General features: G+C 33.1%; 1 protein-coding gene and 2 long non-coding RNA genes across 4 annotated transcripts in view; 2 read left to right on the top strand and 1 right to left on the bottom strand.

The window, feature by feature from the left end:
• Nucleotides 1–2606, top strand: part of LOC143249242 (uncharacterized) — a 3115-nt gene extending 509 nt beyond the window's left edge. Inside the window, exon 1 of the mRNA XM_076498746.1 lies at nt 1–2606. This exon is cut by the window's left edge and continues 509 nt beyond it. Within this exon, the coding sequence (XP_076354861.1) occupies nt 1–1647 (1647 nt within the window). The 3' untranslated portion in view covers nt 1648–2606.
• An 11306-nt stretch (nt 2607–13912) lies between these two features.
• On the bottom strand, nt 13913–42546 carry LOC143249247 (uncharacterized). 2 transcript variants are annotated; one of them, XR_013027694.1, is made up of 6 exons: nt 42260–42546; nt 37081–37445; nt 33324–36389; nt 20111–20236; nt 15471–15538; nt 13913–14227 (listed from the first exon to the last, which is right to left on the bottom strand). It is a non-coding gene; the product is annotated as an uncharacterized LOC143249247 (long non-coding RNA). The 2 variants fall into 2 exon arrangements; XR_013027693.1 differs by having other exon boundaries at nt 37085–37445; nt 42260–42545.
• Nucleotides 42547–61124: 18578 nt separating this feature from the next.
• LOC143249251 (uncharacterized) overlaps nt 61125–72089 on the top strand; it is a 19964-nt gene continuing 8999 nt past the window's right edge. Inside the window, exon 1 of the long non-coding RNA XR_013027695.1 lies at nt 61125–64416. This is a non-coding gene — a long non-coding RNA (uncharacterized LOC143249251). The remainder of the gene's footprint in view (nt 64417–72089) is intronic.

Genomic DNA, 72089 nt, shown 5'->3' on the forward strand with positions numbered 1-72089 from the left:
AGATACCCGACTATGGCAGTGAGTTCTATGATGCATTCAAATAATGGAGTTGTGCCTAATTACACAAGCAGTGGCGTTGTTCCTAATTATACAAACAGTGGAGTTGTCCCTAATTACACGAACCAGCAACACATTTTGCCTGACCAGTATTCAGATTCAGTGATACGTCATTCAGGATACAAATCGCCCTACAATTCTTCCTTCTCACAACACCCATCGCTGTTCCCCCCCGCAAAAGAAATGGTCAAACCACCTTATTCTTACATCGCTCTCATTGCTATGGCAATACAAAATACTCCTGAAAAGAAAATAACGTTGAATGGTATTTACCAGTTTATAATGGAACGGTTTCCATTTTACCGTGAAAACAAACAAGGTTGGCAAAACAGCATTAGGCATAACTTAAGTTTAAACGAATGTTTTCTGAAAGTTCCTCGTGATGACAATAAGCCAGGGAAGGGGAGCTACTGGACATTAGATCCGGACAGTTCTAATATGTTTGACAATGGAAGTTATCTCCGTAGACGTCGTAGGTTTAAGAAGAAGGAATCGTTTCGAGGAAAACAAGGCGATGAAGATTCCAAGAAGACTCTAGAAGACCAACTTAAACCTGAGAAAGGTGGAACAAAGGAGGAAAATTCAGTGTTCAAAACCAGAGAACAAAAGAAAGAGTTAAAGAAATCTCAATCACACCAGACCGATCTTGCTTTCGAAAGAAATTGCCATATGAACTCTAGCAATAATAACTCGTCCAGTGAAGATAAGAATATAGTGGTCAAGGCGTCTCGTGCGGAAACTAATTCACCAGGGGACTCCGGCTCTCCAACCAGCGATAAAAAAATGTTTAAAAATATGTCAAAATCCGAGCCGCTGAAAGACTTCAGTTTTCCATCTTGTATGCAACATAAAGATTACAAGTTTAAGACAAAACTGAACAGTTTCGTAATTAGTTCGACGTCACTCGGAAACGTCCTGTCGGACGATACCTTGGATGCTATGTGCGCTCGCAACCATTCACTGAACACCTTCATGTCACACAGAGAGCAGTCCCCTCCCGTGCGCGCCTATTCCTCTGTGGACACATCTACTGATATAATGAACTCAGTAGCTCAAAATGGAGGCTTAATTAAGGCTTTCGGTCGCAAAACCATGTATTCTTGTGGTATGGTAAGCGATTTTTCTGCCTGTAACAGCCCACCACAGACAATGGGCTACAGTTGTACTGCATCACCGTGTATGTATCAATCGGACAATACTAGCTTGTGTTCAGTACTAGAAAACCTAAACAACACAGGTGGACTTTGCAATCTTACAGGATCAACTACGGGTCATTGTATCAGTACTAGCAACAGCTTATTTGCCCTATTGCCAGACCAGAATCCCTATCCGTCGACTAGTCAGTCTTTGTCGGTCTCCAACTCTTGGAACTCTTCATCAGATCCTATCGTCTCCGTCAGTCAAGCGTTACCCGTTGATGCCTTCTGTGCAGTTAACGGGATTCCCTCTATCCGAGAAGTGTTGGAACCACAACGACTGTTGACCACCGAATCCTCTAGTAACCCGAGCTGTCAAGTTGGATTCACTGGCGGTACAAATCATCAAGTTAGGATAGCAAACTCTGGTTATTACGACTGCAACAGGTTTTAACATACCATTTATCTATCTTCTAAACATATAACTTCCCTGTTTCTGAAACAACACTTAGGTACATAAAGCATAGACAAGTAGAAATAAAATACAGTGTGTTACTTTTAATATTAATATTACATTCTGATTTTTAAAATACAAACTGAGAAAATGTTACGTTTTTCGTGTTGTTTTTAGAAAATAATAAAATCTTCAACATTTTACTAAGACTCAATGATTTTCAAACTAGGAATGTATACGCCATACCTGGTTATTTTATGTATATATGCAATTATGTGAGAATAGACATATGCACCGATTATGTTCTGTATACAATTACACGAATATGTATTAAAATAAACTAATATTTCTCTTGAATATTCGTTTTAAAATTCTGAGATGTTTGTTCCATGTGATCAAACTGTGATTGTTTATTTCTAAACATTTTTAATTATCCTATTAACTACTGTAAATATTTTAAGTATGATTTGTCCTCCATGACTGCTTACTATAAATGTGAAATTTTTCATTTGACTACAGTTATGTTAAGCACTTTTACACGAAACGCGACCAAAACTAGCAGAATTGGTATGCTATATACGTATATATAACTTGATATAATTTTTCTTAAAGACGTACTGACAATTTTAAACAAATGATCTTCATTTTTTCAGCCATTTCTCACATTGTTCTGAGAAGTTATATTAACAGTTGCTATGTCAATGTATTTCATAATAAATAAAATTAGTTTTATATTATTATATTCTAGTATGAAAACATGACGAATAAAACAAAAGAGATAACTTTATCAAAAATCATGATTGTAACTGAAATATGGGAATGGTGTCATCAGTAAATCTTTCATTGAAGTTAGGCTTAAGTTTGATATCTGACAAAATAACTCGACGCCTGTAATATGTTGATGTTAAGTTGTAAAATACCTTATAAAAACAAAATAAAAACATGAATTCTTAAGAACTTGATATTTGTTGGAGCTTACTTCTGGAGCTTTAAACACAGTAAATCACTACGAAAGTTTTTCTTAAGTAAATTAATGATTTAATAAAAAAAAACACTATTTATACTTGAATGAATGCCTATTTATATAATGACTCAAAGTAAATGTTCTAATGTGAAGAATGCACTTAATATCTTGATCTAAATTATGTGTTTGTGCTTCCCCTTTACATCTAGAAAATGACTCGTTTGAAAATTAGTGACGTGTGTAAATTGGGTTTTAGAAATTCTATGATATGAACTGTAAATGAAGCGCATGTCTGCAACGTTTAGTCATGAAGATTCCGTGAGCAGCGACTGCATTATTTCCAACATTCAACAAAATTTTTCAAAAAACACACATTCATACGTACGAATAAGGTTGTTTCTTTATTTACATAGCATGTGAAATGTCAGGGATATAAATTTGAATTTGTTTTTAATGTTTCAGTAACCTAAGTTTTTTAATCTTACGTTATGTTGTGAGGTTGATTGTTTCACTACTAGATTTTCTCTTAAGCAAGTGTCAACGTTTAGAAGATAAACGAACTCTGTAACGGGAGCTACGTATAGCATAAAATCTGATAAATTTCTACGTGTTTCAGTTGTTCTTAATAGGTTTGAGATGCAAGTTTTTAGCTTATTAAAAGCCTATTGTTCTGTAAAAGTACATAAGATAAGATATAAAATAAGTTTTATGTTCCTCTATCGTTGTGGTTGAGAGGCAAGCTTAAGAGTTTAGCATTTGGGGTTGGATCCCTGGGATGAATACAATGTAAATAAAATATTTTGCAAGTTTTCGCTTAACAATATAACCAGCATTATATATGCTTTTACGGTAATAATATTTCTTAAATTAATTATTTGTTCTAATTAAGATTTACTTTATTTCAGAGATTGATTGATTGATTTGTTAAATTTTCGCATAAAGCTTCTTGTGACATTTCTATGATATGTTTAATTTTGAAGTGATAGACTAGTGTGAAAGCAGCTAGTTAATCTTTCATCAACTGTAGGACTATTCTTTACCAATAAGAAGTAAGCATTGAGCGTAGCACTGCAACGCTCCAATGGCTGAAATAGTGAGCATATTCAACGATGTCTTCTGATCCTATGGCCCGGCATGGCCAAGCGTGTTAAGGCGTGCGACTCGTAATGTGAGGGTCGCGGGTTCGCATCCCGGTCGCGCCAAACATGCTCGCCCTTTCAGCCGTGGGGACGTTATAATGTGACGGTCAATCCCACTATTCGTTGGTAAAAAAAGTAGCCCAAGAGTTGGCGGTGGGTGGTGATGACTAGCTGCCTTCCCTCTAGTCTTACACTGCTAAATTAGGGACGGCTAGCACAGATAGCCCTCGAGTAGCTTTGTGCGAAATTCCAAGACAAACAAACAAACAAACAAACAAGTCTTCTGATCCATCGACCTTCAGTTTTGGAGTCGAGCGCCCTACAACCATTACGCTATTCCAGAACACATATATCAGAAATACCCTGCGCGATGTTTAAATTAAGTTTTAAATGCAACCAGTTACTAGAAAATTTGTAAAGGAGATTTGAGAGTCTGTAACATAGCATAATATTAGTGTGAAAATCTGTGCGGCTGTTCTTTTAACCGTATACTCAACCATAGTTTGAAGTTTCGTTTCAAAAACGCATATAAATTGCAATGATTGCCAAGTTACGTACACCTACACGAGAGATATATCTTTAGTACAGCTGTTATCATTACATCTATTCTTACACCAAAGTGACAAAGTCTACAGAAGTTAAAGCACGTTCGTTGGTAAACTATATCTTCAACTGTCATTCATATGTAGTACTTTACAGACACGTACATAGTTTGTACGCACAAACAGTTTTAAAGTAAAATATATCTCTAATGTTGTTACGATGTTAAGTAAAAATTTTGTGTCCTTGAAAAATTCTATGTAAACGATTATCTCTATAATCTATACAACGTTTATAAAACAAACTTATGTTAATTAATGTGTTGTTATAGACACAACCTACTGTGTATGTTGGTAAAAAGGGGAAGTTTCCGAACTGCAACATTTTCAAAATACACTTTTAAAACTAAGATATTATCTAAAACAATTTATGTTTCTGGTTTGTTAAAGGTTGTTTGTAAGTTAGCGTAAAGGTTGTAGTTTTAATTTGATCAAATGTGGTTATAACATAAAATATCATTGTCTTTCTTCCTTAATGAAAATCTTTATGCTTTTATTTCTTCCTTTGTGTAAAAGTTGCTTGCTAGTAATTCTTCCTTAACACAAATGATGTACGTTAGTAGTTCTTCCTTAACACAAATGATGTACGTTAGTAATTCTTCCTTAACACAAATGATGTACGTTAGTAGTTCTTCCTTAACACAAATGATGTACGTTAGTAATTCTTCCTTAACACAAATGATGTACGTTAGTAGTTCTTCCTTAACACAAATGATGTACGTTAGTAATTCTTCCTTAACACAAATGATGTACGTTAGTAGTTCTTCCTTAACACAAATGATGTACGTTAGTAGTTCTTCCTTAACACAAATGATGTACGTTAGTAGTTCTTCCTTAACACAAATAATATACGTTAGTAGTTCTTCCTAAACGCAAAATCTGTTCTTTACATTATAATTCTTGGCCCGACATGGCGTGCGACTCCAAATCTGAGGGTCGCGGGTTCATATCCCCGTCGCGCCAAACATGCTCGCCCTTTCAGCCGTGGGGGCGTTATAATGTGACGGTCAATCCCACTATTCGTTGGTAAAAGAGTAGCCCAAGAGTTGGCTGTGGGCGGTGATGACTAGCTGTCTTACCTCTAATCTTACACTGCTAAATTAGGGACGGCTAGCGCAGATAGCTCTCGAGTAGCTTTGTGCGAAATTCAAAAACAAACAAACATTACAACTCTTAGGAAATGAAAATAATTAAGATTTTAACAAAAATACAAAAAATAAGTGACGAACTTGTAAAAAAATAACAAACTAGCTGTTTCAAAAATAAAATGTGTTTGCGAGAAGATAAGATTTTGAGGGACGATTTGATAAAACATAGAATATTATCCTTATATTAATAATATAGAATATTATTGTTACATTAGTAATTCTGGCTTTCTCATATAATAGCTGTTTATTATTTCTGTGTATAGCACGATTCATATAAAATAATATAGACTTGTTGGTTAATACAGTTTTAACAGACAATCTGTTTCCTAAAAGTCATATATATATAAATATTTTGTACAAGTCATTGTACCTGGTTTGTAATTTTTCTTGTAATTCGACACTCTTATTTTCTATTTTTTTTTTTTTGCCATTAGTGTATACAGTGACAAAATTATAATAATAAATACGTTCAATAGAGTTAATTCAATATGCTTTTGAATATAACATTTGGATTTGCTATAGCGTAGGCTGCTTACTTTTACCAACTTTTGACAAATTTATCATGGGTATTATATGTTAAAATTCTTTCAAAATCAGACTTACTTATTTTTTTGGAATTACAGCCTTTATACCTTTATGTACTACTGCAGTTATTTCACAATTCTGAAATACCTGATGAGCTTTAACCTTCATCAGTACATGTTAAAATATCCATCTTTCAGTACACCTGGGATCCCTACTGACCCTGCATATATTTAATGATCATAATGTTGAAGTTATGATTTAGATGTTGAAAAGTTAGCATACTGGCTTCTCAAATAATTGTGCAGATAAACTGTAAGAAAGACTTAGAACCATAAGTATATAATATGTTATTTATTATTACAAAATATGAAATTTACTTATATTATGTTATCATATTTAGATACAAAAATTGTTATCGTTGACGTATATTTCGATAATATAGAACCACTTCTTCTCTGGTTGACATCTCACAGTTAAAACTAATAAAATACTGAATGAAGAAACAGATTTCTCGAATATGTAACAAAAAACACCAAATTTTACGAAAATGTGCTTTTGATCCAAACGGACCCAAGGGGGTCAAACTATATCAAAATTTGTTTCGGAGCTAAACTAATGCCAAATGTTGGACAACATGTAAGCGAAACTTATTCTGAGTGGACATAAAGTGTTTCTCATATCTTTTACCAGTCATCTTACAAATACTCATCCCACCTTACACTGGGTGTGGAGTGATCAGTGATCAGTATATTACTTGGGGTCCACCAAGAACTCGTGCAACTTTTATTCAAAAAAATTATTCGACTGCAAAAAATCTAATGTTTTATTATTTTTGTGTCAGAGGATGACAATGTAACAATTATATAAAAATAAATAAAAATATAACTGGTCAAATAAAAAATATTAACAAATATTTATCATTGGGGTCCATATGAACCCCAGGTGTACTGATGAAGTTAACTTGTTTATTTGTTGTTCAAACGGAAAACTACGCAATGGGCTGTCTGCAATGTACCTACGGGAGGGTCGAACCCCATTTCTAGTATTTTAAGTCCTAAAGTTTACTGCTTAGTCATTTTGTTGTTGTTTGAATTAAGCACAAAGCTACACAATGGGCTATCTGTGCTCTGCCCACCACGGGTATCGAAACCCGGTTTTTAGCGTTGTAAGTCTGCAGACATACCGCTGAACCACTGGGTGGCTTATTCATGGAAGATAGGCTTCAGTTGCACTGTTTACCGTATAAACACTACTGCTGTACGTGGTGTGAATGTCCAAAGCTGCGTGTTTAAAATGATAAGTTGAAAAGTTATAGTGTGAAGATACTATATAAACTACATATAATATCATAAATTGCATTTTTATGAATCATATATTCCAGTTAATTATATATGCTTAACAAATAAATACCTAATAATTATGAACAAATTAAATATATAAAATGCAGGCTACTTACATGTATATGTGATTCAAGGGTTGAAAATGTATTGGTATTTATGTGACAAAATATTTGACTCGACAACAATTCTTGGACTTCGTAATATCTACAAACCATGTCTTCACAATGACTATTGTACTAGTTTAATTACGTAACCTTTGAATCAAACATATGAATATGTTAAGTATGTAATTCAGGTATGTAACTACAAGATTAAGGATGTGAACTTGTAAAATGTGTGTTCATTTGTGAGATTTCTTGCAGAGCTAAATGACAGATACCCAGTCAGCTGTTCCTACTTTTAAAGTAACAGACAAGCGGGAAGACAGCTATTCGACACCACCAGATTTTGAGCTATTCTTGTTAAACTAAGTGGTCAGATTTGACCACTACACTTATAACGCATCCAAAACTCCAAATTCGGAGTGAAATTTTGAATTTAAGCCAAGCTTTTACAATCTTTAACTCCCATATTCGCCACAGGAACAGAACATATTACATCTCGTCGACGGAAAATATACGCTAAATAGAAAATATATTCCTAACAGTTTTACCCGTCACATCTTTAGACTTATTTCTCACGTTTTATTTATACTTATTTAATCAGTACAATGCTCCCCAGTGGCACAGTGGTATGTCTGCGGACTTACACACTAAAAACCGGGTTTCGATACCCGTGGTGGGCAGACCACAGATAGCCAATTGTGTTGCTTTGTGCTTTATTCCAATCAGTACAAAAGTCAATGTGTGTCATGTCGCGCTTAATATTCTTGATATTTCAAAATAAACGGATTCATAAAAGTCAAAATACATTTATCTAGATGGAACAGCTGGTCACTACGATACAACTGATGGAAGTGCAAGGGGCTGTGAAGGGTAGTGAGTGTTGGAATAAGTTTAAACACAAAGACGTAGAGTGGTCCCTGAAAGTACATAAACTTATCATGAAAGTAAAAATATCGATTCAATTTTAAACTTGAATTGTTTCTGAATTAAGCTCTTTTTTGTTATACCAACAACGTGTTTAATAAAAAAACAATCCTCTTAAAATCAAGGGTATAAATTAAGAAATCTATATAGATATAATAGTACTGTCTGTAGTCTATATAGATATAATAGTACTGTCTGTAGTCTATATAGAGATAATAGTTCTGTCTGTAGTCTATATAGATATAATGGTACTGTCTGTAGTCTATATAGAGATAATAGTTCTGTCTGTAGTCTATATAGATATAATTGTACTGTCTGTACTCTATATAGATATAATAGTACTGTCTGTGGTCTATATAGATATAATAGTACTGTCTGTAGTCTATATAGATATAATAGTACTGTCTGTAGTCTATATAGATATAATAGTTCTGTCTGTAGTCTGTTGTATGTCCATGTAACTATATCACAGGATAAGGATGGAGGTTTATTAGGCTCAAGAAGGGTGTGAGAGAGAGTTCAGTTTTGTATTTTGCATGTTGTTGCAGTTTTATGGGTGTTTTTGCGTTTTTCACCACCACACCTTACCTTCTTTGGATGGATTTTCACCATACGTGGTATGACGGTTCACTGAGTCCATGGGAAGATACAACAAATTTTCAGTTTTGCGGCCTTCTCAGCGTTTTAGTTTTTTGCCACTACCATCTGTGAATGAATCTTAATCAAATTTGATATGTAGGTTTGCTGGATCCTTGTAGATACAGAAGTAAATTTGCGATTTAACCTTTTGTGTTTTACAGTTTTTATTGGCGTTTTTTTTTTTTACAATTTCACATAAGGAAAGCAAATTTTCACGTCCTAAAATAACCTGTCATTAATCATAATTTTTATAACCTCCGCCTAGGGGACGGGTACTCCAGCTAGTCACCAAATATTTTTTTTCCAGTTTTGTTGTCTATACATTTCATTTTATACTTTAAGTACATAAACTAATAATAACATTATTGTTGGAACCAGTGTGTTACCAAAACACATTGGTTTTTCTATGTATTAATTTGTTAGAAGTTGTTAATCTTCCAGATTCTTACCAATAATCATTCTATAAATACTCTACGAATTTATTTTATGAAGGGTCTTAATTTTAATTGGTTGCAAAGAAATTTACCGACTTTTGACAGCCTCGACTGCAAATTTTGCAAAATCAAACTTGACCAAGAAAGATTTTGCAAAATGTATTTATTTTAATTAGCTATGTAATGTAGGGTTAAGGTACAATATTGGGTAGTGGTGGTTGTACTTACCTTATAATTGTTTAAGGACTATAGGTTAGTTCTTTCATAAACAAGATTTATATGAATTTTAGGTGACTCAAACAGTTATATTTTAAATCAGTAAGACTTTATTTTCTGATTATATGGATGTTTGTATGAAATACATTTTATTGATTTCTTCGTACACAAGATCTATATGATTGATTGGAAACTCAAAATATGCTTTATAGTTGAAGTTATTAACACAAAACTTTACTTGTTATGGTATGGATGCCTATATCAATAACATAATTATAGATGCCTATGCGAGATTAACATAATTACTTATGAACAACTCACGTGTTTGTATTAATGATAATTACTTATGAACAAACCACATGGTTATATAAATAACATTATTACTAATGCCAGTACTTACATTTCATATATAATTAGTTCCATGTATATTACATTCACTATGTTATGCTATTTGAGTGTGTGTTTTAGTGTGAAATTTTGTTTCTGTATTGTGAAGCATTTTTACGATATTTTACCAAAATGTCAAATTAATTCTTACCATACATCAAGTTGAAATTCAAAAATTGTTTTCTGTCAGTATTCATTTACTATAAAGTGTTATTAGATTAAAAACAAGTATTATAATGTAATAAACACTAATTCATTAAGACTAAAACTTGATTATTTTGAAGATATTACAAAACATTCGTGTTAGCATGAACTTTTTCACGTTTCCTTGAAACAGTAGTTACTAGTGAAATACTAGTATATTTTTACAACACTTTTAAACCAATATAGGCCTAAATTTAGGCCTGGTTGAAGATTTGGAGTATTTCAGTTTATGGCTAAATACGGAATTACAGTATTTAATATTATAACAGTAACAATAACTGCTTGAAGGAGAGTAACATAATTAGGTCAAAGGTCGAAACATATTGTTATTTAATATTCAATTTAAAGGTAAAGTGCATTATTGAGTGTACTTTGAGCTAGGCTGTAGGAAGCTATTCACAAACAAATAACAGTAAGTTTTAATTTAACTTTGACTAGACGGTGAAAAGGTTGTTTTTTCATAGATAAAGACACATTGCTGTATTTGTATCATGTAGATGTAAGAAGAAATCATGTTTTTCTCCGTATAAGATTTTGTCATGTATACATTCTTTTCTTATACTTCACTGGATTCTATATGTATGTCCATGTCTGTGTGAAATACGAAATGTTAACACTATAAAATTATCTTCTTGCACTTGAAAAGGTCCTAATAATAATTTCTCACATGCATCCTTTCATTGTAATTATCAGTAAGAATACGCCACATACACCATCAGTTCCCTCCACTACTTGACATTATACAGTACTTTTAGGATTCTTATTAATTTTAAAAATACATCAAACACCTGTAATATATAGTATAAAATACATGGAAATGTAGTTTTTGAAAGATACATTTGGAAAATTCTCTGTATTACTTCCCTATTTGAAGATTTTTACTACATACATATTTGAAGATACTCTAGTTAGTTTTGTTAGGGTCGTGGGTTGATCCTATGATAGTGCTCTGGATTTCAAATGTGCTAAACTGCATTCAAATCCAAGATGTCTAACAAAATATTTTCCATAATTTTAAGCTGTGGATAAGTTAAAGGAGTGTGTATCAGTTCCTTAGCGGTCTGTTGACTTATTGGCTACCCTCTGATTAAGAGTTATAATTAGGAACAGCGATAAACAGTCTTAGTAGCTTTGTCATAAATACACAGAGATAAATAAAATTTACAATATTGATTTTTATTTGGTATCAAAGTGTGAAATCCGAAAAATAACGCAATTTAAAAACATATTAATATATAACAAAAACTTCACTTGTGGATGTGCAGCTGTGGTGAATTTTAAAGAAAGTTTCATTCGGTATATATATATTGACCAGATGGTTAAGGCACTCGACTCGTAATCTGAGCGTCGCGGGTTCGAATCCCCGTCACACCAAACTTGCTCGCCCTTTCAGCAGTGGGGGGTATTATAATGTGACGGTGAATCCCACTATTCGCTGTCTGGTAAAAGCGTAGCCCAAGAGATGGGGGTGGGCGGTGATGACTAGCTACCTTCCCTCTAGTCTTACACTGCTAAATTAGGGACGGCTAGTGCAGATAGCCATCGTGTAGTTTTGTGCGAAATTCAAAACAAACCAATATATATTTTCTAATTTGAAATTTCTTTTTGTGATTGTTTTCTTTATTTCTTAAAGTACCGATTTCTAAAATAAACAAGTGAGGCTTATGAGTGTTGTCGTAGAATACAGTAGAAAAGTGGAGTAACTTTTTTTATTGCTTAGATTGGTGAACAATTCTGAACACTAAATTACAATTGACATGTTTTTACGTTTATTGACAAATTTTTGAATGAAATTCCTCTGACAATATGAACTGATCGTACTTCTGAGGGGAAGATATAGAAGTCCACGTGCGTTAGTTTTCCAGATAATATTGTGTTTTATTAATATTTACAAGTTCGACATTTATTTCTACCTTAAGAGATTTATGCTGCATTGATTAGTGTTATAAGTACAAAAGTTGTTTGAAAACCCCGATGGCAACGTCTCTTGAATATTGAATTTCCATACAGTCTAGATTTAAAAATGTTACATTTATATATATATATATTAAAAATTTCTTTCTAAAATTTAGTTCACTTGAAAAACAGTTCAGAAAGTACAACGAAAAGCTCTGTATTCATAGGCCAAGCAGGAATGCTTTGTCTTGTAAGGGACTCTGTATCAGGATTTTCTAGGCCTGGCATGGCCAAGCGCGTAAGGCGTGCGACTCGTAATCCGAGGGTTGCGGGTTCGCGCCCGCGTCGCGCTAAACATGCTCGCCCTCCCAGCCGTGGGGGCGTATAATGTGACGGTCAATCCCACTACTCGTTGGTAAAAGAGTAGCCCAAGAGTTGGCGGTGGGTGGTGATGACTAGCTGCTTTCCCTCTAGTCTTACACTGCTAAATTAGGGACGGCTAGCACAGATAGCCCTCGAGTAGCTTTGTGCGAAATTCCAAAACAAACAATCAGGATTTTCTCAACATTTTGCACCTCAAGGCATTCTTAGTTATTTGGCACAATAATAAAGGCTTGCGTATGTACTTAATGACTGGTTGGTTTATGGTAGTAACAGTTCTCTTGTCTCTCTATATATGGTTTACTTATATGTTCCCTAGTTCCTTCCTACAAGATGATTCGTATTCAGAACATTTTATCCAGGCTCTCAAAGCGACATGTTAGGTTGTCTTGTACGTGTTTACGGGAATGGTATATTTTTGTCTGTCAGACAATATACTAAATATCTGTTCGTCTGAGTTTCTATCTGTGTCTATATGTGTTTATGTTTGTTCAGATTGCTGTCTACTTAATGGTGTGTTTGTCAATTCAAGTTATATATACGTTTCTACTTTTAAATTATTTTTATCCCTCTGTTAATTTGCTTGTCTATATATTTGTTCACTGAGATGATTGTTACTACGCTAACCCCTGACACCATTAATTTCTTGTGGGAAGCAGCATATCGAGTTTCAGTGGATGAGATGATGAGAGCCAACTATCAACATTGGCCTTGGGCTGTGTCAGTTGATCATGAGGTAGACAGTTATCGTGTGATGTGACGTCTCGTTACATCACTCACAGTCAAATACTGTCAAACTTGTATTTTATGTATTATTTGTGAAAAGAATAAATGAGGTATCCTATTCGTAAAAACAAAATTACAATACAGGATAAAGTATTTTATTGAAATGAAAATAAAATAGTGATTTGTATCTTGAATATTTATGAACTTCAATAATATTTTACTTGTGACTCATAGTCACCGATTCACCAGTTTTTCAAAATCAGCAACAATAATAATAACAGCAAACTCTGTTGGTTCTAATACCACTTCTTATGGTTTCGTCGTGTACAATGATATGATCTACGAATTTCTTACTGTCTTGAACAGACTAATCATCGTGCATCTGATGCTCTGTAAAAAAAACTATCGCCTGTTTCAAAACTACCCTCGAGAATTTCTCGTTGTCTTTTTAAAACTGAAGTAAATGACATTTATTATTTCGGTCTCCAATATGTTATCAGTTAAACTATGACAGTAACTGTTATAATATATTGTTAGATAAATTAATATCTGATTGATCTTTACAACAGATGCTAAAGCTTTTGTTTTTGGTAACTTGAAACGTGATTCTTAATATATACGCAAAGAAAGGTGCTAAACTCCACTTTGCCTGTCTATTTATTTAAAGTGGTTAATATATTTACATATCGATATGAAGATAGATCATATAGATCATATACTAATCACACTTTCCCCGATATGATTTCCGTCATGTGACTACGCTCATTTTAACTGTAGTACTTCACTATAATATATTTGACAGGTTGTATACATTATCAACGCATCGTCTGTTAACACAGGCTGACTGCTTCCGATCGTTGCTTGTACACATCTGTACTTAGAAAGATTAATCACGAAACTAACCATGAACTTTTGTACTCTTCCGATCTCCAGTCTCATATGGTGCTCTTGTGCCTGATAAAGACGTCAGGAAACATAGTCTTGTTAACATATGTTGTCCGTTTTGGACTTAATAGGACGTAATAAACATTTTGTATAGTTCTTAATTTACAGTTATTTAACTCATTAACTCCTTCTAATGAAGCAGTTTAAAATAAAAATTTATTCTGGATTATAGAACCAGACAGGTTATAGAAAACAAATTAAGGAAACATTAAACCGCAAAGATATAGACATGGTTTACGACAAAGTTATTATTATTTCCTTTACATCCAGAGATAGCAACCCAGAAGAAGATACCTCGAGCTTCAAATCGACCAAAACTGACCGGATTACACATTGAGTTGTACTGCTTCCAGAATAGACGACTAATTTTTTCAAATCTTCAGAAACACATTTTGCCACTGTCTTAAATTACTAGTTTGTAACATTACTGACCGCGTGTGAACATTATTACTTTAGAGTGAGAAAACGAAATTATAAAAGTTCAGATTAAATATGCAGTTGCAGTAGTGAGATTTATATTTTATGTGTAAATAGTGTAATTATTAAGCTTGCAACACAATAAATAAGTGTGTGAAGTGTAAAGTAATTTTTATTTGTTGATTAATTACGTTTTAGTGAATCTTCGCATATAAATAATCACGTTTCAAATATTTATATGCAAAAACGGCTCGTTTGGGTTGAGAAAAGATTTTACATAGAAGAGCGAACAACGTTTCGACCTTCTTCGATGACCAAACGAGCCGTTTTTGCATATAAATTTCTCAACAAGTGGGTTTCTCGACATCACTGATTACGTTTCAAATATATCTAATACAATGGTTGTTCTTCAACTAAGACTTGAACTAATGCACTTTTCTCTACAAACTTCACACAAAGCATTGTCGTGTATGCATTAAATTAAAATAAGGAATTTTAAGTTGGAATAACAGATTAGAGTACAATTATATTTGACTTAACTAAAAATACTTTTATTTAAGGCAATTATTTTAGGAAATGACTGTAAACATCCATAATTTATTCATAACTATTCATGCGTGTGTAACATATTAAGTTAGGATGTGATTTCTATACAGGGATTTGGATGACCTTGTTACTCATATTTTTCTACACCCAACTGAAATAGACTGTTAGAAAAGATAATTATTAGAGATATTTCTAGTAATTAAATGCATGTAAAAGAGGCTACCTTTTTTTTAAACTGAAATAACTACTAATATAAAATTCCCTTTAACCTCAATTGCTATGGACTTACAACACTGGAAACCAGGTTTCGATACCCGTGGTGGGCAGAGCACAGACAGTCCACTCTGTAGCTTTGTGCTGAAATTCAAATAAACAAAATATTTATTTTGATGGTTTTAAAACTTGCTTTAGCTTTTACAATAAAATTATACAAAGAATCCTCACAATTAGCTATTAGCTACAGCAAAATGTTATCGCAAAAGAAAATATTGTTTTAGGGAAATTATTAATTAATTTGACGTCATGAAGTTGGAAAGAAGGAGGATCACTCAAGCTATACAAGAATTCATTAATAATATTTGGTTAGTATTTTCAACCTTTATGTAATACAAGGTAGAGCAGCTATGACACTAAGGGTTAACACTCGTACGAAAAGACGTTTCTAGTCCTGATTTCTCCAAGCCCGTTCCCCTGGCTGTGGTTTCGCTAGATAGTAGATAGGGACAGTGGGAATCTCGTTAATCCATTCATTAATGGATTTAAATGGCAATTTCATTTAAATACAAAATTATTAGCCTAATATTAATAACCTTTCAAGTTGCTCTGGGGCCTATTAGGCCCCACTTTTCGTAGGAGTGTTAAATATAGCTCTCCATAATTCACAACTGGTGGCCAGAAAGAAGGCACCCAGTCAACAGAATCTACTGTCTACACGCGGCTACTTTTAACTTAATAGTGAGATTGACACCCACCTGGAAGTGAGGAAATGTTCTACAGTATATCATGGTCTCCAGTCAATTTTTTAGGATTGTAATAGTACAATTTTTTTAATAAAACATAGAACATTGTACTTTTAGCACAAAATAAATCTACTTGTAACGTATACAGCGTGTTGTTAATATTTTAAAGCATTTATTTCCACAGAGTGCAAGGTTTCCTACAGTGACCTTAAACATTTCTGCTAACGATGTGTACTAATGTTATGTTACTTCAGAAACTCAAATGTTACAAAAATCTTAAGACATTTGTACTAACAAGAACAGAGACGTTGAAGAAATTCTAAACTATGCAAGAGCAAAAAAGTCAGAACTTTTAAAGAGAAGCACTAACAATGTGCTGGAGCATTACAAAAATTATCAGCCCTTGTTAACAATCATTTAAATGTTAAGATGCCAAAAACCATGTGTTGACAAAAAATAAAAACGATATTAAACCACTCTAAACACTGATGAAAAATATATTAATGAAATCTATCTAATGACACTTTTTACACTGAAACTTCACATTATATAGAAGCGACTTTAGGTTGATCTATAGATCCTTACAAGTTTTCGTATCCTATGTTATCATTTTAAAGAAAAATATTTGAGGATATAAATCTAACTAGGATGATGTAGATTGGTTGTATTGGTGTTAATAAATTACGCTCATAAAGTTACTTGAATGTCAATGTAACGAATATTTTTGTCATGTTTTTCTTGTTTGCTTGTTTTGAATTTCGCGCAAAGCTACTCGAGGACTATCTCCGCTAGCTGCCCCTAATTTAGCTGTGTAAGACTAGAGGGAAGGCAGCTAGCCATCACCACCCTCCGCAAACTTTTACCGACGAATAGTAGGATTGACAGTCACATTGAAAGAGCGAGCATGTTTGGTGCGACGGGGATTCAAACCCGCGACCCTCGGATTAGGAGTCGAGTGCCTTAACCCACTTGGCCATGCCAGGCTCATGTCTTTTTCGCAGTAAAGTCAGTTAGGTGTTGGGTAAAAAAAACAAATTAAAAAATTGGGCAATTTGATAAAAAGTTTAGAAAAAAACCTTTATACTCCAGATATGTATAATATATATTTATTTATTTTAACCGACATTTTGCCGTTTCATCAGAGTTAATATTCACAACTTGATGAAGTCGCAAAGCCGAAACCTTGGTTAAAATATCAAAAATAAAATATTTTTATACATCAGGTCATCCAATATGTAATGTTAAAAAATTTAATACAGAAAGTACATCATCATTTCTGTCTTTATAGAAGGCTTTAATGACTAAAATATGTAGTAGGACGTGTATAAAAATGTTAAGTGATGCACCATATTCAGGTCGTCCTGTTGAGATTAATGATGACTTTCTGCTGGCTGCATTCGATGAAGATTGTGCTGTAACAGTTGAAGAACTAGCACAAAAGCTTAATTCAACTCATTCAAGAGTTTACCGTCATCTGCAACAGCTTGGAAAGGTGTAAAAACTTGAAAAATGGGTTCCCTATGATTAGACACAAGCCATCCTTAGAGCAAGAGTAGACATTTGCAATTCTCTGCACTCTCGTGAACGCAACTCACCTTTCGTGGACAGGTTAGTGACTGGAGATGAAAAATGGATATATTATAAAAATGTTAAACGCCGCAGACAATGGCTCATTACAGGCAATCTGGTTAAAGCACAGCCCAAAATGTACTTCCACCCTAGGAAAGTCTTGTTAAGCATTTGGTGGGATATTGTTGGTGTGATCCACTTTGAGTTGCTGCCACTCAATTTAACGATTACATCAGATTTTTATTGTCAACAGTTAGACCGCTTGAATGTTGCACTGAAAGAAAAGACGCCTGCTTTTATCATTCGTAAAGGTGTTGTGTTACACCAGGATAATACACAGCCCCATACACCAAGGATCACATCTGCAAAGATTGAAGAGCTAGACTGGGGAAAACTTCTACATCCTCCTTATTCTCCAGACCTTACCCATCTGGTTCTCATCTATTCCGAAGTTTGGAGAATTATCTTGATGGAAAAGAGCTTGAAACATATGAAGATGTCAATATTACCCTCTCTACATTCTTTTCCTCCAAACCCCAAGAATTTTATAGAAGTGGCAGTCAGAATCTTGTGAATTGTTGGCAGGAAGTAGTTAATAATAATGGAACATACATTATTGATTAAATAACATTAAAAGTATTTAAAATCTTTTCTCTTTTTCTGAACCTATAATCGGACATTAATTAAGGGATGACCTGATATATATAGAGTATGAAGTTCGTTTTTTATATCAAAATATTTAAGTCCCTCCAGCATGCACTACAAACTTTGAAAGACAACGAAAAAGTATTTAGACAATTAGCTTATTACTTACTAATTCGTCTAAAACAATATGAAAAATTCTTCTAGAGAAAATACTTTTAAAGTTGGTTGTTCACTGATTGGTTTTAAAGATACCAAAACTCAAATAACAAACTAGTAAAAATTAAATAACTAACAATAAACTAAACTACCATTCAAGAAAAAACAAGTCATTAAATATTACTGGTATTAATTTAATATTAAAGTATTTACTTGTGAGATAAGACGTTATTATATATAATCATATAGAAAAGCCTCCCAGTGGCATAGCGGATGTATGTATAGAAAAATACAATTCTAGAAATCAGGTTTCGATATCCGTGGTGCACAAAGCACAGATAACCTATTGTGTACCTTTGTTTTTAAGTACAAAGAAACAAATATATAGAAAACAAAATATATATAGTTGAAGGAGATTAAATCTGAAAAACGTGTTGTAATAAGGAAAGCACTTTTAATCAAGGAAAGAAAAACGAGGCCTGGCATAGCCAGGTAGTTGGAGCTTTCGACTCCTAATCTAAGAGTCGCAGGTTCAAATCCCCGTCACACCAAACATGCTCGCCCTTTTAGCCGTGGATGCATTATAGTGTTACAGTCAATGACATTGTTTGTTGGTAAAATAATAGCCCAAAAGCTGACGGTGATGACAAGCTGCCTTCCTTACAGTCTTACACAGCTAAATTAGGGTCGGCTTGCGGAAATAGCTTTACGCAAAATTCAAAAGAAACCAAGCAAACTGAGAGTGGCTTAGATATAGATTTAATATCATACTGTGTAACATTCTAATATGTACATCAAAGTGATGGTTTCCGCTCATACGATCATCTATCATGACAGCTCATTTGTCAAACTAAATTATGCATCAAAATTTTTAGTCATTTAAAACGTTTCTACAGCTACAGCTAGATAGTCTTTTATTTACTAAGCTATACTATTTCAGCACAAAGGCAGAGTAAACTAATGAGTTAAAGCAGACATCGCTGTATTAAAAAGAATGAAAAGAGAAAAAAATGAGTTAAAGCAGACATAGCTATGTCAGAGAAACAAACGAATGATTTAAAAGAGATATAGCTATGTCGAACAGGATGACGAAAAGGGCGAACTAATGACTTAAGGAAACGTCGATGTATTGGATATCATATTAACATGATGGATCCAACGGTTTAAAATGATTACTGTTTTTAAGAAGTTATATCAACCAGGGGTGGTTGCATTATTTTCTACACAACTTAATTTTAAGAAAACGATGTTATAACTTGGTTTGTACCTTTGGTTAAAATCGATGCTAGTTTTAAATTACGGCTGATATTATAATAAGTACATTATAATAAAGTATTATATTTAACACCATGTACTTCTTGGGATAACTACACGATTAGGAAAACTTCACGGATACTGTGAGGTTTTAAACAGTTTTAAAATTAAGTAAAAACGAGAATAATCTGCGTTTCTCACTTAAATATTTAGAACATACACATCATTTTAAGACTTTGTTAATATGAACCACTGCAAGAATACGACTCAGAAATTTCATGTGAAGAACAAATAATATTAAATTATTGTTGCTATCCATTATATAGAAACATGAAATACAAATTACCTGTTCCCCGTTGGTACAGCGGTAAGTCTACGGATTTCCGACACTATAATCACGGGTTCGATTCCTCTTGTTGGACTTGGCAAGTAGCTAAATTAAGTGAGCTATTTAGGAACAACATCTTGAAATCTATGAAGAGACAGACGTGAAAGAAACGCAGCTCTAAAAAATAATTATTCCCAGATGTAAAGATACTTCAGATAGAGAGTGGTCCATTCGTACAAATAATGAGCTGATCTTTAATGCTTGATAGGAAATAGTTTAAAGCAAGAAGAGATAAAAATTATTTGATTTATAATTTCGAGAAAGAGGCGAGTCTCACTTAACAATATGTTAAGTTACTTACTTGAAAATAAAGTTAAATTTCCTCACAAATATTTCACCTTTTTTCCATAAATACTGAAAACCTGAGCATACAAATATCAGACATACAGTTGTGTAATACAACAAAAAAATAATTTGTAATCATACAAATTAGTCCGAATTCTGTTTAGTATAGATCAGATTCTCATGGTGACGTCTTTTCCAAGTTGTTGTCATGTCCTTTTATATTAGAAACAGAACTATTTGCTGCAGGTTCGAAAATATAGAGTCCGCTCAAATTATTATACTTTCACAAATTTATTACGTTCCAAACTAAGCCTGATCTTGTTCAATGTCTACATGGTCTATAATATGTATCTAACAAGAAGTGTATTACGATTCCCTTGTCATAAAGATAAATCGTTTTGTTTCTAAGTCTCGCTGTGTTTGCGTATTAGATTTAATTCTAAATGCAACAAAATTCATATTTCACGCAACAGACTTTAAAGGTTACTGTCACTAGTGTGTGTGTGTACAGATACATAAGGACTTTAGAGGGAGAAACTGCACAACACGTCTGTTGGTAAAAAAAAAATAATAAAAATTCTACAACGCTCAGATAACAAGCTAAAAAATAACAGAATTTCTTATTGACGTATGGTTATGTTTTTTTAGGAGAAGAGGAAATAGGGGGTTCCAGCTATTGAAATCACAGGGGAAAAATAACATTCGTGTTTTACGGAATGTTGTAATAACGGATTTATTTATTTGTAAAGAGGAGAAGGTCTAGTTTCTGTGGGAGAACCCTGCGTAGCAAAAGGTTGTAGGTCGTTCCTGGGTTTATGTAGGCCTACATAACAGAAAATGTTTTGACTCAAGGCAAGTAAGTGAGTACTGGTTTGTAGCTTAGAGTTGTGGTGTTCAATAAACATAAAACTGACTCACAAAACAATAGGCATGTTGCATTGAGAGTTTGAGGAACGAAATTATGAATGTTAGTGACTTTAGAACAGACCTCGTGCAGCTAGCAAAAAGTAATTTTATACAACGAAAGGTAAATTGAAAAAAATATTCGTATCGTTTCCTGGTAGATAAAAACGCCTTTCATTCATTAGGATACGAAGGCAAAAGTATGGGTCTTTTAAACAGCTTCAAATCCTTCACATGTATCGGAATAAGATGGTAAGTTATTTTCTGAGAAACTGCTTAAAGCTATGTATCAAATATTGTTTTTTTCTATTTGTCTAATACATTCAACAAGCAAATTCATCTTTTTACATATTTAACCTCTCTTTCTTGAACCCATGTAAACTGCCATTGCAAGTCTTAAGAATATCCTGTTTTTATTAAATAAATAAAATCTGCATGTTTCAAACAGATTACTAAGTTATATATGCATTAAATACACGCTAAGTAAAAGAGCGACACATCAGATCTGTTTGTCTGTTTGCTGTTGACAGGGGCAGCGCGGTCGTTTGTTCAAACAGGGGTCTATTTAAAGCCTCTTTGGCTGAAATTACGCGTCACTCACGCATTTATCAAACTTGTTGGAATCAAGACAAATCGTTTCAGTGAAACATCACTTCATGATGGAATCGGCCTATATAAAAGAGAAGTTGAGGATTACAATTTAGGCTTAACTTTCCTTAACAGCATGAAAGGAGAAAGTCGGCTGGTATTTGCCGGGGATGCGCCAAAACGACTGTCTGGCTCATGGTGATAAACAGCTGAAGTTATTCCGATTAATCATTCTCACCCATCAACACGTTACATATTGTTTCTTAGACTCTGAAGTTTACTGCTGTAATGTGATGCAAGACGAGGTGTTTCCAAATAACTCATAACGTTATATACGAATAATTTTAAATAGTTTCGATCGTACTGACAAGGCTATTACTTCTGTGTTCACTTTTAACTTATTGAGTTTACGTTGTGCTAAGTTTTGTATAAACACTATTTTTGCACTTGAAACTCCAAAATTATTGTATAAGCTACTGTATTACATATAAAATTCTTAATTAAACCAAAAAACAAAATGTGAAGTGCATATTTGACATACAAGCAGTATTTTACACATTATTAATAAAATACAGTTAAAATTGTTCCCTATTTTATTATGCTATTACCAGTTAAGCCTTGTATTGGAGCTGCTATAGCGGCAGAAGTATATTATTACTACATACTTTTTACTTGGTTTATAAAACTTCGAAACAGCAGCCTCACGCCTTAACAACACCTCGTATAACATGGCGGATAATGGATAACCGCGAAAGTCTTATAATGAGCATAATGTATAGCGCTTGCACAATTTTCAGAATTTCAAAATTAACCAGAATAGATACACACAATTCAAAGACCCGACTACGTTTTAATTTTTATGTTTTAAAATTAAGTATTTCCTTTAATTAATCTTATCAAAGTATATAGGTAAAAGAAAAATACAGAAACTTATTCACCATATCACTATACAGATGATGATTAAAAGGACTTTAATAAAAGATTACATACTGACCTGCTATTGCAAGAATATGCTTGTCATGGATTTTATTTATTGTTTTCTCATTTTAATTTGGCACAAACGCAACCATGCAGTTAGTGTGAATGTGGGTCTGAGATTCTGTGGTTCGATACCTTTTATCGACAAAACAAAAAAGAAAAACAGTTACACATTTTACCTTGAAGCTGTGGGTTAGCTACAAGAATGAGTTTCAAATCCAAATATTCATTTATACTAGTCCACGAGGTAGCGTTGGGTGATGTCTGCCACTTCCAGATTAGAGACGGATAGCTCTCGAGTAACTTTATGCGAAATTTAAGAAAACGAAAATTGTTCATTAGAATTCGACTGGAACAGATGCTCAGTGCCATTTATCATTAACTCTTGGATGACTGAAGTCATTCAAATGGATTGTTTCAAAAATCATTTTTTTGTGTCTTTTTGTAACGGAATTATTTATATCACTTGACAAACAAGTTTGTTTGACGAAAGTTCGACTATCATTTACGAAAGGGGAAAAAAGACATTACATTACTGGTTATACAAGCTCTAGATGACAAGATACCAAAGATTCCCCAAAACAAATATATCATCCGACTACTGGATAATCCATGCTATATATAGGTTCTCTTAATCGTCTGTCTTTTTTCATCAATTCACAGCAACGATTGTTTATAAATTCATACAGTAAGTTAACAATTAATTTTCTAATGTGATAGAAGACGTCATTATAATGTGATGATTGGTCACGTGTTTGTTTTTTTTCTTATTTGAAATCTTTCATTAATGTTACAATTGCAGTTTTAAAGTTAGTGTTTGTTATTGTAATTAAACGGAATATTAATTATTTCTAAAGTACAGATATTTCTAGGAGTATTTGCGTCTCTTCTCCAGGATCGTTTTTCTTCTAGATAATACAAAAGCGTAAAAGACGTAATATAAGACCCTTTAAAAGCTTGTTATAAAAACGATTGTAAATTATATCTTTGTACAATAATTTTTCAAAAATAATTGCAAAGTTTTCATACAATAAATACGGAATTCCGAAAAATAAATAAAATGTGCTTAATTTAAGTTTTGTATCTATTGTTTTGTCAGAAAGTTTCATAATAAAAACTTTAGACACGAATTTTACTCCTGCCATAAAAACTCGCTTTGTGTTGTTTGGTATGAATTTCGCGCAAAGCTACATGAAGGCTATCTACGCTAGCCGTCCTTAATTTAGCAGTGTAAGTCCAGAGAGAAGGTAGCTAGTCACTACCACCCACCGCCAACTCTTAGGCTATTCTTTTACCAACGAATAGTAGAACTGACCGTCACATTATAACGCTCCCACGGCAGAAAGGGCGAGCATGTTTGGTGCGACGGGGATTCGAACCCTCACCCCCCGTTAGTACAGCGGTAAGTCTACGGATTTACAACGTTAAAATCAGGGGTTCGATTCCTCTCGATGGACTCAGCAGATACCCCGATGTGGCTTTGCTATAAGAAAAACACACTCGAACTCGCGACCCTCAGATTACGAGTCGAATGCGTTAAACACCTGTCCATACATTTACTCTCAAGATATTTTATTTTAATTGGTTAAAACAATACTTAATAATTAATTACTTAGATAAGTGTGTGTGTGTTTTCTTATAGCAATGCCACATCGGGCTATCTGCAACGCCCACCGAGGGAAATTGAATCCTTGATTTTAGCTTTGTAAGTTTGGAGACACATCGCTGTACTAGCGGGAGACTACTTAAATGAAATGTTGTATATGAAACGTTGAAACAATAATATTCATTTGGTTACAAATGTGACTCGGCATGACCAGCTGGTTAGGATGATCGACTCGTAATCTGAGGGTCGCGGGCCCGAATACCTGTCACATCAAACATGCTCGCCCTTTTAGCCGTGGGTACATTATTATGTTACAGTCAAACCCATTATTCGTTAGTAAAAGAGTAGCCCAAAAGCTCCTGGTGGATGGTGGTGACTAACTGCCTTCCCTCTAGTCTTACATTACCAAATTAGGGACTGCTAGTGCATAGTGCTCTCGTGTAGCAAACAAACAAACAAGCTATGAAACGTAAGGCTAAAGTATACTATGTAGTGGGGGGATAGTACTTATCTCATCATGTTTTAAGAATTACACGCTAGTTTGTTCATAAACAAGACTCATACGATTGTTAGGTGACTAAAATTTTTGTGTTTTAAATCAGTAAGACTTTATTTTCTGATTATATGGATGTTTGTATCAAATACATTTTATTGATTCCTTCATAGACAAGATCTATATGGTTGATTGGAAACTCAAAATATGCTTTATAGTTGAAGTTATTGACACAAAACTTTACTTCTTGTAGTACAAACGCCTATATCAATAATATAATTATAGATGCCTATGTGAGATTAACATAATTACTTATGAACAAACCACATGCTTCTATCAATAACATAATTACTAATGCCAGTAATTACATTTCACATATAATTACGTTCCAAACAAAGAAACAGACAAATGGATCGCAAATGAAATCTATTTATCTATCAATCCTGTTAGAGATATGCATAATAAAATGATTGTAGTAATGAATACTTTTTTTCTTGCTACTTATACTAGCACTAACAATACTTGCGGTGTATTTAGAGGGTTAATCTTAACGGTGTTTTAGATTATAAGAAAAATGAACAAATGTTACCAAATACATTACAGTTACTCAACTTTTAAGATTCACCGCAGCCTAATCATGTACACAGAACAATAATGAAGTTTCAAACTGCTATGTTTCTAAATCTCACCTTTACCGTGATTTTATGTAAATTACGGTTTTTATTTAGCTTACTGTCTCTTTATTAATGTTGTTATAGTCATCAAACTAGCCAGAATGTGTTGAAATGATCGTGTTATCACACTGTGTCATGATATCAACTTTACACGTTTCAAACAGCTGTAAGGGCAGAACTTGGAGAAATCATGATGGTGGATGCCTTTTGTATAACTCTGTATAAAAAGATGAAACATCTTATAATACCAGTTTTCAGAAATAAGTCCTCTACATATAAGAGAATTCAAAGGCAAATGTGTAAAATATCTGTTCCCAATCACTGCATATCTATATGTATAAAGGTTGACTGTATATAACTCTTTACTATCGGCCTAATCAGGAATCAGGTTTATTAATGTTGATATCACTTAAATTAATATTCTCCAGTGTTTTACTGTGTGGATTTGCTCTTAATGGAAAATAATTTGTTTGATATTATAATCAGAATAAAAGCAAACAATAAAGTATGTGGGATGCAATAGTATTCATAGATGAATAAGCGATTTCAAGTACCGATAGCTGAACTAGTTGGTTTAATTCATTTCTCTACTGAATGAACTCCATTGACCAGCCTAAACCATCCAAAAAAACAACACCTACCTATAACTATCCCTTCGTGAATTTTACACTAATTGTTTTAATTATTAATGCGAATGCATTTTTATAAGTAGAATCTAGAATCATCCAAAAAAGGTCTAGCTAATTATCCATAGCTGAAATGTCTAACTTCGTGAATTTCAGAATGATTCTGCTGTTTATTAAAAATGACTTTTGTTATCAGAACAGTTTAAAACCACCATACTGTTCAAACGATATTATTGTATTAAGCTAATGGAAGGAGGGTAAAAGCTAAAGGAATAATGTTCTTATAACCTAGTTTCTAGTTTTCAGTTTAATAAACAGCATAGCGCGTGTGTGTTTGATCTGTTTAACACATGGCGTAGATTCTAAGAGCTCCACCACAGTGATGATGACTTAGGATGGCGATTTCCTTCTTTTTACCCAAGTCATTTTCCAGCTGGAACGATGATTCCAGAAAATAGATGACTTCACTAGGGCATGTCGTAACTAACACGTGACTGTTGTTGAATGTCACGTTTTATAATATTTGTAGAGAACAGGAGGAAACAGAGCAAGGCCACACACACGCGTATCAAATAGTACATACGTTCAAGCTTTATATGGTAGTTCTATGTGCACATGTTTTAAGGTTTGAAACAATTTTTCCCATAAAAATTGCTATAAGGTAAGCTTTGAAACTGTATACGTTGTTTTATAGGGCGCAGCAATACGACTTATCTGCGAACTGTGTTCAAACCATCATATATAAAAATGATATAGTTCTTTAGCTGAAATTAATTGACACTTCAAACACATCTGTATAATAAAGTTTAGTTTTTATATAACATTGTGATAAAGGCAATAGCTACACACAAACAGCTTAAAGAAGTAAAAATCCAGAGGGACCATTGGATGTTAATTGCACAGGATGACCGTGTTGTTAAGCAAATTGTTTAACTTGCGCTAATCTTGGTCATGTTACATCTAAATACGCTATCTTCGTCATACAAAACTATTTCTAAGTTGTCTTGAAGATCAAACTGTATTTTTCTCAACCGAGGATAAGGACCAAAGTAAAAATGTTTGAAGTACTTCTTAAGAGAAACATCGTTTGGCTAAATGCCAACGCCAAAGTTACCTCTTCACTGAATCCTTTGGCTTCAACAATTTTCCAATAAAATTTGGATTAGAGATAAATAAAAAAAATATCTAGTTATATGAAGATAAATATCCAATTACAGCACAATTAAAAGTGGAATTCTACAAGTGATATACATACTTGTCCTGAGAGTTAATTGTTTTAAAAAGTATACGTTGTTTGTCACACAAAGTAGGAATAATTCGGGCATAGATTTTTTTATCAAGACAAACTTTGTTAATATTTAAATATAAAATGCTAAAACTTTACTACAAACCTTTGAAAGATATCATTGTTATTTTTCAGTTTTTCTTGTCTCAAGCTCAGAAATTTCTACGTAATATTTGTATTTAGATATTTTCAAGTGAAATCCTATTTAACATGCCTTCAAGAATGCGTAACAACCACATTTACTTTTGTTCGTTATACATAATTTTTATGTACAAATTTTATTCGAAACCAAACAGTTGATAAACTATAAATACATTATATTGAGCAAAAACACAAGTTTTTCGGATTTTGCTTTTAGTTATTGAAAAAAATGGATATTCTATAAAATATTTTCGTTCAGGGAAACTTGACTAGAGAATTATTTTATTTTTGGATTTTAAATCCAAAGCTACTCGAGGGTTATCTGCACCAGCCATTCCTAATTTAGCAGTGTAAGACTAGAGGGAAGGCAGCTAGTCATCACCACCCACTGCCAACTCTTAAGTTACTCTTTTAGCAACGAATAGTGGGATTGACAGTCACATTATAACGTCCCCACGGCTGAAAGGGCGAGCATGTTTAGTTTGAAGGGGATTCGAACCCGCGACCCTCGGATTACGAGTCGAATGCCTTAACCCACCTGCCATGCCGGGCCAATGACTAGAGAAACGTTTTGCTACGGAGTTACTTCCATGTATAATAAATGTGGTAAAATACGATGTTTATTAAAAAATACGTATTATATGTCATTGTAGAACAGATTAAACCTAGTTTAAGAAAAACACCCTATATTAAATCGCATAGACTGGACATTCAAGTGGCAAATGATGCACGAAATTAGTCAATTATTTATTTATTGACTAATTTTGTGCATCATTTGCCACTTGAATCTCCAGTCTATTTTATAAGTAGGTATTATAGGTGTTGAACTAGTATTTGGATAATTAGGCTTTCAAAATAGAAAATTAATGTCCCATCGATACAAAGTATGTGGCTACTGCTTAATACTGGTGACATTAGAGAATACACACTTTCCAGGTTAGCTTATGTGACATAAAACGTTATGTGTCTAAAGGTTTTTTATGACATATTCACAGAATTGGTTTGCCCTTCATTTACAGCAATTCTAAGAGCTTACGAGTAAGAACAAAGTAGAATATTTATAATATGTGAACCTTAGCAATTTCATATGGAAGAGTTTGATCTCCTTATTTTGCTATTGTACAGTAGGGGTTCTTTCAGACTAGTTTCTGTGTATGACAGAATGCTCATTCGTGAACTCAAGTGATAGCTTTTATTAGGAAACAGTTTGTATTTGGAAGTTTATGGCTGCGGGGATCACATGCTGCGTCCATTAAAATTCCATCAAGTAACCAAGAGCTCTGCATTTGCCTTTTCTGTTGCGTGTGGTTGGTTTACAATGGATAAAACAGGCTCTGAGAGCTTGGAGTTTTTAAATCTGCTCCTCCGTCGCAAACACCTGTGGATTAGCATCTGCAAGTAGTGTCAAAGTCGGCAGTACGACCGCCTACCAGTAATTCCGGGTGAACGTCAGCGTTACTGCCTGGACACCTCCCTTGTCTTGGTCTGTAGCTTCAAGTGGAGGGTTGGTCATACGGGCCAGTGTCGTGATGTTTACTTTTCGTCGCCCCGTTTAGAATACTTGCAAAAGAGCCGATTTTTAAAGCCAAAAAACACGGAGTCTGACCAACTGGTGGGGGAACATGTAGCAGTAAATCGCCTTGTTCTCACATGTCCTTTCCCGCCACCCATGTCAAAAAATTGATGATTAAACCAGAACAAAGAAGTCAAAAGGCGAAGGAAATTGAACCACTCCAGTAACTTGCACGTGCTCTTTATAAACAAGGTCAACCAGACTGCCTGGCGCGCCTGTCTCTATGGCGACAGCTGATGGGAAGTCCCAAGACCAAGAGATCGCACATTAATTACATCTCATCTTTCAGAAACTGTAAGATACATTCACATAGGTTAAATTTTTGTTTTTAGTAATATAGTAATGAGGTTCGTGCACATACATTTAAAGCTTCAAATACTTTGCATTAACAACTGTTCTGACTGTACGTGCTTAGAAGCTATATTAGTGGTATTCCTATGTTGTTCTCATATAATCAATGATAATTATTGTTATTTTTCGTTATGTTTTGTTGTATACCAGCCCTAACAATTTAGTGTGATTTCTTTTATTGAACAATACTAAAACGTAAGTATTAAATATCAAAAATTATATGTAGGCCAAAAATACTCCTGTATTCGCTACTTCTTCTACAAACAGTCTTAATGAGCCGTGAATTCTGCAAAACTAGTCTGTTGTAGCGAGAATAACAAATCAAAGAATATATTAGTTTTCTACATAATAATTTTGTCACAAAAAATTCACGTTTTAACGAAGAAAATAAACAGCAAAAAACAAGCGAACTAAAACGGATAAACAGTTAATCTATTGAATAATAATAAATAATTAACTTTAACGGTATGTTACATGTTGTCCAGGTAATAAAAACATTTTATATTATTAAGTCTAAAGAATTAACACAACTTTTTGTAGAATAAAAATACCGTACAGTTATGAAATTCAAATGTCGTGTATTATGGGTGACAGCCTACGAAGCACACGAACCTCCATTTTGACTTACAATGATCGAATAATGAGATTTGGCTGCTACTCTTATAATGCACATACGACCATAAACAGTTCATTACATTATCCGCTAGAACACCACACGGAGAAAGCGAGATTTTATTCTATATTGCGTGATGTTTTGAGAGCTTTGTTTGTTTGTTTGTTTTTGAATATCGCACAAAGCTACTCGAGGGCTATCTGTGCTAGCCGTCCCTAATTTAGCAGTGTAAGACTAGAGGGAAGGCAGCTAGTGATCACCACCCACCGCCAACTCTTGGGCTACTCTTTTACAAACGAATAGTGGGATTGACTGTAACATTATAACGCCCCCACGGCTGAAAGGGCGAGCATGTTTGGCGCGACGGGGATGCGAACCCGCGACCCTCAGATCACGAGTCGCACGCCTTAACACGCTTGGCCATGCCGGGCCGTTTTGAGAACGTTTTAACGGTATGTCTTTTTAGTTTTTGGAATTTCTACACCCATTTCAAAGATTTTCGGAGGTTCTGAGCAAACAGTTTATAATCTGAGACTCAAACAGCTTCAAAGAATGTCCTCTTCCTAAGTTTTTGAACCACCCATTTCTAAGGATCTAAGTTTTGAGTCTCTACTTTTATTTTTTTCATTAAGTTTACGGTTCTGAATACTTTAAAAAACAATGCAAGAATTAGTAACTTAAATTTTAATCAATATTTTAACAGCGATATGTTTTGATGAGTAAAATGTTGTAACAAATAGTATCTATAATTCCTTGTGACATTGTTTCGTACTGTTGAATCAGATCCACATTTACATCGCCAGAATAATTTTAAAGATCGTATACTGCTTAAGCTTTGTGTACAAATAATTTTATATCTTTTTAGTAATATTTGTTTTGTGTAAACTACAAAACCAATACACTGCAACAAAATTACTCCAAGCTGGAAGCACTTCGTCAATTCGTACATGAAAGTATACGAATTGAGAACAATTATAATCAACTTGTAAAATCGTTACTGTGCTCACTGTTTTATATGTTAATATTCGCCCTTAATTTAAGCTATCTAAAAATGATTGTTATGATTCTGGTTTCTAAGCCGAATAATTTCATATGTTATGCATTAAGGCAATTGTCTGATGACTGGCTGTCAGTATTTTGTCAGTAAGCAGCCCAAGTTAAAGAGATACTTTATAACCTCATTAGTTTTATCTGAATTTTCTTGTGAAGAACTTTAGATATTTTTCAGATTAGTTAAAAATCATCAAAACGAGAAGATTCTAAGACTTTAATAACATGGACTATTATATGGTAGCAGCTTTGTTTGAGTGTAAAATTATACAACAAGTTAGTTGCATTCTGTCTACCATGGAGAATCGAAACCCAGATTTCATCATTGTAAGTATGTAAACATACCACATACGGCTAGCGTAGATAACTCTTGTGTAGTTTTGCGCGAAATATAAAAACCAAACCAAACATACTGTGAACATTGCAGCAACTTCCTTTTAAAGTTATAATGTTAAATGTAAACGAAAATCAAAATATTATAGTCTGGTTAGTGCTCATAGAAACATGAGGCTCTTTGTATGAAAATATTTAATTATCAAAATTTTGAAAATCTAAAGTTGTTAAATTTTAAAAGTTCATATAAGTTCGGTTATGTTTTTTTACTTCACTTAAAAGATTTTTTTTGCTAATATATTATTCTACCAGTTATGTTCATCACCTCCATCAATTGACAGCCTTAAATTTTACTTTCGATCAAGGTTTGTATTGGTTGTGTGCTCATCTTGTGTGAATAAATCGGCATATAAAATTAGTAAGTGTATTCAATCTAGAATTCTAAATCCTTAAGCATTGCTCTCTAACGGCTAACATCTGAAAGCTTTAACACACGTATGACTTCGCCTAATTACTTCCTTTTGAACATTATCCGGAGTTGAAAGTCTTATATAGATAGCCCCGATGTTAAGAAGCACAAATATCATGGCCTTTCATATAACTGTAATTATGTATCATAAAACATAATACAGCTGTAGTATTTTACCATATAATAGTAACGTTCTATTACATAAATGTAGCGATTCCCGCATATAACCATATTCATATTTCATATTCCGTAATAATCTCTTATATTACCTCTAATGTTTTACCACGTGATTGTAATTGTCTCTCATAGCCAAAACAGACTCACCGTAATTAGATTTTACAAACCTTTATTTAAAACAAAAAAAGAACTAATTATTTCTAGTTGAAATATCAGTTGGTATTACTATTAACAAAGTCAACGAAGAAGAGCTTTTAAGGTTATTTGTTATTTTACTGAAATGAGTATCACAGAACAGAGCAGGCGGGCGAAGAAATGTAAATATGAGCATAGGTACGAATTAAATGTCACGGTGAAAATTTTATTACACAAATGTGGTGTCTCATAATCTGTGATATATTTATATTCTGAGAATGAGATATTATTAGAGGGCAAATATAAAAACTAAATTTAGTAAAAGGTTGGCTGATATATGATACATAAGCTGCTTGCCATATACGGTCTTAGAGTACACCCAACCACAAACCATCGAAGGTTTCGTTATTGATAATAATGGCTGAAGAAATATAAAGACATAAACGTTTTGTTATACATAACAAACTTCAAAAGTGTAAAATAAACAAGTTCTTAACAGGTCATTTTTTAAGTGAAAACGGAATCACGTTTCATCAAAGGCAGAAATATCAAAATAAACCAAGAATGAAAAAAATCTCAATCAAAATATTTACAGTTTCTTGTACTACATTAATGTTCGAATGACTAGATTGTCATTAAATTTTGAACATTGTTTAATCTACCAATTACAGTTCGACAAAATCCTTGTCTCTGTATTGTGTATGAAAACTTTATTTTACTTCTAGGTTGACGTGAGCTTAGAAAACAATAAAAAACACACTAAAACTATTTGGATATTCTCTATCATTAATCGAAAATATTAAACAATATCTTCCACTAAAAGTTTTATGTATTTGAGTTTTAACGTTTTTAAAATATAGAGACAGTAGTTAATACTTCTTTAATACTCACCCATGTGTACATGTTGGTGGCACTCCTTCAAAAACGGCCCGGCATGGCCAGGTGGACAAGGCGTTCAACTCGTAATCTGAGGGTGGTGAGTTCGAATCCCAGTCGCACCAAACATGCTCGCCCTCCCAGCCGTGGGGGCGTTATAATGTGACGGTCATTCCCACTATTCGTTGGTAAAAGAGTAGCCCAAGAGTTGGCGGTGTGTGGTGATGACTAGATGCCTTCCCTCTAGTCTTACACTGCTAAATTAGGGACGGCTAGCACAGATAATCCTCGAGTAGCTTTGTGCGAAATTCAAAAAACAAACAAACAATCCTTCAAAAACTATATATCCAAATATAATCCCGTACATGTGTATATGAAGAACTTGAAAGACACATAATTTTAAAAACGCCTTCCACGCTGGTGAATGTCTTTTAATTAGCAGAATACTGGTGGGGCCGTATAGACTTTATTGCTTGTTCAAACACACCTTTCTAAACTATGTATGCACTGAATTACTTGGGCTTTAAATAACTTGGTTGCTTACATGGTTCCTGATAACACATGGGCCTCACTTGATAAAATTGTGAAAAAAATACCCTCAGTATATAAAGAACTTGCTATAAAGAACCGTACAGGAAACCCAACAATAAATAACATGAAAGTAATTTCATCCAATGTTTATAACTATTTCTGTACAATGAATGTTGCGACAGTAAAAACAAAATTATATAATATGGTATAGTATTGGACCGCAATTGTATTAGCAGTATATAAAGAAGTTCGTAATTTGAAGGTTAACATTTCTAAATTGGAAGTGTTTAAAAAGCGCTCTAATTTGTAGTTCACACGATGTGTTATTGTATGTTACCCACTGCAGGTATCGAAATCCGATTTCTAGAGTTATAAATTCTTAGACTTGTCATTCAGCTACCGGTAGTGGTGGAGGGAATGTACGCTCGAAGTGTATAAATCAAACACCATTGTTTCTTGGAATTTCTCATAAAACTAGTTGAAGAAAAACAGCTAATTCAGCACTTAAGCGACTCATGATAGACTGAAAAATGAGGTTTGACAGTCACTCTTATAACGCTGATTAAACTCTTGGGCTACTCTTTACCAATGAAAAAAATGACACATTTAACACCCTCGAGGTTTAAAGGGGACAGCATGTTCAGTGACGAAACAGTAGCGTATTAGCGTATTTTTCTTTTACCAATAAAAGAAAAAGAAACTCACTGTCACATTTAACACTTTTGTGGTTTAAAGGGGACAGCATATTCGGTGACGAGACAGCAGAGTACTAGAATGCTTTTAGATGATATATGAATGTATGTATTAATTGTAAACAAAACGTCTAATACGATTGTAAAGCATAATTTTTTTACAAGAAACTATGTGTCTACTTATCTAAAAACGGTCCGGCATGGCCAGGTGGGTTAAGGCGTTCGACTTGTAATCTGAGGGTCGCGGGTTCGCATTCCCGTCGCACCAAACATGCTCGCCCTTTCAGCAGTGGAGACTTTACAATATGACGGTTATTTGTTGGTAAAAGAGTAGCCCAAGAGTTGGCGGTGGGTGGTGATGACTAGCTGTCTTTCCTCTAGTATTACACTGCTAAATCAGGGACGGCTAGCATAGATAGCTCTCAATTAGCTTTGCGAGAAATTCAAAAACAAACAAACAAACTTATTTTAAAATATTTTCACAAGCATGTTTAAAAAGCACCAAAAAAACAAAAATGGCTCAAGAAAAACAAGGTGATCATTTTAAACGGTATATTACGAGTCAATTTTAATTGGGTTTCAGTTGTAAAGTTGATATTTACAATATTATTGGTACTTTACGATGAAAATATGTGTGAGAATTTTCATAAATTGAATATTATACCGAACGAAACATTAGAGTTATATTTTAACATAATAATGTTCTCTGAATACATTTTTAACATTTAAGAAATCTTATTAATTTAATAATGCAAATTCATCTAAATCATAGATAGATAAAACTTCGTCACTAAGTAAGATCATTCTGTATCAAAGAAGGTCCTACATCTGCTAAGTTAGAGACATTTGCAATTTAGCGTGAAAAAAAGGCTTCAGGAGCTGAAAATAGACATGTTTACTTTGTAAATAAACCGTCATGAAGTAATGGGCTGTTTTATATTTTGACAACTCTTAAACACACGGCAAAGGTGCGTTTTTCTTCACGTGATCATGGTTTACATCTTTCACTAGGCCTGAATGTTTTACTTAATACATAGATCTTCAAGATGTTTACAGCTAGAAAGCTGAGTGCCAGGCTTAAAATATGCAGTAGTTCTCTATTTTCAGTGTTGCCTACTAATCAGTATTTGAGAATTATAAATATTTAATTTAAATTTATCTATTTATATGGAAATAAAACGTTAAGAAGCAAATAAAGATTTTCAAATAATTAAACGAGCAATACTTCATAGTTAGATTATACTTCAACCAAAATAACATCAGAACTGACATTGCAGTACAGTTTAGAAACACAATATATTCACAGAATACAGCTAATAAATACATTTTGTTGACACTGTAACCCCAGTCACAATCAATGGAACATGAGAGCCATCAAGTCTTATATAGTCACAGTTAGGGTTTCACTAAATTAATTAGTGTCAAACAATCATATATGACAGAATAAAGTACTCAATAACGAATAAGTCCTTCACTCATTAATAAATCTTAGAAAAGCCCAAACAAGTTGGGAAGTTAACTGTGTGGCTGAAACAACCCTTCTCCGCCTTAACCCTGATATATGATGTTTGTTTCGTGTAACTTCATCACTGGCTAGTACTGCATTTACTTTTCTGAAATCCACATTAGGTCGATAGAAAGTAAACTGGCAGTGCTTTATGGCTATGGTATACATACAACAGTCGGAACTGGCACATTTGTAAATTGGCGGTACTTTATGGCTATGGTATACATGTAGCAGTCGGTATTGGCACATTTGATTTCCACATTCTTGTCCATTTGTCTCTCATATTCTTTCCATAACAGACCTTCGGAGGTTTAACTCAGTCGCCACTCTTCATTATGTTGGTTCAGTTTCCTGTATAGAAACAGTTCTCACTATACTTCTTCCTATTTAAGAATCATTTTAATACCTATATTTATACCTATATAAGAATATTTCTAACTATCCATACTTCCTCCTATACAGAAACAACTGTAACAGGCTATTTTAACTCCTATATAAGAACAGTTTTATCAAGCTATACTCTTTACAATATAGTAACAATCTTAACAGTTTATACTTTTTCTTATATAAGGACACTTCTAGCAGTCCATACTTCCTCCTATATTAGAATAATTGTATTATAGTCTATGCTTCCTTCTATGTAGGAGCGACACTAACACTTTATACCTCTGTCAAGAAACTTCCATCCGCTAATAAGATTTAACATTGTCACACATCACAATAAAAAAGGATCTAGTTTAAGTAAAAACAGGGAATCTGTGTTCTCAAGAGAGATACCATGTACAGAATGTATTCTAAACAGCTACATATTCTTAGAAATATACACGTACGTGAATTATACACATCACTAATGAAATAATCGACTTGTGGATTGCTTCTAGATTCAATTTTTAATGTTTATTTTTCTGTTATTAATCGAGTAACAAAAAACCAAGCCGTAAATCTATGAAATCTTAAAGACACAGATATATACAGATGAAGTATTATATATACATACTGAAAAGCAAGGTACAAATATATTTAGATGAATTATTGCGTATACCTACTGAAGAACAAGACACAAGTGTATCTAGATGAGGTGTTACGTATACATGTTGAAGAGAGAGACACAAAAATGTACATCTCTAGCTACACTCAAGAAATGAGTTAAACTTCGCGCAGTTTTATGAACCATATGGCTTATTTACTAACAGAACTGAGTTCATTCTTAAAACACAAGTAGGCCTACAAAAATAAGTTTTTCAAATACGTAAGAACATCATATCCATCATCAAACATTCTAAGGTTATAGTTCAGTTCCGGTGTTTTTTGTTATTTTCTTCTGTACGTGTCTCCATGGTTTTCTACCTTTCTAATTTTCTTCATCGTAGCCTGTTTTCTTAAACAGTAGGCGTGTGATACATTTTCCTGTAAATTTAAACAAAGCAGTAACTTAACTAATCCGTATAAGTTTCTATGAAAACTATTTTAAAGAATATCATTAAAAAGAAACCGAAATATTTTGCCCAGTTTTAGGACTTTTCTAAAATAACCGGTAAACCAAAAATCACAAAACGATTATTTTCAGTATTAAATGTTTCACTTGATGAGTACAGAATTGTATAACTACACAATATGTGATCTTCAAAACTCATGTCAACTTGTCTGTAGGCAAGTTTTATACTGACTTAATGATTTGTGATGTTTAAGACACTTGTAAAATATAAATAATGCATTACAGAAATATCACGCCTACGTTTTTCATCTTATATTTGTTTCCTAAATAACCATAAAGCTACACAGATCTCTACTCTTTGGATGTCCACTTGTGGTACAGCGGTAAGTCTACGAATTTATGATGTTAAAATAAGGGGTTCGATTCCCCTCGGTGGACTCAGTAGATAACCCCATGTGGCTTTGCTATACGGAAAAACACACATAAGCACATTATTTGGATGTCCAAGTAGAGAAATTGCTTTTTTATGTAAATATTTATTTAGTAATTTTGTAGCTTTATATGCTTGAAATAAAGATGGCTTACATTTAGATAAATGAGCCGTCTGAGAGGTTAGCAAATTTTGACAGTTAAGTTATTTCCTGTAAACGAATGAGATGCAAATTCCAAAATAAAACAACAACAAACTCATGGTTTTCTTATGAAATTGTAAGAAGATGACTGAATTTTACCCTGACTTATTTACATACAAACTGTACTATTTGTCCTTCAGTCTATTTATATTTCATGTGTTCCGCTGCATACATGCTTTTCACACAGACGACTTTATACAATGCTTTTTAAATCGTACAGAGCTTGAGTCTGAATTTCCTGTTTTTGTGAGTGTGTGTGGCGGTCATGGCTATTTTCGGGTCTTACTCTGCAGCCCCATTCCGTTCCGCTCCATTTAAATTTAGTCCCAGGGTAATTCATTAAACCAAAATGGGTAGAGTGTTAAGTGACAAAATCGTTCGTGCCGAACAATTTTCGCGTGCCTGTGTTTATTTCCCGAATCGTCCGTCTAACAGCAGATTCAAGATACGGTTAAACATGCTTTTTACGAGTACGTAACAAATTACAATTGTTAAGTTTAGGGTAAACATATAAGTAATATTATAACTTTATCAAAATTAGTTTTGACAGTTTGTTCTATTTGTTGTAGTTTTTCATTAATTGATACACAAACGATAGTGCTTTATTACTATTTTATTAGAATCTTTCACACCTTTGTTGAAACAACAAATATCATAAAATAATCTGTTTAGAACTGTCTAGATCATTCGTTGGTTTAACAGATTTTTAGTTTTCGTTGTTGGTTTTTCTTGTACATTTTTACATACAAGCTTCTTCCAACAATTTTGTAGTGAATTTGGGTAATTTTTTTTTCATTTCTTTAAATGGGATCTAATGTTCAGCAAGGAGTGAGACTTAAACCTATTATTGATCACTCAATTCAACAAGTGTTTTCAAGCATTATCTTATCTCTATTAGTACGTTTGTACTTAGCATGCACTATATCGTAGTTACACTGATATATTTACATCCTTTTCAATAGGATAGAATTATTTTCAAATATAATGAAATAATTACCCACAAATGTTTGTAACATGAAGTACAATATGTCAAAAATGAACGCAAACTTAAAATTACCTAATACTACGTTTTGAAAATTAAAAACTGGAGACTTGTTAACTGAAAAGAGTTTGTTTTGTATTTCATGGTAACCCTAAAAACTTAAAATAAAACACCTACCAAAGTCATCTTTATAAATAACTAAGGAAATGTTTAACTGAACCCATTAACAGGTAGAAGCTCTAATAGTGTTTGTTAAAAAGTCAGTTTGATGATTTAGAAACATCTTTATGAACCTACTGTAGCATGTCATGAAGAAACTGTGCTAAAACTACAAGAATATTTTAGTTTATGCTAATTTGAGCTAGACTAACATTTCCAGTAGTGTGTTTTAAATGAAACATTAAACACAACATGTGTTAGTTGTGTTAAAACTCTTTTCCGCGACACATCAAAACGTCCATAAAATTTTACATTTCTATGCCTTAACAGAGTACGTTATAATCTGTCTTCATTAGATCCATGTTTGGTTTACAGAGTTATGTTCCGTCTGTTTTAAGAGCTGTCAACCGCTGTTGCTATCGTTTACTATGTAGGTTTATTACTCTCAGTGAGATGTTTTGAGTCTCAAATAAGAAGGGGGCGCCACAGGGTGTGAACCCATAATTATGAGGTATACGCGATGCACACAGTAACCATAAAATGTAAGTTTAAGATACACCTAAGAAAGGTTATGTTCGAAGTTTCTGTTTGTTCTAGACAAACGATCACCGACTTCACTTTCCAGTTACTACCAGTTCTCTTTTCATTGTACTTTTTGTGTAATTATGTTTTTTTATGGAACAATTAAACAAGTTGCAAGAAGTTGCTTCATATCTTCAACCAAGAGGCAAATTTACAGTTAGTAAAATCAACTTCTCAGAGTACATAGTTACAGATAGACAGTGCTCAAACAAACACTTGTTAAAGTATTATTACGAGGAAACTTATTACATCAAATTAGATTTTGTCCTTTTAGTGTTCAGACACGTTTGTAACTCTGTAAACACACTACATCTTTATTTTTAATGTGTGCGTGTTAATAAGTCCGTATATATTACAAGGGTTGAAATACTTTCTAAATCATTTTCTATTACTTTGATGAAATCTACTGTTATTAATACGTCATTGTAAAGTTACCAATAGATAAATGAAAGCATAAAGAAGAGACATGATAAAAATAATAATTGTGAATTTAATATATGAAACAGCAGAGTATGTGTGGCTAGACAAGGATACTCTATTTGTCCACTCTGTTAGCGGTCAGAAACACGCTTTCAAAGGCTCAGCGAGTAACTATAAACGGTTTGAGCGTTTCTTTTACTCGCGTTCAAGTCAACAAATTTGTTTCATTCCACCGAAAATATAATCTAGCTTTACTTATTAGAGTTTTGGGTTACGACTAACATGAATATTCGAATCAGCTCAATCAGACCGCAGGCGGATAGTCTCGGCTCGACGGCTCCAGCGCTGCCGCTCGACACGGCCGGTAAATCAGGACGCGACATCGAGATGACAAACGAGCTAGTTTGATGGAAATGCTATGAAGAGAGCCTCGTCGCCTCGGTCGGGTTTTCGGCAATTTGTCAGAGTATCACGCCTCTTATGGTTAAAAACACGCCTCTACACCCACTATGGAGTTTTGACCCCTAAAACTAGTCTGTAAATCTAGCATATGATACTTAAGGCAATAACGCCCCTGTAAATAATGTTTCTAGATTATTCCGATATAGATTATTACATACAATAAGTATATATTATACATTTACTTCTATATTTACGTATAACACTTTCAACACTTAGAACGAGAAGAAACATTATAAAAAGGACATTTTACACACACGCGTAAAGTAAATGTGTTAAACTCTGTATTAGTAACTTGTTGTCATAATCATTCAGTAAGTGTACAGTATGACTGTGTAAATATTTGACATGTATATCAATAACTAACGGAACTTTTAATAGCATTACTACAATAGCTTCAAACGAAATTTACTCATTTAATCTCTGGCCTTAGTTTATGTATAAGAAACTTCCTTTTGTACGTCTAAAGGAGTGTGGCATAGTTGTTCAGTCAAATTGTTTTATATCTTAATAAGAGCCAATAATGAGCGGAACCTTTGTATGAAAGAATAGATATTCATAAGCAAACTGAGGACAAAAATTAACCAAACTACATGTTTGAACTAAACTCAATGTAAGGTTATGCATTATTTATCACTAAGCTAAACATACATCTTAAAAAATAGCCTTTATGTGGATATATCTTAATAGAAAACATATCACATACTGATAAATTAGGTTGATGACAAAGAGTACTCTTGTAAACATATACAGAAATATAACTCTACTCATGTGTAATAAAGACATATGTAGTTATTATGGTAAGTAACATAAATGTCTCCCAAGTAAAATTACACACTGATGTAACATAGTCACGTAAAGACTGTAGACTCGTAAGCATAATGGTAAATAACTGTTGCATGTTATTTACCAAGTACTTATAGGTGTAGCTGTAATCTATGCTAATCAGATTCATGTATGTTTTCACGTAACAAACAAATGTCATGATTTTAATTATAACTGGTATATCATATTCTAGGTCATGAATTATTTTCAACATATATACTGGTTTTTCACATCGAGATATTTTGACTTTCTTGACATCAGATCATTCTCTGTGCACGTACACTATTTTTAACTTGTATTGATACATCATACCCAAACAAACTGGTTTGATCTTATATCGACAGACCATATTGTCTTGACATATACATATATATACAATTTTTAAAATATATTATTTGACATGCCATGTCAAGCCAAGTTTTCTGTTTGTTTATTTCATAACGACACATTATATTCAGATATTTTTAATGCCATACTAACATATCACCTCCAGACATAACCTTTATTCTTTATTGATATTGAAATATCTTATATCTAGACAAATAATTTTGTTTACCTTATACAAACAAATCATGATCATACACACAGTATGTTTTTAAATATTTTATCCTAAGTTATGCACAAAATAATTTATTTAAAGGTCGAAAATAACAGTCATACAAATATTATACTCAAAACTTGTGAGAAGAAATCGTGTTCAGAGGCATATACTGTCATTCTTACTTACAAATATTCCACTTATACGTATTAACCGTCAACTCACTCACACACAGATGAAAGAATCACTCCCGAAAAAGTTGTATGAAGAAAACATGCAACAAACTTTCCACATCTGAAATATCTCAAGACGGCTGGTATGGGTATTAAAACTATTATTAAAATAAAGTAGAGAACATCGTTTCGACCTTCTTAGGTCATCTTCAGGTTAACAAAGGGAGAGTTTGCAACTGAGCGTTGCCGGGCACACGTCTTAGGGACGAGAGTGTAAACGTGTACGGGATTGTAGGTGGCGTTGCAGTTAGATATTAGGTTATTAATTAGTGTAGTTACAAAGGTGTTCCTTTATATTGGTTTAATTTTGGTTTTACTTGCTGTATAAGTAGGGCTTCTTTGACTTTATGTTTGTTTATATTTGTTTCCTAGTTTGTATTTAATTGTTTTCTACGGTTATGTTGTGTTTATTTCATTTGCAATGTTAAAAAACATATGAAGGTATTTTTTTGTGTTCTTTGAACCTGCTTTTCCATTTTTCTGTTTGTTTCTCCAATATAGAAGTCGTGGCAGTTGTTGCATTGTATTTTATAAATTATGTTGGTGTTGTGTTTGTCAGTGTAGTTTTTACATAATATGGACTTTAGTTTTGTACCTGGTTTTTCAATAAATTTGGTGTTTACTGGAATGTTGTGTTTTTGTTATAAGTTTTTTTCCAATGTTGGTTATTTTTTCGCTGATGTTGGGAATGTATGGCATGCAGCAGAAAAAGGTTTTGTAGTTTGTTGTATCTTGGGATTTATTATTGTTTGTTTGTTGTTGACCGTGTTGTTTATCTTGGTGTGTGTGTGTGTATAAGTTTTTCAACAGTTTTTGGAGGACAATTGTTAATGTTGATAAAGTGTTGTTCTATTTTGTTGTTTTCATCGTTAAATTTATCTGGTGAGCATATTTTTATGTCTGTGTTTATTTGGTTTCTTAATATATCGAGTTTTTGTTTTGTTTCATATGCTGAGTCTCAGGGAATGTGTAGTTCAATGTGGGTGATTTTTCTGTGGATTTCTATTTTGAATAATGTATCATTTTCTGCGACCTTAAGGTTGAGAAATACGATTTGGTTAGTGTTTTTTTCCTGTTCACAGGTGAACTTAATTTTGGGGTGCATGGAGTTGTCGTGGTTTAAAAAAATAAGTGTGTGTTCTGTATATTTAAATTGTATCGTTAACATATCTGTACCGGAAAAGTGTTGAGTGTAAGGCTGTATTAATCACACGATATTCAATCTGTGTCATAAAAATGTTGGTTAGAATTGGTGACACGGGATTGCTCATATTTAGGTCATCTATTTGTAGGCAGTTTTGTTCATTGAAACGATGACATATCACTTCTTCACATTATTTTTATACCAAACCATCTTTATATATTGACATTATATTCGCTTTAGTGAAAAAATGATTGAATCACCCCTTTTCTTAATTTTTTTTTGGTTCCTCTAACTTTTTATGAGATTTTATTTAGCATTGTGGAAGTGTCAGAGCTAGTATGATTGTGACATATATATCCCAGCAGTTGATCAATAGATATTTGTCAAATACGAAAACGTTCTCTAAAGAAAAAAACACTATATTTAAAGATAATTCTACTAATTTTTTTGCGACAAAAAGGGTTCAGAGAGTCTATTATTTGCTTAAATATTTAGTTGTTCACACTCTGGTCTTAATAACCGTTTGACATCATCATGACATAGTGCACGGGAGACTGAGTTTAGTTAGGGTTAGATCAGGATGCCCACTAGGATTAGGATTTATTGGAGTTTTTAAAGCACTTCTTGGTTTTATTTGTTCACTTTGTTACCCATTACATTCCAGCAGTTTTTGAAAGGGTTAAGATTTAGTCTGTTTTTCTGGTCGGTATAAAGTTCATTATTTCCCTTCGAAGACAGTCCTTCACTTGAAGCAGTGAAGTAAGTTTCAGAACACGGGTGTCAGCTGTTATGGAGACTATCTACCTAGCACTTCCCTTTCGCTGCTACACACAGCTAGTCTCTCTATATATCTACACCCAGCGGCTCACATTAGTTTAGTTAAATTTAATTATTCTAGTAACCTGCCCTTGCTCAAAGAAACAACAACCGCTTTTTTTTTGTCGAGTTAACTCGCAACCCTTAGTCATAGTAGTACCAGTAATATCGTATGCATATTGTAGAAGATATATTTCTAAACTGACTCACGGTAAGAATTTATACCCTAAAAACGGCTGATACAATGCCCAAACAGTGTACAAAGTTGTCGGTGTAATAACTGGTATTGGTACACCCATGAAATACACTTACATGTATATCAGTGCCTCAAAACAGATAATGGTTCTGAAGAAATGTGTGAAACATTAGGCGACCCAATAAAGTTTTTCCATCACTGTATAATATCAATGTTGTACATAAGAAAACACCTACACGTTATTTCTGGTATGTTCTGACAAGCAATCTAATACATGGTTCTATAAGTGTGTTGAATACATTTCCGGTTGAAACATGTGTACAGCCACACGCTACATCGAATTCCAAAACTGGATTGTGGTAAAGGAACATTATTGTAAACTAACGGAATACTAGAATATATTAATAATGTGGATATATCATCCACTAACTCCTTATTTATTATCTTACTAATATCATTTAATATATAGGCGTCCTTACTGCTGTGTAACCGACACTTTCTGGTATATGTTCATCTGCAAGTATCTGGATTGATTCTGAATTACTGTCAAAGTTTAAAAAAAAGCAAAACTCAGGTAGTGTGCGTTTTTGTGTTTAAAAACTAGCGATATGAAATATAAGACAACGTATAGCCATTTCTATAACAGCTGTATTATTACTATACAAATTAAAACAGAACTGCGCTTATATAAGTCGATAAAAATATCATAAAGTTTAAGATCTACAACTCATTATTGTCCCGATGTGGAAAAAATATTTAAACATGATTTAACTTCAGTGAATTAGCAACACTAGTGTAATTACTTCTAAAATTATTTACCAATAGGCAGAATATATTTTTCTATGAATATTGAAAAGAAAAATAAATGTTATAATGGATTATATACCAGATATATAATCTATTTATCAACAGATTATGATTAGATACATATTCTGTTTTTAATTTGTACCAACAGATCATGTTTAGATACATACACTATTTGTAACTTATACCATATGTTCCACAAATCATGTTTATACGCTTATTACTTGTTTTATAATTTATAATAACAAGGGTGTACTAATACACTGCTAAGGCTGTACTGTTACAGTTATTCTGCTATTGTTATAAAAATGCAATTTCATTTTGCTAAAGTCTTACAGATGCAGTATTATTCTGTTATGGTTATACAAATACAATATAATTTTGATAAGACGTTTTAATACAAAAATAAAATTGGAGAAAGGCATTTCTTTGATTTTTTTGGAAAATTATTATTAAGTTTACAATGAGGAATGCAAATAATTAAAGAGTGTTCGATTAACATCTATTTGATTGAATAAAAAAATAGTGTAATAGAGGAAATGTATGTATGTTTCAAACCATTTCGCACACAAATGGTTTTTAAAAGAAACATGAACCCTTAGACAACTAAGAAATAATGTTGGTTAGATCAAGAAATTCCGTTTTTATCTGAATGAGATTTTTTTTTTATTTCTCGACGAACAAAATGACGAATAATTCAAAATAGTGGACATTAGTATGAAATAAACTTATTGAAACTAGCCTAAAAAACTCACCATTCAGTAACGTGGTTTTTAACGCTATCTGAGTTTTGTTTTACTGGAGATGTAGAGAATTCCTGTACTGATAGTTTCGAGTTAAACTTTAATCACGTTTTTGTAATTCTATTTTATTCTATTTAAATGGTCCCTGTCTAATACTCTACTTATCAATTACGTTTTGTTAAAAGTCTAGCACAAAGTTTTATTAATTATATTGAAAATGTAGCTAAGTAGCAGTGTGTGGCAGCTGTAACGAATTTTATAATATTGTTTAAGACAAGTCATTTTTATTGTAAAGTTGCTAATATTTTTAGGGAATATCGATGCATCGAATTCATAGGCTAAATAAAGTTTTCTAACATCCAGATGTTAAAATGATATAATTACTTTTAAATTTATAACTTCATAAACAAAAACCAATCTGAAAGAGATAAACGTTTGTTTGTTTGTTTTTACGAACATGGACATATTTTGACGGAGTGTCTTATAATAATTAATTAAAGACAAGGCACGAGGTTATTTTTTCTTAAATTATATTTTACTTAATAGCGTCATAAGAGACATAGATAAAATGTGTTGGTCGTAATGGTTTACTTGGTATTTTGGTATTAGTAGGATTAAATATACGTATAACATAGAGTGTATAATGAATGTAGAATATTAATTAATACACTTAATTTTTCATATTATAGCAGTGTTATGCACGCTTACAGAAGTAGATAAATAATACAAACAACTATATAAAAAATAAAGAACTAAATACTCTTGTACCAAAATCTAAAAGTCCTGATCAAGTAGGAGGCATCTTAAAGAAATAATGGCTGGAAACTACTGATACTTTTTGTTTGAAATGTTGAATTGTTTGAACTGAGTAGGAATATATTCAAATGAATGGTTCAGTGAATCCAACTTTTAAGTTCACATCGTAACTGAACTTTCAGTAAGCAGTTGATCCGGAGGTGAATTGCATGATTCAATCTTAAGTTTAGCGAGATTTAAGGTGTGGTAATCCTGGATTGGGATTAATGGCTTATAGATGAGCTTTCTTCGGAAATAACGAGAAGTGCAAAGTCTGAATAATAGTCTTTACTGTGTTGATAGAGATAATGAAAGAAGTAATTAGTATTTTGTAGTGATAAAAAACCCACTAAGACTGTCCAGAGGATTGGTAACAAGCCATCATATTCTTACTACCAAACAAACTCGCTAAAGAACTGACTATCGCATATAAACATGCTCACAGTTTAAAGTGCAGAGAATATTTTATGTTACCTAACTGAGCTGAACCTCATGCTAGGTTCGATCTGAAATAGTTTATTAAGTATAAATGAACTTCATTTTATTGAAATACAGAAAATGACAAGCTAATTAATGTTTAAAAAAATAGGGAAAAGTTTCTGTTTAGATCGTACAGCAAAATAAAAATATCACATTGCTTAATTTAATTAAAATTAATAAAAGTACAAAGGCAGCAACTGAATAGAGGTGGTAGAAAACAGTGAAAGGTATATTGAACAAAAAGAAATACGTTAGCACATCTGAATAATATAGGTAAAACGGTAAGACGATATAATGCACATCTGACTCTTTGATTTCATTGCACTTAGTAATTTCAAAGTTTCCTAGGCAGTAGCTTCGCTTCTTGTAGTGGGGGCCTAGCATGGCCAGGTGGTTAGAGGGTTCGACTCGTAATCTGAGGGTCGCGGGTTCGAATTCCTGTCACACTAAACGTGCTCACCTTTCAACCGTGGGGGCGTTATAATGTGACAGTCAACCCAACTATTCGTTGGTAAAAGAGTAGTCCAAGAGTTGGCGGTGGGTGGTGCTGAATAACTGTCTTCCCTCTAGTCTTACACTGAAACATTAGGGACGTCTAACGTAGATAGCTGTCGTGCAGCTTTGCAAGAAATTAAAAAAATCAAAACCAATCTAACGGTGGCACTAATCACAATTAACCAAGAGAGCGACAGCCCTTTCTTCCCACGTGACTTTTGGAGAAGCAACTTCATAAGTAAGGTTAAATGATGAGGGAACATAGTCGGTCTAAGATGGCAAATGAACACAGAGTCGACATACCTACGGTTACTACTGCACATATTCAATAACGAGGTTCATATTTTAAGCCAAAACTATATAAAACATATACACTTTGAACAGCTTAAGTAACGGAAAATACGGTTTACGATATTAGCATACCATATAAAACCTGTCTTCGTGAGAAATGCAGTTTCCTTATAGGTGATTGCTGGACATTCAAATATGTAAACCATAAACATAATTCCAAATATTTTGACATTATGAAATTGTTTCATTCAAATTTCTCAAAAATACCACGAAAAAATTATAAATCTTGAAAGTAGTAACGACAACAATAGCTGTTGAAACTTTCAAAATATATAGTGCATTAAGAAAACGTATTTTGTTTATAAATTGTATTACCTGTTTTTAGGTCGAGCCAGCTGTTTAGTTATCGATGTGTATATACAAAGAGTGGATGCTTCTATGCATTTACGCATATGCGCAACTATCAAACGATTATATTTTTGTTTATATATATATGTGTATACATCTGACACAATACGTAAGTGTCCACTTAAAGTTCATGTGTGATTGTAATTTACAATACATTGCATATAATTATATTTACACCTATAATAAATACATATGTTGTAAATATACAAGTAAGAATATAAAGAAGCAAATATTATTGTAAAAATGTTTAAGCTGAATTTAAAGTTTTATCAAAATATTAGTAAAATATCGAAGACATTTTAATACTTTAATATTAAAGTAACTATTTTTGTAATAACAATCACTTATATTCGCAATAATAATTTTTTCACTTTCAAGGATTTTTCAACCAGAAATTGTAAAGTGTAATTGTAACAAAGTTAATAAAAAAAAAAACAGGGCTAATATAATAAAGTTTGTTAGCCTAATATATTTGTTACCTTTATAACATCCGCACTGCTGTTAGAAAACTTCAAAGATGGAGGTTTCATAACCATCACGTGCATGGTTGTTATAATTTTTTATTCATCTACAGTCCATGTCGTTTACACATTCACGTGGTCTAAGGCGAAAGTGACTAGCTCTCACTCTATTTCTCCGCCCCTCCTCGTGATGACAACTAAGTACTGCAGCCATGACAAGCTCGGGAGTCGCTTTATGATCGCCAGGTGTTACCGAATGTGAAGTTATCCAGCCGAGCTGGGACTTAAGCCTTGTTCAGCTCTTTAAGCTGGTATTCGCAGCTCTACAATAAAGCTTTTCTCTTTTTGAGTTCTTACTTACATAGCGGCAGAAGCTTTGAAGCATGTTTAGAGGTTTAAAACAGTCGCTAATTATGGAATAAATGCGTATTATTCACGTAAACAAACAGGCGCCATAATTGAAATAAGGGAATATAGTGATATCATGTTACACGAGGTGTTCACTAGTTATCCAACCAGACTTACGTGTGACATTCTGAAAAACCCGAAACTAGCAACACAATTTTTTCAACAGAGTTTTCACATTCCATATGGATCTATTGCCGTACACGATCAAAATGCGAATGTAGTTAGTGGAAAACTAAAGGTATTCAAAATTTACCAGTATTTATATATATATATATGTACCTGATGTACCTGTGTGTGAGAGAGAGAATGTATACGTGTAACTTAGGACTTATAGATGATTTAGATTACTGTACCGTACTGTACTATCACATGTAGCTGTGTGACATTTCGAGATAAGTAACTTACACACACGTGACATATGATTTTTAAAACGTGTTTAATACACATTGAGTTTACCCCTCTAATTTTAAATAAGTTCCATTGCCTAAACTTTGACAAACTCTGAATGCTATAATGTTGACTTTGGCTCACTTTTATGGTTACGTTTTATTGCTGCTATACGAAATGAAATCACAACATGATGTTGCAAAAATAGCCTTACGTCTATCACGTAATACGGTGAATTAGGTACAAAGAAACTACGACAGTAATTACCATTATCTAACTAAGAGAAAAGTTACATTCGAAAACAACTATTACATCTAACAGTGTTTCTCACTATTTTCATTTAGATATTCTACATATCTGAAGCTATTTTTATAAGTATTATATTACATTTGCCGTAAAATATGACTGGAGTTGGGGGGCATTTCTATTAAAAATCAAAGCAGAACTAAAATCCGATGTTTTATAGCATGATATATTATAACTATTTCGGAATTAAAGTTTGGTGTTATTATATTATTGGACAAAAGAGGTTGCTAGTGTGAGGTAAGAGAAATTGATGATTCGCCAGTAATAGGAGACTAGAAAATATCAGTCACTTTATATCAGCAGGAAGTTGATTATCCGAGTTCCTCAAGATACATTACAACATGCTATACTTCAAACCTTGGTCCCCCTGTGCACAAATGTCTGGGTATGTAACAGTAGAAAAGAGATAGTTAGACTGGAATCTCATCTTTAAAGAAAAGTTCAAAATAGTGATCAGCCATACTTACGAAAAGGCTATAAGTTTAAGGTAAAAATGTAACTGAAAGTCCTGAAAGATTTAAACCATAGGTTAAAATGAAGATTCAAAATTGGGATTTTGGAGCTGATTTGACGTTATTCATTTTACTTTCAGTTTAAGTTCATTTATGTACGAGGAACGAGTTTTGTTACACTTATTGTAAAACGTATTAAAAGAAACATTTAACCAGTAACGGCAAAGCAGTTAGAAATATATGATTCTAGAGGTATTTCGCTCCATTGTGTTTGGATCTTGAAGTAAGAAGATGAATATTTATACCGTAGTGTTTTTGTTTGTTTTCCTTGACAACCGATCAAATCCATAAAGACAAGAAGTGTGTGTTTGTATACCAGTATAAGTAAACTAATGTGTATATTTTAAGCAACAAGTCTCTTATTTCAATCTACTTAAATATATATATATATATCATATCGAACGGTAAAAACGACTAAACATCGTGGTGACTTTAAACAAACATATTAGAATAAGTTTTATCTCATTACTTGGCGCTCTAAAAGTTTTGTCTCATTAGTTATATGCTAGAAAAGATGCTTTAAGATTTTGTCTCATTAGTTATACACAAGAAAAGATGCTCTACATTGCCGAGTTAAAGTGGTATAAGTTCGATCATAGACCGACACCTTCCCCTGTTGTAAGCCGTAACATACCAACTGTTTATCCGAAGCTAAGTAACGGTACTACATGCTATTACGCACAGCTGTTTCATGTATTATGCTGCCGTTTTCATTGCACAATTGAATCCTTATTCGTGATATTAATAATGCGGGAAAATTAAAATGACGAAAAAACTCTAACCATTCGTCTATTTGTTTATATGTTTGGGTCTGACATTTGGAAGGAAGAGGAGGCACCCATATGATACTTACAATAAGTTGTGTTCTGAGAAACAAAAGAACTGAACATTCTGATGTGTAAATATATCAGTCACCTCCAAAACCTAGGGTACATGTTATATTTCACATTATAGCCTGCACCCTGGGAATGTTTTTTTAATTGGTGCATTTTTTTTATTTTTGGAGTTATTTTGGTTTATAACAAATAGTCTTTAGTCAAAGGCTTGGATTTGCTGTTTTTAATGTAGTCCTCCATTTTGATATTGTTTTATTTTAGTTAACTGTTTATTGTTAATATTCTATATATATATGTACGTGTGTGTATGTCGATTCTTTTATGAACTGAAAAGAGGTCAAATACGGTTGTCATTATTCTGTTGAAATAAGGAACACAGTAAAGTTACAAAGACAACCTGAATTATGCAGCGATAAATACCAGCGTTATGTATGAAAGTGGTAAATAGAAGACTTCAGTGACAATTTCTTTAAAAGATTGAAGTTTTCATGTTGTTAGGGTTAGGAGGGCGAACAGCAACATTTACAGTTAAAAACAAGTAATAAAACAACGGGGCAAAATAAATATAACAGAAACAAAAAAGGATTAAGTTAAAGTTCATACAAAAACAATGAAAGTTAAATATGTATAGCTAAAAAACCCATAATATATATACATATATATATTTGATTTCTCCAATTTAAGACCATTATCGTACACGAAATTTGCCACAATTATTTTAAAACTTCAGTCGTACAACAAGCCGAATATTAACATTAATTTGTTATTTCAAGTTTGATTATCTCCTGAATCAGGAAATGATTAAGTAAACAGATGGTACTTACATATTAGTTTGTTCTTAAATTTCAATATGACCCTAGGAAAATTATAAATTACAATAGGAAATGCTCTTAAAAATTATAACTGGATAAACCTTTTTGCATGTGAATGGATGATATATATTTATGACAACTAGAGAACTGGATAGATTACAGACAAAGGAAATAAGATGATGTAGTCATGATTGGGTTAAAAACTGGAATATAAATAGTTTTAGTCAGACTTGCTTGCCTCTTCAAAAGAGGGACTAATTGGGCTCTGGTTACACATTTAATCAGTCTCATCAAATTAATATGTATCCAAAAATATTAGGTTCAATGGGAATAGCTCATACATCTCACCGAGGGTATAGAATCAATGGGGATAGCTCATACATCTCATCGAGGGTATAGAATCAATGGGGATAGCTCATACATCTCACCAAGGGTATAGGTTCAATGAGAATAACTCATACATCTCACCGAGGGTATAGGTTCAATGAGAATAACTCATACATCTCATCGAGGGTATAGAATCAATGGGGATAGCTCATACATCTCACCGAGGGTAAAGGTTCAATGAGAATAACTCATACATCTCACCGAGGGTATAGGTTGAATGGGGATAGCTCATACATCTCACCGAGGGTGTAAAACTGGTTATTTTTAAAGTGTAAAACTTTTCATTTGTTACGTTTCCTCGTTAAAATAATATGAAAAATTAGAGACAAAAACAAACTTAGTTAAATGATGACCGAACTGGAAAAATAAATTTAAACTCATGAAAGCTAAGCCTCACTACCCATTTTATTAGAATCAATAAAAAATAATAAAAATAAAATGTGCAGAACAATAACAGAGATTCTGTTTGAAGGTCTAGTAGTTTTGGCTCTATAGGATGTCCTTGAAAGTGCTTATAATTAGCAACAAAAAAGGATTACGTTAAGCTGTAAGGAGCCATCAAGTAGTATCTCTATCCTTTTTAGGTTTGCTTGAATCATAAAACGAGCACAAAAGCCAAGAAGCTCTCTATAGCTTCCCTCCAGGCAGAGAACTACATCACATATTCTATGAAAAGATATCGTGGCGTACGGAAACCAATTAGAGTCAGTACTGCCATGACATTCCAGCATCCTTCAGTTGCTTTATTAAAATGATGTGATAAGTAGGTATACAGACGGACTCCTCTATACTTTACTCCCAATATATATAGCCATTGATAATCGTCACCATTATTATAACGCATAAGAGAAAAAGAAAACACTAGCATTTAAAGAAGTGTTATAGGAAAATTACTAGATAAAATATACCATTCATTTCTATCAAGGAAGCATTAATAAGCTATTAAAAGAATATAATTGAAATACGTTAAAATGTAAAAAAAATAATAAAGTTACCACATCTATCGAAACACAGATATTTTAACAGATAAAATAAATCAAGCGAAATGAAGTCTAAGACGTGGTTCAAAACAATTTAGGCAACGAAGCCTATATTGTATGAAATTTTTAATCAGATGAAATACATCAAACGTGATTATGATATCCCTGACATACGGTTACCCGACAGGACAGCGGTAAGTTTTCAGATTCACAACACTAAAATTAGGGGTTCCTTTCCTCACGGCGGGCATAGCAGATAGCCTGGTGTGGCTTTGATATACGAAAAACACCCACCAGATACATATGAACATTTAATACTGGGGTGATGTTCTTTTGGTAATTTCAACTTGAACAATAGCTTATGCTACACATAGACTATGGCCATGTGGTTAAAAAGCTCGAATTGTAATCTGAGTTATTGTGGGTTCGAATCCAATTCGCAACAAACATGCTCGCCCTTTCAGCCGTGTGGGCGTTATAATGTGAGGGTCAGTCCCACTATTCTTTGGTAAAAGAGTAACCCAAGAGTTGGCGGTGGATGATGACTAGCTGCTTTCCATCTCGTCTTACACTGCTAAATTAGGGATGGCCAGCGCAGATAGCCCTCGTGTAGCTTTGGGCGAAATTCAAAGATAAAACAAACACTTAAACTGAAAAGGATTACGTAAAAGAGACACTAACTAAAAAGAATGCTTTAAATGAAACAGTGATACAGCGTAGGGTCAACGACGTAGTACGTTTCAAACACTAGACCATTCATTTCACAAACCAGTAAATATACCTTTATATATCAGGTGTTGATGGTTGACAAACCAGTATATACATGCGTATATCAGGTGTTGATGGTTGACAAACCAGTATATACATACGTATATCAGGTGTTGATGGTTGACAAACCAGTATATACATACGTATATCAGGTGTTGATGGTTGACAAACCAGTATATACATACGTATATCAGGTGTTGATGGTTGACAAACCAGTATATACATGCGTATATCAGGTGTTGATGGTTGACAAACCAGTATATACATACGTATATCAGGTGTTGATGGTTGACAAACCAGTATATACATACGTATATCAGGTGTTGATGGTTGACAAACCAGTATATACATACGTATATCAGGTGTTGATGGTTGACAAACCAGTATATACATGCGTATATCAGGTGTTGATGGTTGACAAACCAGTATATACATACGTATATCAGGTGTTGATGGTAGAGAAGTTTTATGGTCAGATTTCGAGTTCATAAGCGTTATTTTCATGGCTAACTTATCTATGGCCTTTTTGACATTTACTGTGATGTTTACATCTCCCTCATACAGTTTTTGCTGTAAAGAATGTCTTGCTATTCCATATTTACAGCTTTTGTCATATAATAATTTATTCTCTCTGTGAATCAATTAAGAGCAAAAGGTGTCTTAAGTTTTATTTTCTGGTACTTTTATATACAAAATAGACTGCCCTTCTAGGTAAAAGTCTACAAACTAGGTGAATTGCTAGATAACCGCATACGTGGAAAATGTCATAGTATTTTTTCGTTTTCTACTTTACTTCAGAATGTATGAAAGCTGTCATATTTAACTGCATTTCTGAATTTTTATTGGAACCTGAAATCTGAAAACTGTTGTTGTATCACAGCTTTGTTGTAGTGTTTGGTGTAACATAACAGTTTAAGAAGGATTTTAGTTCAGAATAGGAGATAAATAGATGTGTTTCATTTAGAGTCTTGTAAAATAACGATGTTAAATTTTAACTCCCAGTAAGAATGGCATAGTTATCTAATGTTTTATCTTCATGCGTTGGACGTCTTTATTGCGTTTTTAGTTGTCAGATTTTTAAAAATCAACAACAATAAAAAACGAATCCTATCTTTTAGCACGTACTATTGTCTATTTGTTGCTATGTTTTTATTGTTTTTCTTCTTTTATTTATTATAACTTTTAACTTTTTACACTTTTCAAAAAATTGTTTCCTTCAAAGAAGAAAAGAAACAATTATTATTTTTTACACAGGTTGGTTCGTTGTCTTATCGGTTGTTTAGCGCAGATAGTGTAGTTGCTTTGTGCCATTAAATGCCTAACAACCAACCAAACAATCTAAAACATTGGTGAAATATTACTTTTAAAAGGTCGTGCATTGTAAAAACACCACAAAGATTCTTAAAAAAATTGTAAAAAAAGGGAAGGATTTTGTTTGATAGATTTGTCTTCGAAAACTCAAGAATAATGTAACCATTAAAGCCTAATAATTCCACTTTTCTACTCTACCAAATGTTATGATTTAATCATCCTGGATTCCGTATAAAATAAGATTTTCCAGACCCGTTTCCCATGGCTGCACCAACTTTGTGGTATTAACAGTCCAGGGTTAAGTGCGATTCTTCAAGTCACTGACTTGTCTCATGTAGGCCAACACATAAGAAGGCTTCATAGCAAGTAATGGCTACACTTCTCTGGCTTGTCCAAACTAGAGTAATCTGAGTTGGGTCAGACCGCTAACTCGAGTACATTTAGTAGTTAGCTTACATCTAGAGACACAGCGAATTAATTTAGATAAACATGTATTATACGACAAACTACGAAAGAGAGTAAAGATACATCTTTGGTTTCATATTAGCACTACCACTTATTATACAAAGGTAGACGTTTCTAATATTGGTTTAGGAATTGACATTTTAGAATGGAATCTAAAGCCGAAGTCGTTAACCAGTTTTACCTTTTCAGTATGTGAACTGCAGTTTTGCCGAACAATTTAGGCCAAAGTGCAATGTAAGTTGGATGAAAGATCGTAATGCCTCTGAAGTTGCAAGTGGTTCTGTATGAGACATGAATGAAGTCCACTTCATTGCACACTACAATGATAAAATCAATACATGAAGCGCATTCTTTCTTATCTAAGAATGAGGATATGTCTGCTTGAACAGTTATCGCCGAAATGCTGACATTATTTTGGTGCTGATATTCAATTCTTGACCTCTGACTATTTGATCGCAACTGGAAGCGTCAACAACGTATTGTCAATAGCAAAAGTTTCTCCGTAACTAGAGTTGATGTGATCTTAACGTATTTGAAAGTGTTTTCTAGAGCATGTGAGATAATTCGTTGGAGATATCAACCTTAAATAAGGACACTGACAACAAATAAGTAAATTATTCGTGGAGTTTGTTATCTGAAATACACAGGTGGCAAAAAATGTGATAACCACAATATAAGTTGCTTTAAGTCATTACTTACATAACCAACACCGAAACTGGGTGGGTATAAAAGAATAAAGTAATACAGCTTTCAGAAAGCAAGTAATTATCTCCACTAGTTGTTTTAAAAAGAAGGAAACATTAATGCTCTGTGGGGACTCTAGGTTTGTGAACATGGTATACAACGTGCTGATCCTTCCCTTTGCTTTAGATGGATGAATACTTGGATGTGTTGGAAGGCTTTCATTACATTATAATACTATGTTTGAACAAGATAATTAATAAAATAATTTTTATTCAGTGGTAAAACATGTTTATAGACGTAAAGGGCTTGGCAGGGTATATTATATTATCATACTGAAGTATAGACGGAGGACCTGAAATGACTTGGTGGTTGGAACAATCGACTCAAACTCTGCGGATCGCGAAAGCCGAAACCATCATAAAACATGCTCGTCCTTTCAGCAGTGTAGTGTTATAATATGATTGCAAATTCCTCTATTTGGTGGTAAAGAGTAGCACAAGAGATGAATAGCTGACTTTCCAATTTATCACTTTAAAATTAGGAATGGCCAATCCAGAAAACCATCGAATAGCTTTTCGCGAAATTCAACAAGTAACAATAACCCTTTTGAAGGAATAATAAACACTAGAAATCTATTACTAATGATGAACTTCTGAGAATGTTGGAGATGTGTGCATAAACCTATCATTTCCTTTACCTAATCAGTATTGGTAGAGAAATGCGTGGACATAAGTCATAAAGTTCAGAAATAACTATCACCTTGATACTTCAGGAGTGCAACAGGAAGATCATGGACTACTGTAGATGAAAATATCACCTTGATCTTGAGGTGGGAATTGAAACACACAACTGTTTTATCAACGACACCTGATTTTGGCGAGCTTATTTCCCATAGAATTACTCGAGAATGCAAGTAACTTCTAGTGACATGGAGGTATGTCTTTGGACGTACAATGTCAGAAACCATGTTTAGATTCTCATGCTGGGCTAAGCACAGATAGCTCATTATTGGGTTTTGTGCTTAATCACAAAAAGAAACGTTATGTTCATTTAAATATTTAATTTTTTGTGCGTTTTTTTCCTAATTACTGAAGTACTCTAGTACAGCTATAGGTTCTAGTTAGCAGCCAGGATCTTATTAGATGGGGAACTTGCTGCATGAAACGTCCTCGTTACTGGATACAAGCAATAAAAGTAACACTCAACCAAACTGTGGAAGATGGTGCTCAAACAATAACATCAATCTACTTGTGAAGTAGATGTTTTGTTCAGTAAAGTAGATCATTTACGAATAGCAATTGTGTGTGTTACTTGAACTCACATAACGAAAATGTCTTTGGAAAAAAATGCACAAAATCTTGCAGGAATAAGTGATTAGTACAATAGATTACAACTAATGTACCCCTACCAAATAGTTTGATGAACCAGAAGAGGGAGAGAGTGACATTTCAGGAAAGTTCATTATGATTGCACTTATATTCCAAATCAACATTTACAAGTATTTTATTGAGCTGACTCTAAAATATTTGTACAAATTAGTCATTTTTCCAAAGGTTTGTGAAATAAAAGTACACCAAATTTAGGAAAAATTGTGAACCTTGATGATAATTTACTCAAGATTTAGATGAGTCATTAGAAAACAAATGCATCTACAAACAAACGTACACACACAATAAAGTTTGGAAAACCACGACTGCTGAAATAAAAGAGCTTAGATTTACATTTTAAATCTTGCTATTTGATTAGAAGAAAGCATGAATTTGTAATAGATGTTCTTAACCATTTGTGTTCCACCTAGTCTTTTAAACGCCAATTATGAATGTCTAATTCATATTTCGCTTTTTGATTTTACCGAATAACTGAAAGAAATGAACAGATTACATCCTTAATACTTTTACTATATTTTACCATGCGTGTAGATGCAACTATTTTATGGTTTACGATTCGAAATATGATCTGGAACAGCCACTTATGCTGTTAATTTGGAATTTAATGACTGAGCAGGTGGAAGACACAGACCATTCAATCGCTCCAGTGAAAAGGAGAACAATGGAAATGGTATTGATTGTCATGTCTACTGTAGTTTTCAGTGAACAATGACATCATTCACTATAAGTGTATATCACTTGGAATAAGATGTTGTAATTGTTGTCTGTGCTGATTCCTGTGTGCCTTATAAATTGTACAGATACCAGTTTGTTTATAGTTAGTTGTGTGTATAAACTTAAAGTAAAAGTATAAGAACTAGTGCATTTATCAGTTTTTTTCAGAACTGATGCATTTCCGAACTGATTAAGCGAATATTCTAGCATGATATTATTACTGAGCAAGTGTAAAATGTTAAAAACAAATGTTTAGTAATTGGCTAAATTAATACATTTCATGATTTATTTGTAAAATTGTACATAATTTTATTTACTTATTCGAAGTTTCATAACATTTTTAATTTGTTTCAGAAGGCGATTTATTGTTGTGAACAAACTTGTTGCAAAACATTCAAAATTGTAAGCACTGGTTGTAAAGTAGTAGACTTCTGTAATTGATAAATTGAATTATTAAATATTCATTATCTTTATCCTTTGGGACTAGTTATCATTACCGTGAACTGTGTCTTAAGTGTATTTTTTGTATGTGATTCCTATGAATCTAATTTTGAGTTTACTGTGTTTGGTTTAATGTAATACGATTTCATTTTTAACTATCTTATTACGGTCTCTTCACTGGACTATGATTTTGGTAGTCTTTCGAATTCTGACTAGCACTAATTTCCCACATTTAAAACAATTAAATGTATGTTGGATTATAATACTCAAGTTTATTTCAATACAATGCTATTTTATGTTTATATTATTTATTTATGCTCACTACGTCATATTTTATTTCTCAGTATTGAGTAATGTTTGTATATAGCATGACAGCATTTCATCTTTTCTTTACTACCGCAATCGCTCCCCAGTGGTATTTGCGGACTCACAATGTTAGAAACCGAGTTTCCATACTCGGGGTGGGCAGATCACAGATAGCCTATTGTGTAGCTTTGTGCTTATTTCGAAACAATCGATCAATACTATCACAATTATCCTATATTCTACATGCAATATAATCTGAATTATTTTAATTTAGTGTGCTTTATTAAATGTGTTTGGAGTTTACCACGTATCGTGTTCCATGTCTTTCTTTTTTTAATTTTGTTCAGTTCATACACCTCTGTACTTCTGGGTTTATTTCTTCTGTATTGTATTTATTTTGAGTATAATCTGTTTTTCATGTTGTTGGGGTTCATTGCTGCAACATAATCCTGTCAATGTTCTTATTCTATCTTTCATTTCATTCTATTATTAATTTTATACAAAATTCTGGTTACAGTTTAATCCTAGTTTTAATTGTTTATCACTTTATTCTCACCATTCCGAGTCTGCTACTCTAATTCGTCTTTTTATATTGAAGTGAATTTTATTTGATATTTAATTGTAATTGTTGTTGTTTTGAATTAAGCACAAAGTGACACAATGGGCTATTTGTGCTCTGCCCACCACGGGTATCGAAACCCGGTTTACAGCGTTTTAACTCCGCAGACATACCGCTGAGCCACTGGGGGGTAATTGCAAATGTATTTTATTTATATGATTATTCTGAGTTTATTTACTTCATACGTTGCTTGGTTTATTTTTTGTTTATTTTATATCTAAGTATCATGCAATCTTGTGTGTCATTGGAAGAAATTATTAAAAAAACGAAGACTAAATTGGTTAGGAAAATAAATGTGTCCATTTAAATTTACTGTTTGAAGTTTGTGAATAGGAAGTCCCCACAAAAATGAAGGATTAGACGTGGTGGAAGAAAACTGCTTGGTTGTGCGTTCTCATAATTAGAATATTAATTATATATCTTTGTGCATATATCTAGTCAGTAATTACTTACCAACATATTCAGTGTAGATGTACTACACTTAATACCATTCTCATAAACCTAAGGTAGTTAATGCTTCAACCGTCTTCTCCTGTCAAGGCTAGTTACATATTAAAGTAATTGGTCATCCAGTAGACTTTGTATTCTTTTCTACTCTGAGATGTGGACTTCTCCAAAGATTGTATACATAGTTATCTATACATAGCGTATAGATTGCTATGAGGTAGGTGTTAATCTCTTTTAAAAGTTAATGACAATGATCACTGATACAGGTAATTTAGAATTGTTGGATACTGCACTAGCAAATTGGCCTGATAAAAGCAAAGCTCTTCCTGTCTCAGTTAAATGCAGCCCGTTTTTACCCAATCCAACAGCCACGGTAATTAATCATGACAAAAGAAAACAGTTAGTATTGTATTACTATTAATATTGTATTAATCCCTTTGAATTACAGTTATATGTTTCACATACCTAAAGAACTGTATTTGGTTTTGTTGAGTTGTATACAATTTCTTACAGTGTCTCGTTTAATTACGACATAATCATACGAAGAATCTTACGTAAGTTTATTTGTTTGGTTGTTTAGAATTAAGCACAAAGCTGTAGCACCATAATCAGGAGTTTTCATAAAAAATATTTTACAATGCAATTTACTTTGTTGCTGCTTATACATGATACCAAATAGATATAAAATATCGCTAGAATTATTTTCCATCGCAAATTCATCAACTTTACTATTTATTATTATTTATTGATGGCTTGGTTGAGTAATCGCATGTCAGTGCTTAGGTGATTTTTATGGTTTATTTATTTCCTGAAAAGTTTCAGTATTTTCAGTTTTTATATTTCATATTTCAATTTCTTTTTTTTACTGAACTGAAAACACATTGTGACGTGGAGTTGAAAAAAATAGTCGCTTTGTCCAAGTTGACAAAGGTAATTTATTTTAGAAATTCATTTATAATTGACAAATACTCAAAGAAAGTGGAACGTATTACCTTTTTAAGACAAAATGACGATACACCGAGTTATAAACGGGAATTACTCTACAGAGCCACACCTAATCTGGAGCAACACCACAGCTCAGGCTTTTAACAAACCTTAACAACAAGAATATCTACACTGGGCCATCAACACAAATCTATAAATATTTCGTTATTGTAACTTTGTATGTATTTTTGGGTGCAGTTCCAAGGAATATTTTCTCAGTTTCTTACCAAAATGTTTTCTAGCTGATTCAATATATCTGGTGGATGAAATCGACGTAAAGTCTGTCTCTAACAGTAGACTCAGAGGCGCTTTATAGAATTTAGGTACACCATTCCTAATGATATACCAATACGCAGGTGTCTCGGAGAAACACCTGAACTTACCGTGTTTGGATATCGAACGGTACATATTCTGCTATGAATTAAGTCATGGCTAAACCAGATGTGTAAACAGCCGTCTCTCTCCACAGATGTGCAGTGGCTACAGGACATGTACCCTCCTCTAATCTTGTTAGATTACTAGAGCAAACATGTTTTAACAGTTTATATTTAAATAAATATTCTGGCCAAATCCTTTCTTTTAAAGACAGTTAGTGACTGCAAGACACAGATTTCTCATCTTTTCAAAGCATAGTTTTACAGGTGATCTGGTCAGGTAAAAAGATTAGGTCTACCAATTTGAAGTTGTATGATATCGTAAGATGACATTATTACAGTTAAGCTTGCTTCATTGCACATCTGATCTCTATTTAGATACATCTTATTAAACATTAGTCTCATACCTATTAGTTTATATAAATGTTTAGCTACCTAACTGTAGATGTAGTTCTATAACGTGTTAATTTCAAGCTGTCCACCTACTTCACTAGATGTTTCTAAAACATGGTTTATTGCAGTGTTACTCTGGAATATCTTTATTTTAAGTTGGTTCCGAGATACCTTCTATATAACTAATAAATACCTCAGAAACGTAAGCCTAAATATATGATTCTTCAAAACATAAAAAACTGAATACTGTGTTACGAAATACTGAGAGAAAGTTATCATAAAAAATGATAAATGAACGCATAATTATATAATATTCAAATCAAAATTAATATAAAACATAAATATAATTAATAATTTTGTGCCTCTTTGGAGTTATTAAGCATAAAGAAAATAACACTTAAATATGCAAAATATTTAACATGACACAATCATATGCAAATAGTATAGACTACAGAATATATTTAAAACTTGTATTTTTTGATAAAAACAATAAATTAGTAGCTAAACAAAATAAATCAGTTATGATATCAGGTTTTAATTTTTCACGTTTGTTAATACCTGTTCAACACACGTAGATATAGCACAAATTAATGATAGATCACCAGTAGCTCAGCGGTAAGTCTGCGGACTTACAACGCTAAAAAGCGGGTTTCGATACCCGTGGTGGTCATAGCACAGATAGTCCAACGTGTAGTTTTGTGCTTTGTTCAAAACAACAATAACAATTAATGGTAATCTAACTATTTTTTCATTTTTCTTAATTGGATTTTCTTATTCATAACACAGCTAAAATAGTGTTATGATATTGGTAATAATTATGATATCTGTCAGGTTAAAAGGCTCAGGAAGAAACGTCTTATCATGTGTACAAGTTTAATGTTGTCCAAACAAATATAAAATAGGTGAAATGAACAGTTCCACTGAATATTCAAGTATTTTTGACCAATAAAAGACTGAATTCTATATACTGTTCTAGATATGAAGGGTTACTTGTTTGTTTGTAATTATATACAAAGCTACATTATGGGTTGTCTGTTCTCTGCCCACCACGAGTATCGAAATCCGGTTTGTAGCGCTGTAAGTCAGAAGATATACCACTGTGCCACGGGGCGCTAAGGAGGGCTACATTTTCTTCATTTTGACGAGAAAAAAAATATTGATGACACCGTTAGTCCATACGTTTAAACAGAAGATATATGGGGCATCTTAAACAGATGGCGTTTCACATTTATCGTTCTATCCACACATGTTCTGCACATGTTTCTCAGATGAACTAAGATAGCAAATAATAAGAACCCCAACCTGCTTGGCCTCCACTCAATTTACAGTTTATGAGAACTCGAACCGTTAGTCCTAGGATAGTGTTTGACTTTACAACGACATCACCTGAAACTGGAGTTGCTGGAATCGTCTTATAGAGTAAAAACACCTAAAGAAAGAGCGAGAGAAAAAAAAAACATGTTTCAACATCTCTGAAACTAAAAGTGTTCTCATACTTTATAATTATTTTCTCTTTTTATCAATTCTTATTATTTTTTCTATATTGAGGATATTTTTATAAATTTTCTCCATCCTCAGATTTTGTTAATACCCTCTTGTTTTTTCACATTTCCTTTCATTAATTTTCAGTCTAAAGGGTTTCAGATTATTTAAAACTTCTTTCTGCTTTCCATCATTTTAACAGGAGTTCTCTTTACCAATCTCTCACCACAAAACAAATTGCCCACGCGTCAAAACGCACGCGTACTAACTAGCCCACGCACATGCCAAATCTCGAGGTAAGCTCAGGTCAAGTCTTACCATGAATGATATACGTTTTTTAACAAAAGTAGAGAAAGCAGTTAGGTGAAATTCAACACCGTTTCCTGACCGAAGTGCACTAGAGTCTTAACAGAGAGAAAGACGAAATTAGAAAAGTCGTTTATTTCGTATACAAGAGGAATATAAGAACAGAACATGTAAGTTTGGTTTACAACTCCCTCTATTCGACATTCTAGATATTTGATGATGATTACAAAATTTTAGTGATGGTAACTTTATATATCTTTCATGATGATTTATTAATATAGAAACTAAAAAAACGTATTCGAATATTATTATAGATATACTTACGTAATTTATATAATTCACCTTTTGACCTATAATAGCCTTTAAGTTCACTATAAACTAAATTTTGATGAATAGTCAGTTATTTCTCGGAACAAAGGTACTTTGTAGTGAGATTGAATATAGTTAAACGTTTAATAAGACTTACAGGTCTTTTTGTAATAAACATGGGAGCTACCAAAAACGTTGTGACGTCTTAATTAATGTGAAATAAACAACAGCTTTCATTATTTCTAAGGTAGAAGTAACTACACAACCAAAAACTCGCACTTGAAGGAGAATGTTGTAGACTAAGATTATGGAAGATATGTTTATACAAATATTTAATGAATAAAGATTGAAGCCTATTCAGTGTCGTTTTTTGGTAATATTAAAGAATTAGTTCGGACAGTAACGTTTCTTTACAGGACAGGGCTAATTGCTATTCGTACTATTAATACGGTGCGAACCTTTGTCAACAAAGTTATATTTATACAAAATTCTTACATAGAATATGTTGGTAGTGTATTTGTGTGAAAGAAAGAGGGAAAAATTTATCAAAGCAAATACGAAAAATAGCATTTTTTATCGTTATTAGGACCGTAATTCATAGTACAACAAGTGAGTATAAGCCTTGTTTAACTCAACCAGTCGTGAATTATCATGAATTTTCAGTATTTGGAAAACTGTACGTAACCAACGAATATTAAATTCGAGTACAACACAACCCTTGTAAATAAACAAGTTAATGCTTATGCCAAACTTTATAAAAATTTCTTTTTAAGTTTTTGTTGTTGTTATTAAACGGGTTGTCTGTGCTGTGTGAACTGCGAATATCGATACCAAATTTTTAGCGTTATAAGCGCCCAGACTTGCCGCTGATCCAGTGGGGTGGAAGTAATTTTTAGGTTTCTTCTGCAATTTAACACTGAATTTTAGAACGTGTGAAATTAAATATATTAATAGAGTAAACGACTATTCATACTTCACACAAAAATGTATTTTAATACTAAATGTAAACACCGGCCAATATTAACCACTCAAACTTCTACACCTGTTTAATACGACTATCTAGCTTTCTATATAGAATTAACATTCGATAGCTTTCTTCATTCTGTATGGAGTTTGTTTATAATACGATACATATCTGCGCACATGGGTTAAGAATTGATTTGAGAGTGCATGTTTCGAGATATATTATGCAAGTTTCAGCTCTCGCCTGTCAAATTAAATTACACCATGTAACAAAATTTTACTTTTTCTTGTTTCTTGGCAGAAAGTGTTATTTCCCAATTGCTTATGCCTAAAGTAAATGGAAAAGACCTATTTTTCTCTTCAAACTTTGCTTTTTGTGTCGTGGGTAATGAAATTTTGAAATTTACCCACTTTCCAGAACATTCCAGGTAGATTCAGTGCTGAGTAGTTGATAGAGAATTTTCAAGAACTTTCTAGAATGTTGTAAAGCTTACAAGAATATTCAAGAATGTTGTAAAACCTACCAGAATTTTCAAGAACCTTTTAGAATTTTCTAGACCCTTCCATAGTAATATATATATATATACAGGGGCTCACCACTCACCACTTCAGTTTAGTTCTAGCTGCCTAGGTGTACATATAAACCTATCTGATTTTACCAGAGATGGCACCAAGAAGCTGCAAGCATTCTCCAGACGCATTCTGCTATGTATGTGGCCAATTTATCAAGACAAGAGCGAAAACGTACACTGTGATAGCATCTGCTGAAAATGTGTAAAGCCTACAAGGCACATTTCACATGCCTGTCGGTGATCAAGACAAGCTTTGGGCACTTCGTTTTACCTGCGAGCACTGCAACAAAACTCTCGAACGTAAGACGGATAATTTTTACTTGCTTGAGTAGTAAGATTTGTATATTTTAAAATTTTAATGTCTTTTAATTTATTTTTTAAAAATTTTCAATAGTATAAAAAAATATCATAAAATATTTTGCATGAACCTCTTACATATTAAGCTTTACCAAGTTTCCCTGTTATATTTGCCTTTGGGACAGCAGGGACACCGCAGCGCACTACAACAGGAAGCACTGGTTACAACGGACCGAGTTCTCTGTTGGGAGGAACAATGTCAAGTGTGAGCCACTAGTGAACCTCCAGAAGGTCTTGTTTCCACCATTGCACATAAAATTGGGTCTTATGAAACAATTTGTCACAGCTCTTGATAAGGAGTATGCACCCTTCAAGTACCTTCGAGACTTCTTCCGTTAGCTGTCTGAGACAAAGGTCAAAACTGGTGTTTTCGTTGGACCACAAAAAAAGAAGATCCTGGAGTGCACAGAATTCCCCAAGAAGCTCAGTAGGAAGGAAAAATGCTTGGGGCTGCTTTATCGCAGTGGTTCGGGGCTTCTTGGGCAAACACAAGGCCGAAAATTATGTGGAACTGGTTGAAGCTCTGGTGAAGAACTACAACAAAATGGGCTGCAGGATGTCCCTGAAAGTCCATATCCTTGACGCTCATCTTGATAAATTCAAGGAGAACATGGGAGCATACTCAGAGGAGCAAGGCAAGCACTTCCACCAAGATATATTGGACATTGAACGCCGCTACCAAGAAGCGTATAACAAAAACATGATGGGAGACTGTATTTGGGAGCTGATATGTGAAGTTATTTACATTATAGTAGCAAGTCTTGAAACACTACTCACTTCTAAACATTTTTGTATAACTTTAGTATAAATACACGTAAATTTTGATTCATATGTTGTTTTATTCAGACCTTATGTAAATGAAATTGTGCAAATTTGCCCATTTTTGCGTTGACTATAGGTTAATCTCTAAATTTCATTATCCAGGTCCCAAAAGCAAAGTTTGAAGGGAATAATGGCCATTTTATGTACTTTTACAACATAAGCAATTAAAAAATAACACATACTATCCAGGAACAAAATTTGCGTTACATATTGTTGTTTATAGCGAAAACGTAAAATTCAAAACTGAAAATTGGTATGTCTCCCCGCATGGGCCTAATGAACCTCCATACCAATTTTAGTGAAAATCCATCTATATCTTGCAAAGTTTGTTTGTTTTGAATTTCGAGGGTTATCTGCGGTAACTCTTCCTAATTTAGCAGTGTATGATTAAAGAGAAGGCAGCTAGTTATCACAACTCACCACCAACTCGTGGGGTATTCTTTTACCAACGAATAGTGGGAGGGACCTTTACATAATAATGCCACCACGGCTAAAAGGGCAAGCATGCTCGGTGTGACATGGGTTCGAATCAGCGCCCTAACCACCTGGACATGGCGGGCTGTACCTTGTACCTGCGAAGTAGTTACATGGATATACAGTAGACAGTACAATCATATTTCTATAGATACGGATATTATGGAGAAAACAACAACAACAAAAAAACATTCTAAATGCCTTTTCAGTCAGGTAACATTAAAATTTTTATAAGATTTGATTGTGGTAGGATGAAAAATTTTAAATCGTTAGGTTCAAAGTGAACTGCGGTTGTATATTAAATCAAACGTTACTGAATATTATTACAAAGTTCTGGTCGGTTCTTTATTCCTGTTTCCATTGAGACAAAAATTTAAAAACATTCACCAGTTTATCTAGACTCTAGAGGTCTCACTGGAAGACGGATAACGTCTACATATTGCTTTAGCTCTCACGTGACTTCTCACATTTTCAAATCCGAGTGTCTCTTGTTAATTCTCCCAAGGTCAAGATAAATTGATTACTGTGTTAAAAGCGACAACGTAAGCTTTGAAATAAGTAACCATAAGACATCTGAGTGAAGACGAACCTGGTAATGTTTTTTTTTTCTTTCAAGTTTGAAACCCAGGTCCATCAATCTTTGTTATGAAAATAAACTAGAGCGCCTGAGAGCAAACTTCAGATTATAAGGAACAATCATAAAAGCTCAGCAACATCCACGTTATATTGGGGTGACTCCCGAGGTCATTCAGTCAATGTTGTCAAAATATACAGGCTGTTTTAATAAGATATAATTTCAACTTAAAATAAGATGGGTTTTGTTATCTGTAACTAACTGTGACTTACTTTACAGTTGTGATTACTTTGGAAAACATTAGAGGATGCATCGCCAGACTCATCTGTGATCAGTCCTGAAATATGTCAGTAAAATATTGTTCTACGAAAGTTCTAGTTACTTTGCTTAATAGCAAAGCCACAGTGAGCTATCTTCTGTGTCCATCAAGGGTAATCGAATCCCGAATTAATGCATTGTAAATCCGTAGACTTATTGCTGTCTAGCCGGAGAAGCCCGTGAAGAAGGTCGTGGGTTCAAATCCCTGTCATGTCAAACATGTTTGCCCTTCAGCCGTGGAGGCGTTATAATGTTACGGTCAATCCCACTATTCGCTGCTAAAAGAGTAGCCCAAGAGTTAGCAGTATCTGGCGATGACAAGCTGCCTCCCTCTAGTTTTACACTGCTAAATTAGGGACGGCTAAGGCAGATTGCCCTCGTGTAGTTTTGCGCGAAATTCAAAACAAAGAAACCGGCGAACAACAGTCACGTGCACGATACCGCGATTCTTTATATTATAAATATTTTAAGAAAATATTTATCTGCTTATTTTACATTAATTATCATTCACAAGTTTTTGCATATTTTATTTATAAAAACCCGTATAATTGAGCGTTTTATAAAAAGAAAAAGAACTCGTTAAAAATAAATACAACACAACATTCTGTTGTTTTTAAAAGAAGATACAAAGTTTACAATGGTCAACACTTATATAAGTATGAAATATTTAATAGAGATAAGATTTTAGTTTATTAAATTTCACTAAGAAGTTGTAAACTGAAGAAGTTTATATCTGAGACAATATAATGCATTTGACATATCGTACAAATTTCTAAAATATAATAATATTAAATTCAACGCTTTAAAACTTTTCCATTGAAGTTAAGTGGCGTTGAAGTGATTACAATAATATAAAGCCTGAATTAATAGGCTCTTATTATTCGACGACAACCTGCCTATAAAGATAGTAAACAAGTGAACTGGTGCCACGTGTTTCCCAGACTGAAAGCAATATGTTGGTTTTCACTCAATTTTAACAATGTCTCATTGTTTAATTTGTAAATACATTGCACAAATGCATGTGGCGGTGACAGCAGATGTCATTAGCCTATAGACATAATTAACACTTAAAACAGCTATTTTTAAGTGCTTTATATTGTTAGCGAACTGCGTTCCCCTTTATGGTGATGACAGACACAAGTCTGTTAAGTGTAACACACCACACGAATCTACTCTGTTGGATTAAATTGGAATTCCTCGATTAAATGTAACGTATGAAATTAATGTTTGAATATGATTACCCATAAATTTGTCATGTAAACAATATAAGATGTGAATTTAGCACTTTTATTTTTCCTCTAAAAAGTGGTTTGATAACCATTTTGTTATTCGGTATTATCATATTGTAGGATCTACAGACCTTAAGAGCAAATATATGAGACCGTAAAACAAGCTCCATGTGACTTGTAGTGTGTATAACAAGTATACTTGATATACACATTTTATGTAAAACTTGTGATATATACACATATAATGGGTTTTATGTGATGAATTAACTAACGTAAAAGTAGTTTGTCAAGCAAAACTACCACGTATAACATATTTCATGTACAACCAGTGATATACATACACATGTAATTATTTTTGGGTAATCGATTGAGTTATGTAAACATGGATTCTCAATGTGAGGTGGAAAGTTACATCATTTTAAATCTCGCTCTCACTTTTAGAGTATACCCCACGACATAGAAATAAATAACAATTATTATTTTCATAAAACATTTAAATATAATTTACTTTTAGTCTATATTTTAGGAAAAATGTTGATATCGTGTTCTTTGTTTTTATTTATTTATTTTTGTTTCGCTACATCTTATAATAAGTTAAAGGCTCATTTCTGTTTCTTGTCAACGTTTGCTTGTTTAGAATTAAGCACAAAGCTACTCATTGGGCTATCTGTGCTCTGTCCACCACGGGTATAGAAACCACGTTTTTAGCGGTGTGAGTCCGCAGTTCTTGTTAATGTTTAAATGTTTTTACTAAGTCTTGATGCATTTTGATCGCTGTATTTATCTTTATAATACTGTAATTCATTACTTAATTTGATGATTACTATACCTAAAACACGTTTTAATTGTTTATTTCAGTATTTTCGTTTATTTTATTTGCTCACGTGACACTCGAAGAACAGGATATGGTTTTCTCTGTAAACGTACTGAAGTTGGGTACCCGGAGGGTCAGCGTAAAACTTGATGTATTTGAGGCTTAGCCATTACCGTTGGTAAAGCACAAGTTGTCCATTTTGTAGGTTTGCGGCTTAACAATGTAAAAGAAAAAAAGAAAAAGATCCACAGAATAATGCTTTAACGCCACCTAGTAGTGATAAATGATAGTAATTTGGCAAACAACGACATATAATTATATTTAAGTGGTTTTATTTTGGAAAACATAATATGTTTCAACATAATTCTACCCATAATAAAACTACTCCATTAATGTTATAACTTGTTGTTTGTCAGTTTACAATTAAAAAAGCATAATCTGCTTCCATACACAAGTAGCGATAAATAATATTACTTTCAGCAATAAATCACTTTGAGGCCACTATGATTAGCTTTACATTTAAATAATTATTTTTTACTTGCGTAATAGCATTTATATACGTAATAAGTTGACTTAACTGAGTTCCTTTTTAGTATCTGTTCTCAAACTTCTCTTAACTAACAGTTTACTCAGATGTACAAAATGTTTTAAACTCACATAAGAAAAAATGAATGAAACTATAATCACATATGTTTGTCTAATGTGTGGAAAGAAATATGTCTATTTCTGGAATATCTAATTTCATGATTTTAATATTTTAAGCTGATAAACTACGGATGGTGAAAACAACTCAGTGTCTGTCTGCGATCCTCGTCAAATGAACAATTTCTTTTAACCTAATGAAAACAACGCCCTCTCTTAGCAATAGGAGAAATTTAAACATTAAATAAATTAGCACTCACATTCCTCGTTATATAGTCATGCTCGTCATTTTTTGCGTAATACGTTAAGAACCTACAGTGTTACAATATATTAGACCTAAATGTGCTGAAAGTGGCACAACTATGTAGAATTTTAGAACATTAATTTTAATAATTATTTCAATTATATTGTCAGAAATACTATATTTTTGTTTTACCAGAAGTATACGCTTACATGTAAACATTTATAAGTACTGTTACTACAAGAGAGACTATTATGACCTCAAAGAAAAATATTTCTGGAGATTATTATTTAACAAACACAATGTTAGTTGAATTATATTTTACAAACGTGTTAACTATAGGAAGGAAGAAATGATTTATTGCTTCCATTTCTCATTAAATAATAATTATAAAATGCACTGAAAAAATTATTGTATAACAAACGAAATTGTTTGAAAGAACTCGAAAATATCTATATTTGTTATGCAATAAATAGGTCTTGACATGATTGAAAATATAATTCATTTTCACTATCACTAAATGTCTAT

The sequence above is a fragment of the Tachypleus tridentatus genome, chromosome 1 (assembly GCF_004210375.1).
Source record: "Tachypleus tridentatus isolate NWPU-2018 chromosome 1, ASM421037v1, whole genome shotgun sequence".
Classification (NCBI taxonomy): Eukaryota; Metazoa; Arthropoda; class Merostomata; order Xiphosura; family Limulidae; genus Tachypleus; species Tachypleus tridentatus.